Source organism: Gambusia affinis, linkage group LG05 (assembly GCF_019740435.1).
Source record: "Gambusia affinis linkage group LG05, SWU_Gaff_1.0, whole genome shotgun sequence".
Classification (NCBI taxonomy): domain Eukaryota; kingdom Metazoa; phylum Chordata; class Actinopteri; order Cyprinodontiformes; family Poeciliidae; genus Gambusia; species Gambusia affinis.
This window is the reverse complement of record NC_057872.1, coordinates 17,913,371-17,969,835: the sequence shown is the minus strand read 5'-3', so window position 1 is coordinate 17,969,835 and position 56,465 is coordinate 17,913,371. Positions and strand designations below refer to the sequence as shown.

The following is a 56,465-nucleotide window of genomic DNA, read 5'->3' as shown; positions in this document are numbered from 1 at the left end:
AGACCCAAGTTTCTCTGGATAACTGATCTTGAAAACTTTATATTATGCATTTACTTTCGTCATCTTTGGATGATTTTAAAATGTCTTTGATCTGTAACACACAAGTGTAATAAGAATGTAAAAACCAGAAATTGGTAAGGGGACAAATGATTTTTGATGACTGTGTTTTTTGCATGTAGCAATGAAATCTAACACACACACAAAAAACAAACTTAACCAGAAAAATAATTTAACATTCAAATATTTAATTTCCAGTAGTGTTAAACATGGATGATGTAACTTTGTGACAAACAAGACCTTGACCCAAGTTCTTCCACACTGTAAAATTGTTAGTAATATTCTGAAAGATAAAAAAACAAACAGTTTTTTTGGTAATGTTTTATTATGAAAGCAACAAAGTAGTATAATTTACAGCATGATACACACCACAGAGATATATGTTTGTAAGTTTCTTATGCAGTGGCGTTGTTGTGATGAAATGTTTCTGTGACTTCACAAGTAGCCACAAAGTCTTTCGAACATGGATGGATTCATGTTACACAAAAAGATGAGTTCTTTCTTCCCTTCTTCTGTTCGGCCTGATGGGAAAGCAAACATGGTCAAAAAACTTTGGTTACGTTTCACTTTTAATCGCACAACTGCAGAGTGACAGGATCATAACTCACTCTGTGGGTGCTGCAGCCAGTTCCGGTCCATGTAGTAAAGGTAACAGCTCTCAAACTCTTTCTCACTGTAGTTGGGCACCGATACGGGGATGAATGGATCCATGCTGTCAAAGCCTCTCTATGAGGACGACACCGACAGGAAGTTAAGGAACCAAATGAAAAATAGGTTGTCTACGGGTGTGTGACACATTTAAAGCCGTAGTTTTAATTATTATCCTAAAGTATGCACTAAGGTCACAAATTCAGTCTAATTTTTTCAATAAATTTACATGTAAAAAGTAAAGTCAGAAACCATGACGACTGCTTCAGGCACTTCAGGAGGGAAGAGGAACGAAGTGAATGATAAATGTTTTCAAATATGCATTAATGTGATGAAAAAAAAAGCTAAAGTCAAGCCCACACAGTCAAGGGTGAAGTAAATAATAAATATTATATTCATATAATGCAAATGTTTTCCATTAGGTTGGTTACGTGATCGCACTTTAAATCTTGTAATTTATGCCTGTCGGCATAAGAAGAGGGATTTATCAGTCCACGGATGAACTGATTTCCTGGTGTGCAGTCGCACAACAAATATACTAGTAATTAGTTCAAAATGACTTAATGAAGTCACATGGTAAAGTGCTGCAGTGTCAAAAAGACTAATGCGAGTCATTATTTGCTTTCCTCCCTTTATCAATGGAAATACAACCTCTATGCAGTACTACAAGAAAGTAAAAAGCTATTTTCTTTACAAAAACAGCAAGTTAAACAGTTCAACAGGCAGTTTCCTGCCAAACAGAATATGATACTCTAAGAATAAATGTAATATTAAGAGAAGTACATTATAACGGACATATATCTGCATAGGGGCTGTTTAAAACTGAGAGCAGTCTAGAGACAATCTTTAATAAGCATAAATATTTACATCCGAACCAGGGGAACTCAACAAACTTTAATGTACTCCTGGGAGGTTTTAAATGCACACAACACAATTATAGTCATAGGTTCCAGAAGAGTGCAAACTGAGGCAGATGTTCCCTTTTCAGGAGGGAAACAACCATAAACATACAGCCTGAGCTACACTGGTAAACCTTGATTCAAAGCATATTCATGTTTTAAAAAGTTCAGCGTTAAATCAAATCTAGAATCTTTGTCAAGACTTGAAGATTGAAGCACCAAGATGCTTTCCATTCAGTCTAATAGAACTTAAATTTTTTTTGCAAGGAATTGACAAAAAGTGCTTAGATGTGGAAAGCTGAGATTAACATAGTACACTCGACTTGCGGTTGTAACATTAGCAAAAGATGTTTGTGTGTAAGGTATTGACTGAAAGGGAATGGGTGTATGGCACACTTTTCAAATTTCTGCAAGTAAAAACTTTTAGAAACAATTTCTCAATTTTCTTACACTTCAGTTAGGCTCTACGTTGGCTGGTCTAGCACAGGAAAACTCAAAGCATATTTTAAAAAAGGTGGAACAATGGCAAAATATGGAATGAGTCACGGGTTATGACTACGGCAAGGCAGTAAATTTAACTAAACACTGAACAACTCTGGAAACTGAGACTACTCTAAGAATTTTTTTTATCTTTTAAAGACCCCATATGGATGAGGTTTGTCACTAAATGATGTAGTTTCCTTGATGCTATGATTGCTGCGTCTTTACCCACTTAAGACGTCTTTTTTTGATGTACATTAGCCTAAACTGAGCAGCCGAGCTGAATCATCTGCAGCTCTCTGGGGAGCAGCTGATCAAACATTAAGATGAAACAGAATATTCTCTTACCTCTCCGAGAAGATCTTGAGGCAAATAGGCGGATTTTGGACAGTAGAGAGAGCCCGTCTGAGACAGAGTGGTAACGATGGCGCCGCCGCTCTGAGACAAGACGGTAAACGTCAACAACAGGTTTCTGAAACGGCATTTTGAGGCTTTAACTGTTGCATCCCTCTCACCCAGTCGTTCTTCATCAGCTTTCGCAGGTTATAAACCAAAGTGAGCTCCTCTGGATCCACCTGAGGAAAATTAGAAGGACACATAAGACTTCCTGTTTGTGGGGGAAAAAAACCAACAGATGACGCAGCATGATGGATGAGTTTTGTCTTACAGTGGTCTTATCCTCTTTCTTGATGGTGGATCTTCCCCACAGGGCGTTCACGCCGTCCACAGCCACGGCCAGGCGGAAGTCCGATCCCGGTTGGCCGCTTTGCAGCCTGAGCTCCTTCATCACCGCTCCCACCACGTCGCTGCTGCTCTTTACTCGCGATATGCCCTGTAGCAAAGCAAATGGGCTCAGATGAAAAATGCAATGCTGTGAAAAGAGTGGAAAAATATTAAAAAGACCACATTATGATAAAGAGCAGATTGGCCTTAGGGGGGATTTTATACACAACGCAATCCATTTTAAGCCTCAAGTCTTTATCAGATAAAAGGAACAAAAAAACAAAAACAAAAAAAAAAACCAGGAAGTATGTGACAGATTAATAGAAAATATAATCAAATAATGCAGCAGAGGGATGCAGTATTTTCTTTAATCATGTTAGCATCCAGAAACAACAACACTGACAAGTCAGAGCCTGATGGATGCAATGAATATCCCTAAACTGAAATGTGACAGACAAAAAGTGAGGATTTTGCAGCTGCACATAAATCCTCGGCCCCTTTCTGTCCTCATCAATGCGTGTGGTACAACAACATTGTGCTGATCCATCACCCTGCTTGGCTCATTGGCTATTGATCACCGGTGGAGGTTGAGAGATGAAACTTTAAAGACTCCTGAAGGAGAGTTAACTCGAGTGGAAATAAAGCAGAGATCATGAGAGAGGGAAAGAGAGAGAGGACGCATTGTTAATGAAAAACACCGGAATTAGAGGAAGATAAAGACGCTTTAAAGGACTGACCTGATCCACCAGCTCTCCAAGTGAACTTCCCGCCTCGGTGGACTCCCTCTTCGTCCACACATACCGCTCCTTTAGTTTTATCTGAGAACAAAAAAAGTTGCAAACATATGAATTTTTTTTAACATAAACTTTGAGATGTAAATGTGTCTCTTTAAATTTTTGCTTCATATTAAGACTAAACACCCTCTACAGAAATCTCTGCAACACATTCTGAAAGCCCTGTCCAAGACTATAGGGATCTCCTAGGATTAATCATATTTTCATTTTACAAATGTGAATCTTTACACATTTTGTGGGGATTTTACTGATACACCAACACATAGCAGCAAATAATTGAAACTATATAACAGCTTTGTTCCATGACGCTGATCGGTCACCAATGACCAATGCCTCACAGAACATCTGCATGTTCAGTGAGGCCCTCACAGAACATCTGGATTTACTGAAGTTAAATTACACACTCAGAGAGGACTTGATGGTAATGGGCTTTATTTAGGAACACTGAATTAAAGAGGGAGCTGAATACAATTCGCCACCACAGTTTTCAGTACAAGATCTCAATAAAACACATTTGTTTTACTAAGTTTGTTTTACTAAGTGGGGAAAAAATAACTTTGGGTTACATGAACAACTGTGAAAAGTTAACTGTGTTTGTTGTGAATATGTCAGTTCTGAGTGAGATCAGCAAGTTTTATTGGAAAGCAACTAGAGCTTGTATGTTAGACTCCAATGAATACTTTGGCATATAAACTGTTAATTTTCTTTTTAATTTTGCAACTTAACATAAATAAGACAAAAAGAATGGCTTTTTTTAAACTAAAATATTATCCACTCTTTAGCATGTGTTTCCAGCTTACAAAACAAAATTCCTAATAATGGGAAAAAATAGGGTCTAGTTCCAGCCTTTGTCTCTTGATTTCATAACTCTACCATCAAGGTTAATGAGTAAGTTTTAATGTTACCCTTGGAAGAAAATGTTCGTTGGTGATTTTGAAGTTGCGTAGCCAAGTGGTGGCTTCTAGCGGTTGATCAAATCGAGACGACTTATAGGACGATGGCAGCAGCTCCTTACAGTTCTTCACCCACAGGTGGGCTGTATGAGGAAGAGGAGAAGGAGAAGAGTTTTACTCTCTCTGGTTTTCAGATAAACACTTGTGGGGTTTGTGTTCGTCTTACCATCAGGGACGTGAAGCACCAGCCATCCCTGTGTGTAGCAGAAGTGGACCGTGTGACAAAGAGACATTGTTTTCCCAGTCCCCTTAACCCCGTCTGAGCCCCCAGATAAGGACGACAACAGACGTTTTATTCAGGCTCAAGAGGCAAAAGAACTTTTGTTTATCTCTGCAGTCGGTGCGGGTTAGTGCTTTGAAGGATACAGAATACGTATCTCAGGGCGGGCTGGCTGTAGTCGGCTTTTTTAAGGTAAGAGATGACCTCCAAGGCCGGCTGCCGCACCATGATGCAGGTCTCATTGAACGTCTTCATCTAGAAATGATACAGCGCGGTTTATAACCAGGTTGACTGCAGAGGTCGTCGATTAAAGCTTCAGAGAAGAACTTGCCTGTTGCTGATAACGCCAAGGGAAGCTGTCAGGAAACAGAGGCCGGACATGCGCAGAAGACAGGGTGTAGAACTGTCCCACATGTTTGTCTGAGTGGCAAGCCTGGAGGGTCAGCGAGGGACAGAGATGGGTCACTCAGAATAATCACATCTGGACATCTTTCATAACAAAGTGCAAAACTTCAAAAATCCACATTAAAAATACAAATCTCAAACATATCAGATAAAAAAATTACTCTGTTACACCGGTACGACAAACTACTATTGGTTTATTACAAACATTTCAACATAAGTAAGTAGAATCTGTCAATAAAAGGAACAAGAACAAGTTGAAAAAAGGAAATTAATCCAAGGCCACTCATGTAAAGGTTTGGGGTTTTGAATGGACAAAATGATAAACTGGGACAGGAACAGAGTTCTTTAAACAAAATTAAACTGATCACAAAAGAGCTTTATTTTAAATTTGATTTCTAAATGCACTTGTCATTTCAAGCCACAAGTTTTATAAAAGAAGATACTAAAATAAATAAGCGTAGAAAAAAATAATATGCATTTATCTTTTCATAGAGGCGAGTGTAACAGAAGGTGATTAAAAAGTGAAAACTGGTTTTATGTTAACTTAAACACTAGTTGTCACCAATTTAGTTATTACTATAAAAATGTTCTCTCTGAAATTATTTTATTACAGATGCAATGGGAAACGTTCATAGCAACTTCAGGGTTTGTAATAACCTCAGACCATCTCATTTTAACAATGTCTACTTTTTATATGTATTTATTTATACACCAATTGTAAAAACTAAACAGCACTTGGTTTATCACCAAGCATAAAAATAATCACAGTAACAGAGGAAACATGCAAAAAGCTGCTCAGCAATGAGAAAATCTTTTTGATTGCTGTAACGTTTAATGACAATTTTTATTCCCAATCGTCGTTGAGATGGGTAGCAAAACCTTCTGACAAATGTATGTTTTATTTACAAGCCAAATGTAAATAAAGCATTTTGAAAAAATTACTTTTTTTTTTCAAAATTGACACTTATTTTACATTGCTTTATTTTTTGAGAGGCGCGTGCCTCCTTATCAGTCAGAATTAAACTTCTTGGTTGAATGTAAATAAAGTTACACATAAATCTAACTGTATATACATATTTATGAATATGCACAAAGTATTGCATAACAACAGTCCTTCGTGTTTAAAGGAACGGTGATTGTGAGAAATCTTAAAAACAGACTACAAATAGATAAAATGCTTTGGTGAATATGAGTGATTATCTGAAATAAAAACATAATCTCAAGTTCTAGTGTTTCAACTATTTTATATATCGGCTTTTTTAGTGGCACAATCAGTGGTGACTTCATCCTATTACTTAAAAAGTACAGACAATTGCACACTTAAAAACAGAAAAGATGAAATTTGTGCTTTCAATTTGCATCAGTTTACAAACGCTGAAGAACATAAAAACATATACAGTCTATTAACCTTAAATATATAAATAAAGGAGCGAGTGGATCTGTTTAGAAGAAACATGAGCATATGCCCTTAAGCCTTTTGAATGCCTTTAAATGGAAATTTGGATTCTTAACCGAACCACCTGATTCTCATAGAAAATTATTAAAAAGCATCTTACTGGGTCTTTTTCATGTGTCCTGAAGACTGATACAGACTCTGGTTCTGGCTCCACAGCCACAGCTTCCTGCTGCTGGACATATCCACTGCTATGAAGACTCCTGACTTGTATCACCTGCAACACAGCAGCAAAATACAGTAAAATATCTTTACCTCTTAGTTTAACACCTCAAATGTGGTTTTAAAACATGGGGAATGAGTTGCATCTCAGTTAGTAACCCATAAATATTACTCTCACCGTTGGCCGCAGCCTGAAGGCCAGTCTGTGAAGGGACATGATCTGAAACACGCCAAGGAAAAGTTGCTACTTTTATATTTTAAAGCTTTAAAGCATTTAAAGGTATCAGTCGAGTCATGTAACCTTTGCATAAACACGTAGCTAACAGCTAGCAGCAGCAGCAGCGCCGTGAAGGCAACACTTACCGAGCTGTGAGGCCTCTGAAGTTACTCACTAGCGATTCACTTCCACAGATATTTACGCTGGGAGTTTATCTGCTGACTTCATCTACCAACAAAACGACCCGGAGACGAGGACGAAGGGAAGAAAAACTCCACATAGCTCGCTAGAAGTCAATGTGCCAGATCTGTCATGGACAACGCCATCATGAACGCCAGGACGTGACGTAGCACAGTCATTAGCCAATCATATCACACAAGCGTCTCCTCAAAGATGGGAAATTGAGTTTTTTGGACTTTAGCACATTTTGTTTCTAAACGTTGTTACACATATCTCGAACAGAGTTTAAAGCTGTCTTGAGCTGTCATGTTTTTCATATACTTTAAGTTACTTTATTTTGTTTCTTTGCACCAGCGTGTTTTCTTTGTGTGCATCTTATTAATCTTCTTTGGTTGTATTAAATGTTTTGACTGTAGTTTTGTTCATTACCAATTTTTGATACCAAGTTCATTGATGACTTGATAACAATTGAAATTAAGTCTTTCTGATAACTGACTATCAAACCTCTCTGTCCACTCTGTGGGGGGATTTGGCCCAACTTAAAGGGTTGCTTTAAATTGGGCCAGATTTCAATACAGACTTTGACTAGGCCATTCTTTCCAACACTTTTGAATGTTCTGTAGATTTTTGTCCTTCTGAATACCACAAGTGTACTTGACCTAAGATCACAAGCTGATTTATGATTTATGTTCAGGATTTTCATCTGCAAAGCAGAAAATGTCGAACAATCCGTTCATTGTCTAAAAGAATAAATTGGTTAATCAATTGCAGTAGGTCTTTAACAGACCCTTACACTGCTACAACCATGTCTAACAGTATATGATATTCTTTATTGTAAAATAAAGCATTAGTTTTACATTAGCTATAATTACTAAAAGTTTTACTTTTGGGGATCATCAAGATGTCTACTGGGAATTGTGAGACTAATTTCCTCTTTACTCAGCAGTGGTTCCCACATTGGAAGTGTCCTATGTATGCCATTATTGCCCATGTTGCTTTTTTTATTATTAAATTATGAAAACTGACCTTAGCTGAGGCAGTGAAGTCTGACGTACTTTAAATGCTGTTTAAAGTGCTTCAGACTTTAAACAACATTTAAAGTCTGAAGTACTTCAAATGTCAGAGTCATGTACTCTTGGACTAATTGTGATCTAATGGCCACTGAAGGAAGAGTGGGGCAAAATTGCTCCATAAAAACACATTGCCACACACATGAAAGTTTTACTATTTTTTTTCCCCATAGGCTCATGTTGGTTTTGATAGTTTCGTTCCCTAAATCAATAAAATCAGAGTTTGAAAACTTTTTGTATTTTTTAAAGTTATGTTTAGCCAACATTCAAATTTTATCCAATCTAATTAAATGACAAAAATGCATAAACAAAAGAAATATTTAAGGGTGCAAATACATGTTGAGATCAAAACTAACTCCTCCATCAAGCCTTGTTTGTCTAAGTCCTAATAGCATTAAACTTTTTCATTATAGATCTGAGTAAATTCAGGACAGAATTTAACTATTCTATGTCTTGCAAAGTTCAAAATGTACTGCCTCAATGTTATGTTGACTCGTCTTTCCCATTTTGAATAGAGTGGCTGAGTGAAATTTGCTGCTGTGTGCGTTATGTTTTTATTCTCATTAAATGTTGTAAAATTAAAGCCAGAAATGTAATGAAAATTGCAGTCTTGATATTCCATTACTGCGATAAAAATGTATTATTTTGAGAATTTTGACACATTTACTTAACAAGGTACATCAATGAACTTGACACACACTCTGTCGTCCTAAACCGTTCTGACTTTGAACCTCTGAATGGCAACAAAACAAAGATAACGATTTAATGTATATTATAGCTTCTATTCTTGTCAAATACGTTACGTTTGAAATAAAAATATGATGTTACCCGTGGATGAGTGATAGAAGGAGAATCTTTGCTTTTTGTTTTTGTTTAACTAATGCATAATAAAGAGTCCTCACTTTAACTTTTTAATAAATGCTCATATCCTGTTTGCCTCTCCCAGCAATGTATGATCTGAACCCCCAATCTCACATGACGCACTCTGCAACTTCTGAGCTGCTCCCCACCAGAAGAAAAGAAAAACACCCTGACAGCAGCTCACTTCAGCCAAGTCGTCGCCATTTTATTAAGAGACTAAATAGCCTTCCTCTGATCGCCTGTTATGAACTGCAATGAGATCCTGGGCTCACTCCGCCGTTTTATCTCCTCCTCTGGCCACATGAAAATGGCCACGCAGTTGCATTCCCGCACATCCAACCGCACACGCACACATGCACTAGAGAGCTGCAGCCTTCAGCCCGTCCCCCTCCTCCTCCTCCTCCTCCTCCTCCTCCTCATTGCTTGCCTGCTTGTGTGCGCACACACGTACATCAGAGCGCCGTGAGCCATTAGAACTGGCGGGAGCGATCCAACTTTCCCTGAGAGAGAAGTGGCAAAATAAGACCTAGTGGGTGTAACCAGAACGCCACCTAGCTGCGGAGACGCTTCGGCGGAGATCCGTCGACTGTACCGATTATGAAAAACACCCGCGCCGATGTTGTTGCACGGAGGGCTCCGCGCTCTGCTGGGAAACAAACTCGCCTTTCGGGGGTGTTTTTAACCTCCGCCGGCCTTAGTTATGTAATCGGAGCCACAATCTGATGCACCAGGAGCGGCGGATCGCTCGCAGTTAGAACCGATAGGAGCGGAGAGCAGGACAGCAACACCTTCAGCTCCTTTTGCCTCGAACGCAGTTGGCTCTGGGACGCGCTCTCTGGGTAAGTAGCCTACGTAGCCTTATTACAGATTGTCATGGCAGTCCGTATTAATGTGCGCAGGCCTTTTCATCATGACCGAGCTCAAATTCGGTGCATCCGCTTTGCGCTAATTTTATCCCTTGTTGCTGAGCGCGTTTCCCCCCCTTCCTCTGTTCTCCTTGCGCGGTGATATTTTTCTTATTTCAATGTTGCTGACACCAGCAGGGGGACTGGCAGAGGACAGGGGGGGTGGGGAGGGGGGCTCTCTCGGGACTGATCCACATCAGCAGGCGCGTTTTGATGCCATGCACCCTCTTTTACTTCCATGTTGAGTTTTTAGCTCGCTCGCTGTGCATGTTTGCTGTGTTTTTTATTAGGAGGCTCAAACACGCGTCATATGTAATAACGGAGGAGAGGAGCAACAACAACACGTGTGTTTCATTTGCAAGTGCGCCAGCATCAAGAGGATGGTGCGCAAAGTCATTTTAGAGGAGAGAAAGCTTTAATATATCTAGAGAGGCAACATCAGTCAGCCGACACAACTGCGATCTGAGTACACAATGTTCAATCAACACACTTCTAACTGAGGGAGAAGTATGTTTTCGCTAGAGCCACAAACTTTAAGGTGTTTTACGAGAGTTTTATGTGATAAACAAGCAAAAAAGAAGAGCAAAATGTGTAGTGGAAAGAACTGATACATGGTTTTAAATTAATAATAAAATAAGAAAAGTGTTGCATGGTTACACTGACAACTGTAAGACAAAACCTGCACAACCAATTGCCTTCAGAAATAACTAGTAAATAAGTATAATATAGTCTCAGTACAGATGATCTGTGAAAGCATCTGGGGTTTGTTATTGGAAATTAGAGAACAAGCAACACAAAGACCAAGAAACATAACAGGTTAGAGAGAAACTGAATTACTCGAATCCAAAGCTTGCATGGCCATTCACCTAAACTGTCAAGTTGTACAAGGCGTTAACCAGGTAAGCAGTGGCTTTGGACGAGCCGCAGAAATCTGGAGCTCAAGTTGGAGAAAACCATTTACTATAGGCAATTATTTGTTCCAAGATTTGAAAACAGATTTTCACAGAAGACCTCCATCAATCTGACTGAGCCTGAGCTATTTTGCAAGAAAGTATTTCAGTCTAGTTATAAAGCTGGCAGAGACATAACCCTAAAAGATTTGTAGCTGTTGGATTCTTTCGCACGCAACACACCTTAGAGATTTTGTTTTGCGAAACACAATTAAAATAATTTTCTTCTGCTTATGATTAACCACTGTTTTGTGCTAGATCATATGAAATTCCAATAAAATAAATTGAAGTGAATGCTCGTAAACTGACAAAAGGATAACTGTTTAAGATGAATACTATTGCAAAGTACTTTACCTCCCTGTAGTGGCGCTTCTGAAAGCTCTAGAAAAGGGTGACCAGATGCGAGCCACTGACCATCTTTCCTAGCACCATAAAAAGCTGGAGCCAGAACATAATATCAGAAGTATAAGAACAGGAATGAGAAGTACATTCTGAAAGACATAAACATGACAAACCAATAAATAAAAACAACTAAAAATAAAATTATTTAAAAAAGACATTCATCTGCGATTGCCCAGTAAATTCATACGGTGGGCCACTACCTCACAGTATCTCCTTATGGGCGCTACTCCTTCCTTGTGAAGGTGAGAACTGAGTGACTGCGAGGCTTCATCGTTCAATAACCTGGGATGCCAACACTGGAGCCCAGTTTCCAGCTGTGCTCCTGCTGTTGTCAGGCAGATGCTAGCGGCTGTTGTGGTCCTTGATGATAACACTGTCACAGGATGGTGATCATGATGCTGCTGGAAAGATGGAGGGCCATTATCATGATTTAATCGTCCCTCTCCAGAGGAACCACAGTGACTTACAGTGTCAAGTCCACCCATCATTCTGTCACTGGGAATAGCTTCTGCTCTAATCTTAGAATAATTCAGAGTTATGTATGAGAGGTATGGCTCCGGAGAGCATAAGGAGCTATTAGTATGCTCTTTGACTGATCTTGAATGGACTTACCCTTTTAGGTTTGAAAACCTGCCACTCTCAGTATCTGCCTGCCTACAGCTGTTTCAGAAAGTGCCTGCATTTAAAGCTGTTACCCAGACTTTTGAGTAAAATCTTTAGATCTACTTTGTCGTACATTGAATGACTTTTAATGATCAGAAAATATTTGTTTCGGCATATTATATTCTGTAATTTTCTCAAGATAAAATTTGTTTCTCATACCAACATGCCTTTAGTGACAAAAGGTAAATGATCAGTTCTTTTGAGTGTGTGCATTTGCAATCTCCTTGTTTTTATTGTAACGTCTCCATCAGTTGGAGATTCCTACAACTATATGTACATGATACATAAATTTAGGTACAAATCTAAAAAAAATATCGAAAAAATAAATTTTGTAACCATTTTAGCAGAGAATATAAGACCTTTCTGCAGTTATGTTATTTACAGAATAACACCACAAGTGTAACTAGCTGATATTTGGGGGTTAATAAATTGGGCTATCTGCTCTGTCAGAATGTGTAATTAGCTACTTGACAGACATACTGCTCACAGTTTACCTACTTTAGTTTTTAAACAGCAGTCAGTTATTCAGATTGGTATGGAAGAGGATTAGGGCCACCGGAAAAAAAAAAAAATTAATTCTGAGATTAAAGTCACAATTCATTCTTTTTTTTTTAGTGGCCCTAATCCACTTCCGTAGATTGGTGATAGCAGGCTGGGGAAACCTTCGTTCCCCATCAATGTATGGGCAATTATTGCATTGGATGTCCTTATCGGGGAAAAATGGTACTGTTATTTATTGTGATAATGATAAACTCTAGTTAATGATATCTGCATAACTGAAAACATACAGAAAAGGTTTATTATGTTTACTGTTTGAAATAATTTCAATAGTTTTTCATAGTTGAAATAGTTTTCCCAATGTTGGATCCATGAGAGCATTAGTAATTTGAAATGCTTTTGAAAATATGAAATTTAAATGCAGCTGTTTCACTCTTTCATGGTACAATAGAACTATGTTGGTATTGTACCGAAGTGCTGCAATTAATAATCGATAAGTTTTGTTTTTAGAGCAGTATTCTTGTTTGGGAGGCTCTGACTATATTAATTGATAGTGTTGCCTAATCCCTATTTCATGCCATAACTGTGTGCTTTCTTAATAACTGATAAGATTTGAGTTTGTCCAGCCTGTAAGCAAGGGAAAAACTGGACAGCCATTTCTTTCAGCTAGTAGACTGGCAATACAGAGCAATAGGTGAGGGAAGGGACAGTTACTCAGGTCTCCAGACCTGAGGTATAAATAATTAATATCTCAAGCAGATTTCTTTAAAAAGATTTTAAAGAAATAATATTACTAGTATCAGTAATCTCTGATACTAGTAGCAAGCATTGCCTAACTTCAGTGTGTCTATCTCTTGTCAGAACAGCATCATCAAAACATTTGAGAAATCTAGTAACAATAAAGGTCAAGATAAGCTCCAACGATGCTTCCTGTAGAACTGCTGCATCCCTCGCTACTTCTGACTTGTACAAAGCCCCGATCTATCAGCTAGCCCTACTATGTGTGGACAGTTAGTACAGGAGGCAACATCAACAGTCCAGTCAACTCCAGGGAGGAAGTAAGAAAAACTCCCATTGTTCAGCAGACAGAAAGAGAGAAGTTAGAGAGAGTGCAGACTGGCTCTAGTCTGGAAAATTAAGTAGATGTTGAAGGCAGTACAAGTGAATGATATACATTCACTTGGGGCGATAGCCCAGGGCTCCAAGGTTTTGGGGACACAGAAAAAGAGTTATTTTTAACATATAGATTGTTTTTGGGCAGTATGTCTTATGCTTACAAATTAGTGGAAGCAATATCCACGAGGTTCTTTAATTAGTTGGATTAATATGTTTTGTCTTGTTTCAAATGAGAGGTATGACATGGGTCGGTGCTATTCAATGTGCTGTTTTGTCAGCTTCCATTGCGAAAGCGGTCCATATAAGCGACCCATACTGCACCATCCTAGATAGGTTCCAGGTGGTGTGCAGTTGTAGTTGGTATGGCATAGTTAGGATGGAGCTACTGGCATCATAAAGCACAGTCCGTTGACTGGGGGACAGAAAAATGTCTCTGCTTGTGACCTGCACAAGACATACTAGTGCAGCATGTTTGATGCCACAATAGGCTTTTGGGTTTAATCCTGGCTTCCCAGTGAAAGTCCAACTGGTGGTGGAAGCACTTTCCTGGTCATAATACGATGTACCAAACCGCACCAACCCATGCCATACCACTCAGTGGAAATGAGGTATAAATAATCAATGCTCAAGCATGACCCCAAGCACATCAACAGCAGCAGTCTTTAAATACATGCTTCATACCTTCTTCTTTGTTCTGTAGTATATTTTAGTGACTGTGCTACAGTAGAGAATATAATGCTTCAGTAAATGCAATATTTTGGGGCATTTTCATTTATGGGTGAAGACATTTGGAGTGTTTATGAAGAACTTCTTTTGGCAAGGAGAATTATTTTTTTTCATATTGAGAAAACCGAAGCTACTTTATGTATATGAAGCTATAAATTTATTATCATTTGTAAGTGCAAAAAAAGTCGTGTGGGTAGGGCTCCCTACAGTGTCTGGCATGTAAATATGCTGAAAAACCAAACATGGAAAAATTGAATCAGGAATATAAGCACATTCGTACAAGTTAAAGATCTGAATAACTGTTTTCCTCTACTCAGCACCCTTCATGGCTTGGGGAGCATCAGTCAAATTCTGGCTCAAACACGTATAGTTAACATTTTTCAACTCCAATGAGTGCTTTGGAGTCTATGTCTCAATTTGTCAGGAGTTGCTATTCCTAGATAATATGTCCCAATGTTGGCTGATCAAATTGATTCTTGCACTTCTTGTGATGTTATAAACCCAATCTCACACAAGAAACAGTAAGCAGAATTTTTTTTCTGCACTACATTGTTTAAACTTTGTCCTTTTTTACTCAGCTGTGTTTTACTGTCAGTATACGGTTGTCAAGTGGAATAAATTGGCATCCTTGGATTGCATCTTTAAGAAAGCTACTGTCCACTGCTATTCTCGTTTGATTTTATTGTAAGCAGTACTGGCCTTAAACATGCTTTCCAATACTGTTACATAAGAGCGGTTTCTGAAACAGATGTCGATTCGTGTGATTCAAGGAAAGAGTTACTGTGTGTGTTTGGACTCAGGGACCTAGAGGCAGGAAAGATGGTCCACTGAGCTCCTAAATGAAAACATTAAACTGAGATGCTCTCATAGGTTTAAGGCAGCAATTCAATGTGTTGCTGAGAGACAGATGAGCTATTTCATACGTGGCCCTCAAGAGAGACAAGAATAAAGAGCCGCAAGAATGCTTGGGGGGGGGGGGTGTGTTTTATTAGAAAATGGACGAGTGTGTCCCTTGATGAGAGATGGAGACTAATGAGAGGAGCTCGACGAAGGATGTCACTTTCAAAGCTTTTCGGTTTGAAAAAACAGTTGTGAACGCAGGGTGAGTGAGAGTGAAAGTTTTTCTCTGCTGAGCGGATTGTTATTTTTAGGGCGTGTTTCTCTGGTGTAATGTCACATTAAAAGTCCATTTACAATGGGGTCAATGAAAAGCTTTACTTGACTTAGAGGAAGCAATGGGAGGAGGAGGAATTTGCACTCCTTTCCAAAAATAAGTTTTACCCTTTCCTACGGATTTGTGTTACCACTACTGAAAAGCGGGAGGGAGGAGGGGAATGGTTTGCACTGTGAATGGAAGGATTTAGGCTGGAGAGGAGGGAAAAACAGAAAGGACCGCTCAGAGGGAAGAAATATGGTTCTGATTAACAACGATACAGTTTTCGGGTTGACTGTTTTACTGTGTGGTCTGCAGAGAGGGAATGAGAGTGTATGGGACTAATAGAAAATGTATGAAAAAAGGTTAAAGCCAAACACGAAAGGGGGTGGGGGATTTCGAAAGAAAAGAGACTACAGTGAAGGGAAGAGTGGGTGGAGAGGTGGCTGTGGGAGTAGCTGAGAACAGAAGGCAAAGACAGTGGGGAGACGAGGGGAGGAGACTGGATCAAGTGTTCGAATATGTCAGGAGACGACTGATTGATTTGCTGATTTAGCGAGAGGAATAGTGAGGGTTGTAACTGAGCTACAGTGTGCAGGGGACGGTGGCTGTGGTTCAGATCTGTAGGGGCAGTGCTCTGCACAACTTCTCCATTAGATCACAGCCAAAAAAATTTGGTGTATTTTATTTCAACTTTTGTGATAGATCAACAAAGCTGCACTTAGTTGTGAATTAGAAGGAAAAAATATTAATGTTCACAGGTAAGAATTTGAAATGTGTGGTGTGCAATCGTATTTATCCCTCCTAACTCTGAAACGTTTAAAATCCAGTGCAGCCAACTTCCCACAGCAAACTGTGTAGTTTAATCTCAGTATAAATTTATGTTTTGTTAAGGCCTCAGAGGTTTGCTAGAAAACATTACCAAACATTCGTCACCCTAAACGCACAGTGAAACAAGGTGATGGCAGCACCATGTTTGAAATGCTTTAAAATACGATCTTGCTGAGAAGAAAGAAGGGTTTCTTAGAATCCCCTTTGGATGTATCCAGTCTTACAGATAACAGCTTCTGCAGAGCCAAAAGAGTGTCAGACATCCATGTTCGGTCTGATAAGACGACTTGTGATAGAGAACTAATACTTTATATCACAGTTAAACAACTTCCATATGGTGAAATGTAGTAGCGGCAGCGGCACTGGAATTTTTTAGGGATACTACGAGGGTAAATTATAAAAATTCACTTCGTGCTTCAAGATTTTTATTTGCAAAAAAAAAATAAAAAATTTTAAAAACCTTGTAATATTTTTCTCCAAGTCCAAAATTATGCACTTTGTTGTATTGGTCAGTCGCATAAAATCCACCTAAAATGTTTTAGTGTCGAGCTAACATGATAGAAAATGTAAGAGTTCTTACAAAAGCACTTTTGTTTTGCACCGTAGCTGAAGACCGTTAGAAGAGACCACTGTAAGAGTTGTTTGGTGGGATTGTGAGTAAGTCTTCCAGTTAGAGCTGACATTCTGGGAATCTGATTGGCCTCCTGGGCTTTCTGTATGATGAGATCATCTCTGTGGACACAGACTTTAGCACCTCGCTGCAGCTGCCTGCAGGAAGGGGACTTTCCCCCTCAATTCCTGTGCCGCTGCGATTCAGCATCTGAGCTCACTAAAATGACTAATCTCTGGCCTCTCTTTTTTTTTCTCTCTCTCTCTCTTTCTCTGTATGTCTGTTTTTTCATCTCCTCTTTCTTTTGGATTCATATCTACTCAGCTCAAGTCAGAAGGACAAGAGAGAGACCTTCCCTCGCTGGTTGACGGCAATAAACTGCACTTGGACCGTTAAGGGATCTGTTTTGCTAACCTTTCTGGTTTGCACCTGCAATCTGCCCTTCGTCTTTGACCCCAACAGCCCCTCTGGGCTCATTTGAAAGTGCTATACTGGGAACTCTGCAGCACACTGCCTCTCCCCCCTGACTTCTCTGATGGACCAGAGAGTGAAGGGGGGGACCCCTACAACCACCGCCTCCACTCTGGACTCTACTTCTGCTCCTGAAGACTCTAAGCAGGACCAAGTGGCAGAGAAAAAGAGGAGAGCCGAGGGGGAGAGTGGCAATGCTGGGAAAAAGGAGGAGGAGAAAAGAGGACCAGGAGGAAAAAGGGAAGGGGACAAGGGAGCAGTGCTGGAGCTACTCATCGAGGGGCGATGTGGAGGGCAGCAGGAGCTCCAGCTCTCTGGCAGGGAGTCAAACTGCCCCGAGGGGAACGTAAGGGTCCGGATTGGACTCCAGGCCAAGCGCACCAAAAAGCCGCCCAAGATTTTGGAGAGCTACGTGTGCAAGCCCACCATCAGGACGTATCAGAGACAAGGCAGGGGGGCTTTGCTGAGGGCAGATGGAGAGGGAAGAGCAGTCCAGCAGATCAAAAGCAGCCCAGCCACAGATGAGGCAAACAGGGAGCAGCGATTGGGCTTGGATGCCGTCCAGGCCACGTCCAAAAAAACTACATCTGCTGCTCCACCGCCACTTGCAAAGTCATTATCATCCCCGTCATCGCAGCCTTTGTCAATATCCTCGACATTAACTTCAGAGTCTACTCCTGCTTCTGCCCCTAACATATCAACCCAAGGAACCAAGACTGGCAAACAGGTAGGACACTCATCCTCCCAGCTGCTGGCAGTAAATCTGCTGCTGACGTTAGCTTTAAATAGAAGGACAACAACCAAGGTTTTGAATGAGGGTTTTATCCATTATTAAAAAGAACCACGTTGTAGTTTCTCTGTTAGTTTTTAGAGTTAACGAGCAGATTCTCATACACACTGGAATGGTGAAAAGAGATAAGTGTGAAATAAGCTATTGTCTCAGAACTGAAACCTAAGCAGCAGATTACAATTAACAGACCTAAACCTAGACTGATAGGATGGTAGCCAGTTGGAGTTATTACAGACATCGGTCCATCAGTCCTTGTGATGATCGCCCAAGGGGAAGCTTATAGCCATAGCTGCTCAACGTCACTTGAGCAGAAGCAGCAGCAGCATACCAAAATTACAGAACGAGTATAAAATGTCAAGCCTTCTCATTTGTATTAGTGGCAATTTATAGCTACCAATAGCAATGTTTTCTCTCTCTCTCTTTCAGTCTCTGCCTGGCCCTCTATATCTGCAGCTCTCTTCTATTTTTACATCCCCTCTTTTCTCAACGCGCTCTCATTTATCTTTCACTCCCCCCACTTTCCCTGTCCCACTCGGCTCCTCTCTGTTTCTCCACCTTTGCATTTCTCCTCTCTTTGCCCCCATTCCAGTTTCCATCACCTGGCTCTCTCCTTTTCCTTGGTATGCCCTCATTTTCTCTACCTGTTTGACCCATTTTATTCTTATACTCTCTTTTGATGCAATACAAATGTTTTCTTTTATAGCATTAATCTGACATACCCTCAAAAGATCAACATAAAGATTAACAAATCTAGTAGGTGGAGGGATATGTACCAAAGAAGGTGCAGTAACCCAGATGTATAAGTGCACACAACCTTAAACTGATACTTCGCCACTTCCCAATAGTACCTTCCAAATGTTCTCCAACTCTCTCACATTGTAAAAACATGTCTTGTCTATGTGTCTATTCAGGCTGCTCCACAGTTTCTCTGTTTTCATTTTTGACTTTGTAGCGGAAATCTAAAGTTTTAAGGTCCAAACTGGTGAGAACTGGTTCTCTTCATATTTCACTAAGTGACCCGAAAGAAGAAAACAAAACACAAAACATCTTACCGCCATCACCATGTCTCGCTGTTGGTATGGTGGTCTTCTGGTATTATTTTTGGGACAAACTGATATTTTAGAGTTTGGTTCAACAGACTATGACTATTTCCATGCAAGGTTTTGGGAAATTTTAGCTATGATGTGCCTGTAGAAGGCTTTGAACATTGACTGGTAGTTGGTACCAAAAAGGTAAGTCTGAGTGTTTCAGATATTGCTTATTTACTAGAACTTGTATGCACAACCCTCTTTTAGGTTTACAAGTCCAGGTCTGTCTCACTACCAACGATAAAACATTGTGATGGCAGTATTATGCTTAGTGGTTATCTTTTTCTTTCTGGTTAAGCTTAGCCAGATGTACCTTCATTTATGATAAGTGTGAACTGAGGAAGACAGAATGCTGAAGTCTAATCAATTTGTGTTTCAGCAAATGCAAAATTAAGGATAAATGATGCAAAGCTGGGTTGTTCCTCTTATTTTCCCTCTTTACACTTTAGTTTGTGTATCAGCTGAATACACAAACTAGAGTTTGAACCCACATTAAAGATGGAGAGAGCTTAAAAATGATGAATCAGTGTCTAATTTTTAAAACAAGGGCGTGTGCACTGTTACTGATAAATCTCAAGGTTATTACAATCTGTGACAGAAATTATGTTTTTGCATTCCCCAGGTTCCTATCAAGCTGGCCGATAAGACGGACGATAATTCAAATGGTTCATCAGAGAAAGTGAAGAAAGACAAGCTTCCAAGTGTTAATGGACAGTCTGTCCCTGCAGGACTTAAACCCTGCTCTCCCACAACAGATCAGACAACTTCCACCACTCCGTCCACACCGAGCAAGCAGACAGTCTCCACTTCAGAAACCAGGAATGAAGGGAACAGCTCCAAGAAACACAATGGTTTGGTTCAGACAGCAAAACAGAAGGAACTATCGAATGGGAGGAGTTCTTCAAATATCCTTGGCACTTCGTCCTCATCGAAAAACAAAGCTGGAAAACTCAGCAGTTTGTCTTCTGCTTCTTCCACAGATTCCACAGTGAGGTCTCTGGTGTCTTCTGGCTCCCATAAAGAGCTTTCCAGTAAGACTAAGCCAGACTCTGCTGCCTGTCACCAAATCACCCCCAAATCACAGTCTTCCCCCTCCTTGGATCCTTCCTCTGCCCAGTCAGAGGGTTGCGGTCCCTCTCCACTACCCCTGATAGACAATAAGAGAGAGAAAGAGAAGAAAGCCAAGAAGGAGAGACGTAGAGATAAAAAATCAAGGAGAGATGGACCAGAGGCAGACAGAGAAAAAAGTGAAAAAAGAAAGGATGAGCTTAAGAAAAAGAAGGACAAGGATGGGAGATCAAGACACGACAAAGAAAAGGATCAGAAACACAGAACTGGCGATTTATGGAGGGATAACCTAAAGAATGAGGCTGGAAAGGCAGATAGGATAAGCCCTGAAAGATTGAGGACACAAGATAATAATGCAAAATGTGGTGAAACAGTTGGTACTGCTAAATTCGATAAAAGCTCTAAAAAAGTGACTCCAGTCAGACTAGAAGAGAAAGAAAAGACAGTTGACAGTTGTAGGCTTGCTAAACAAAGTGAGCCTGCTTCAACAGGTGATTCCAGTAAATCAAAAGAACAAGACGTATCAAGATACCCAGTAGTGCCTCCGCCTCTCTCTATGTCTTCAGCTCCTCCCCCTTTGGCCTCGTCTTCCTCTCACATTCCTGTTTCTCCCCCCTCTTCGCCCCGGGAGCAGGACAGCCGACCACTCAAGAAGCGTAAAGCCAGAAGGCCCAGCTGGACCAAGCTGGTACATCGCGCCCACAGAGCAGAAAATCAGGAAGCTTCTTTGGATTCCCTGCATAATCCATCGCTAAGTTTCCCCCAGATCACTAAGACATCGTTTCCACCCAAAACCGCTGTTCAGCAGAGCGATGAGTCGCAGTCAGCGCCCTTGAGCTCCTTATCCAGCTGCTCCGCCCCAGTGTCTTTAGCAGCCCCAAAACAAACTCACCCCATTTCAGATTCAGCCCGGAAGAGGGGCCGTCCCAAATCCCACGGCTCCAGTTTGGATGAGCCTCCTCCTCGACTTTCACCAAGTGATATTCCCTCTGAGGATCCCATTGTAGGCTGTGACAGATCTAAAAAAGCCCCGGTGCTGGTACCAATACTGCAGTCTAAATCCAACCCTAAGAAACGAGGGCGTCCCCCCAAAAGACCCTTCCCAGAGGACCAGGGTGAAGATGCACTGAATCTCCCCAATTGCAAGGAAAGGAGTGAAGACTTTTATCCACCTGAACGGGGGAACCGGCAGCTAAAGATCAGGAGACTGATTAATGAAATAAAGAAAAGAAAGAAGAGGAGACTTCACAAAGTAATTATGTCTGGTTATATGGGGAAGGTGGGCAGGGGTAGAGAGGTAGTGGATGGTAAAACCTCATTGAGAATGTGTAAATCGATTGAGGACACAACAGTTCACACCCTTTCAGCCCTGTCCTCCTCATTTGGGAGCACGCTGGGCCCTCAGATCAATGTAAGCAAAAGAGGTACCATTTACATGGGCAAGAGGCGAGGACGCAAGCCTAAGTCCCAATCAGCGAACCTAAACTCTAGCTCCCAGAACTCCACTCAGTTGTCTTTGTTTACCAGTCCCCCTGAAGCATCTCTTTTCTCATCTAGCCAGGCACAGCCACCCCCATCTCACCCATTTCCTTCCCCATCACTTACCCACTCTAGTGGAGCCCAGAGTCCTTTTAGTGAAGGCAGCCTCACAGAACCAACATCCTCCCTCCTCTTTTCCCACCACTTCTCTCTCCCTTCCCCATCTTCCTCTTGTACATCCCCACGTCCTCCTTCCTCCTCTTCCCTCTCCCCCTTTGTAAAAAAGAGCTGTCCATGTCAAGGGAGACATCAGTTTCCCTTTCACCAGTCTTCATGTAAGCTCTCGAGTGCCACTGCTTCAATGCACCATGTACCGGGTTCCCCGAGTCACCTGAAGGAGGCCACCCCCTCACCAAGGAGCGAGTCACATAGTGACGAGACGCTGCCCAGTGACAGCGGGATAGGAACAGATAATAACAGCGTCTCTGAGCGAGGCGAGATGAGGGGAGCCAGAGGAATACTGAGGATGGGTCATGGGTCAGGGGTGATTCTGGGAGGTCAAAGGCTCCCTCCATCTCTTGTGGACCGCCCCTCTCCGGTTTCGTCGCCCCTCTCTCATGTGGCCAGACACTCAAACACTATTAACATCTCAAACGCCGCAGAGCGTCACAGAGACCGGCACCGACACAGGCGCAGGGATTACGACTGCCCCGCTTCCTGTGCCTGCCTGTGCACCTGCCTTGGACACAACAAGTGCACTCATTCCGACTATTACTCTTGCCTTGGACATAGTGCACTGAAGAGACAGAAGAACAAGCATAAGAAGAAGCACCAACAGATGCACATGCAAGACCCAGAGTTCCTTGCTGAGCTGGATGATCTGATCGCTCAGTTCAACGAGGTTCACATTGGACGACGAAGCTGGGCGAGGACGGGATTTGGGCAGGGCTTTGAGGGAGGAAGGCGGCATCATTCTTCTTCTCATTCCCACCGGTCCAACATCTTCCGGATAAATCTGAATGGCTTCTACTCGCCACACCCTGTATCCTTCCCAGCAGCTCCTTCCTTCACCCCTCAGCCCTTCTATCCTTGCCATTGTAACAGGAAACTGGACCGCCGGCAGTGCGGCTGCCCGTCAAAGTTCCAGGAAACAATTGAAAACATGGGCTTTTATGGCAGTTACCCACCAGCACCACCGTCACTCTATCACCACCTCCCCAGCTCTTTCCCTCTTCCACCCCCTCACCAGTACGCCCCCCATCAGTCCCACCACGCTCACTTCCTCCTCAACCCAGCCAGATTCCACAGGCGCAGAAGCAGGTTGCTCAGGGATGGAGCTTTAGGAGGAGAGGTGGAAGGAGATTTAGGGGCTAGCAGCAGAGGAGCAAGCTCGGGGTTCGTTTCTGGCCTCTCTTGTGGCTGGGGGAGGAGCGAACATAAACATAAGCACCGTCACCGACTCTGTGAGCGAAACATGGAAACTGAAGAGGAGTTACAGGATGAGGAGGAGGAAGACGGCATGCATAGGGAGCTCTTGAGTGGTTCAAAGACACAATCAGGGTTAAATTTTGGGCAAGTAGAAGGAAGGAGGAAAGGGGGAAAAGGACCGGGAAGCATCCTGTCTAAAGACTCGCCTTGGTTACGTCAAAATGGAAGCATTCCCTTCTCCGCTGCCACTTCCTCTTCATCATGTTCTTCGGCAGAGAGGTACAAAAACACATCTCTCACCTCTTTGGGCCTTGGCTCCACTCACCTGTCTTCCTTTGGAGGAGGCTGGGGCGGGTTGGGCCACAACTGGGCAACATTTGGGAGTCTAGGAAGCCCAGGATTTGGAACCCTGAACTCCAGTTGGAGAGGCTTTTCCGGAGACAAACACGTGGGCAGAATGGCTGCCTCAGAAGGAAAAGATGAGGATGGCGAAGATGATGTCGACGACTCACACCTGTATGCTCCAAAACACACCAACCTGTTCACTTCTGCTGCCATGTCGGCAGTGGGGAGAGGCCTGAGGAGCGGATTGAGCAGCAGGATCCCTGGAAGTGGGGAAAAATCGTGGAGGAGGGACGAGCCAGCGTGGACAGAGAGGAGGGAGGCAGGTGAGAACGCTTTAATGATCTGAATGGGCAACTGTTGAATCCACAACTGTCTTCTGTTGTTGCTTCACTGGCACTAAACGTGAATCTATTTTGAATGCTGACAGCAATCCAGATAAAACAGAGACTCCAACACCATTGAAATATAACAATAGCAGTCGTATAATGACAGTGAGCTGAGAAAATGGGTTTACGCAGAGAGCCTCTTTTCACTCGCACAGTGTGACAGATTTTGCTATTTGCACAGTGTGGAGACGAAACTCCACCAACCAGCAGCCGTGTGCCCAATATAGTGACAGAGCTGCTTTTTCTCAGGTGTTGTTGAGCCACACATCAAAGCCCGGAGGGTGCATGAGGAGAAATCAGACTCCATTCTTTTTATAGCCAGCTTCAGTCCCTTTTCTGTGCAAGGGCACCGATACAGCCACTCTGCAGCCACTCCTCTTAGAATTTGTTTTGAAATTACAGTAGTACCGGTAATCAGAAGCTTATATACACTCACAAAAGGCATTAATCTCATTTTAACTTGGTTTATTTGAACTCTTCATTCTCCAGGGTAAGATGATTCCACACCAACCAACTCCTAAACATTTATTTCCGAAACAAGAATTTGGTGAAGAAGTTTGAATTTATTGTGGGTCCTCTAAAATCTACATAGGGTCAAAATACTTACACATTCAAATATATACATTCATTTATCACTAGTTAACAACCAGATACAATTAGTTTGTATCTTTGAACAAACTTCTGGCATACCTCTGTCAGGAAATTTGAGCACTCTTCTTACAAAAATGTTATAGCTCCATGAAATTGCTTGGACTGTAGGGCATCTTTAACCACGGGTCCAGAGCTTTTAAATAGAGCTGAGGTCAGGGTTACTCCCAAGGCTCAGTACTTAGTGTTATCCATACCAAAACTAGTTTTGATATGCTTTTGGGATTATGCCCTGTTGGAGCAACTAGGTCTGTTTGGATTTTAACAGTAACCCAAAATGTCACACTCAGATGAAAGTTGGTTAGGATGTTCAGGAATTACCTGGGAACTGCCAGAGCTCGAGCACATTGTGAACTAAAGGCTGTTTGAAACACCAGTGATACTGTCTATGGTGACCATGTCTTTACATAACCTGAACAGAGAAGGTACTGTTGTCCTCATAGATATGAGCTTTGGTGATGTCTGGCTTTGGATTAAAACTCCACTTGCCTAGATATTTTTTTTCAAGGTGACAGTAGGGTTACCCTAAAAAGGATGCAACTAGGTGCTACAACAGGACAGTGATGGCAAACAGACATGGATCAATTAGGCTGACATTTAGCTTCCAGAACAAACTCAATCTCAACTCTTAGTCCAGAACCATTAAAGATAAGGGGAATATGAAAGATGAATTTCATGTTTATAATTGAGCCTGTATTAAAATTGTGAAAATCGTGAATAAATTCAAACTGTTGCACCAAATTCTCATTTTTAAAATTAAAGATGTATGTGTTATGCTCCTTCCACCCTGAAACCAAAAGGTTCAAGTGCTTTGCTAAATAAAAATGACATTCATGGCTAAGATGAGTGCTTGTCAACTTTTGGATTCCATATCTTGTTGGGAATCTGCAGGAACATCTTTAAAGTCTTCCTGAACCGCACGCTGTACCAGCTCAGGGCTGTCCAGCGAAGCAGTCATTAGTTAACCACCAGATCAGCTATTTAAAGCTCGTCCTATTCCTCCCCGCTGGGCCGGCCGAGCCTGTTTGATTTGGAAAAATCCAATAAGGAAAGCGTGGTCAGTCTTGTCAGTGGCTGAGGAAAATGGAACAAAAAGATGGATGACCTCAGGAGAGATTGATGAAGGGATTAGCAGGAGGTCAGGAGGGGGGCACACAGAGTGTGTATGTAAGGAAAAACAGCTCTTTTTGTTCCTGATGGAACAAAACAAAACAGAATTAGAATGTAAGGTCATACTTTGCTCTGCTTCCTTTTCCAGTACTGTTTTTCACTTTAACTGAGTGTGCAAAAACAAATGATGTGCATAAAAGGTATGCATGCCTCAATGTGTTTGTGTGCATCATTTATTTCTGAGTGTGTGGAGCTGATAAATCACTTTTAATGCATTTCCCAGAAGTGATCCGGTCAGAGGAAATGCTGTGACTCACCTAATCTGCGGCTCGTCCGCATGACTCAGCCCAGACTGGCCTCACCTCACACCTTCTGCTGGCTCAATCTCTCATCCACATCTGTCTTATTTCCTCTCCGCCACTCATGCACCCCCTCCCCCTCGCCTCCTCTGCCCCTCCTGCAGGTTTACAAGGTGACTCGAGGAGCCGTGGCCAGCGAAGAAGTGTGCCAACTCCAGACTGCGCTGCGGTGAAAAACAAAAGAGGGCCAGGACGTCCCAGGAAGCATCCGCTGCCCTCCGCCGTGTCCTCCCCTACGTGCTCATCTCATGCGACGCCGTCCATGTCGCCTGCTGACTTCGTGCCAGAAGCGGGAGGAGGGGCAGACGAAGCAGTGCCAGAGAAAAGAGGAGGAGGAGGCAACACGGTGCAGCAGGTCATGGATCTGGAGTCGCAGGCCCGGAGGAAGAGGGGGCGGAAGAGAAAACACGGTGACTCTCCGTGCCATCAGAGGTGAACACCGGAGCTGGTTGACTTGACTGTTCAATACAACCACTCGCTGCTGTTATATTAACCCACCGTTTTCAGCACTGTGTGCTAAACCAGTGCCCTCTATCTCTCTCTTTCTCCTTTACCCTCCCTATCACTCTACCTCTCTGTTTGCACTTTCCTTTTAGTTTTGCCAAGGACATCCCTGAATGTGACATGCATTCTGAGTTTCTCAGCCAATCAGATGTCGACGAGGCTCCGCCCCAAGCAGTAGCCGCCCATAGGGAAGAGAACAGCGATGGTTCCCCCAGGAAGAATTACCTGACAGCAGGCCTTTACTCTGACGATTATAAAACTACAGAGTGAGCCAAGTGAACTCATAAACTCCCTGATATATAGGATATTTTTCCTTTTCATGTATTTTTTCTTTCTCTTTATCTCAGTCCTCCCTTCCAAGCCCAGAAGAACTGCAGTGAGAGTTTAGAGTACACACCAGGGGAGCATGAGTACAGCCTTTTACCTGCTCCCATACATGTTGGTGAGTACAGATTAACATCTCGACTCTGTTCTGGCTCATACTGGCTATCGCTGCTCATTTCGAACTATCTTGATCTACTTTAGGAAAGTACTTGAGGCTGAAACGAATTCACTTCCAGCTGCCATATGATGTGATGTGGCAGTGGCAGGAAAACCAGGTATTTAGGTAGAAACAAGAATTCAAGCAAACAGATTATTATTTTTTTTTTTAAATAACTCAGCTGTAACTCTCATGTAATTTGGGTGCAGCTTCAGCGTCAACCTGCTGTTCCCCTGAAAAGGAAACGCCGTTACTGTGAGTTTATTTCTTATTTGATACTACTACTACTACTTCTGTTGTGACTTCAAGTAAATATGTGTACAAACCACATCCTCATCCCTCGTGTAATCGTAGGATACATACTTACATGTCAGTGGACAAGTGGTGCTTTTTCACATCTTAAAATTTTCTTTTAATGTGAAAAAAGAGACCAATCTAATCAAAGGCCACATTTCGAAATTCCATGTTTATGTTTGTGATGGTAGGACAGAAAAAAACTGTCCTACCATCACAAACAGGAGGATGAGGCAACATCGTAATGTTGCCTCATCCAAAGTGACAGGGAGGCTTTTGGACAAAAACAGGCCCATAGCATCACTACTCCTAATGGGAATTTAACACTTTTCCATCATACTCATTCTGACCCATCTTTGCTGTTTAACATATTTATATATAATATATAATTCTAGGTTATTTATTTGCAGTTCCTAATTTTTTAAATAAATAATTATTTATTCTCTAGAGGCATTTATTTTAAGTGGTTGTCTGTTTCCCCCTGACCCCCTAAAACATAAGACACAAGTTTTCTTAACCCTTTAACCGCCATGAGTGTCCGATTGACCCATTGACCTGCATGTGACAGTATTTGGGGTGACAGCTAAATTAGAGGTTGAATTTTTGGAAGGTCTTCTGGTCTTAGATTATATTGCCTTGTACAAAATGAAATTATTTCACGACTTATTACACATCTGTAACTGGGGAGCAAATAAGTGTGTCAGATTCTTACTGTGCATCTGATTTACGCAGGTCGCCTGAAGCAGAGGACTCTGTCTTCCCAGCACATAGTGGTGGGTTTTGTAGCTTTAGTTTGTTTTATTCTAGCACAGACTCATTGCTTTCCCTCCATTCATCTCCTCACGTCTGCGTTTTACCGAACAGGAGGAGAGCTCCGGAGACATCGCCAGCCTGTTCCCTCACCTCGACATGGAGCCTCTGACCTGCAGCGAGAAGTATGGATTTCAAAATAAACTGCTGTTAAACTCATTTCAGCGTCAGTAGGGTAACCGTCTGTGACCGTATGTGCCGGGTCCAGGAGCTTTGTGGTGAAACACCACGTGTTCCTCGTCAGGAACTGGGAGCTGGTGAGAGACCGACAGATCCGAATGAGGATAGCGAGGGGGAGAGACGGAGACGAGGAGGGAGAGGACTCGCAGATTGCGTCCTGCGACGGCGCCAGTGGGGACGACAGCCACATCAAGTCAGGTCCATGAAGCAAGTGTGTGTGTTAGTTTTTGTTTCTGTAGGTGTTTGTGGTTGATCCTTGCGCATTTTCATTTTTTTGTTTTGCCGTACATCTGTGTGGACTATGTTGTATGTGTGCATGTATGTGTGCGCTCGTCCGACTTCATGTTTGGCTTGTCTTTCCGTATCATACTCAGCAGCCCAAACTAAGTGCTTTTCCAACCACAGAATGCAGCCTGCAGAAATGTTTCCCTATTTCTGTCATCCAATGTTGGTGTCCAAGAACTCAGCAGGCATCGACTTTCTCCATTAGCAGTGAAACCACACACTTTCATCCAGCAGACATGAACCAAAGAGAAAACAAGAACACATATAATTAAAATGTAGCCGTAAACGATGATGTTCAAGCCTTCACTAACGTGCCGAATGCTGTTTGACCTGCAGATCACTCAGTGGGGGTGGAGGTGACGGTTATCAGCAGCAATGACCCCCCCCACCAAAGTCAGGACACCTCCAGCTCGCTCACTGCCAGCCCCAGCGTGAGTTAACCAGCCGCACACCACCCACATGGAGGAAAAAGTCTTCTAATAGAGTGAAGATTTTTTTTAAATTTGTTTTAAATCTGCTTTTGCAGTCAGTTGTATGTTTTTGTTCTCTCCAGCCCACCAATAGCCGGAGCAGACAAGAGGAGGAGGAGGAGGAGGGAGAGGAGGAAACAAAACGAGGGGAAAGAAAGGTCTGCAGCAAAGAACAGAGGAGGAAACGGTTGAATGCTTTACTTTTGACTCTGCAGCATTCATAAATTATCAGAAAGAGAGAGGTAAGTGGAGCATCAGCTGGTGTACAGTGCTGGCAAAAGTACTCACACCCGTTAACTTTTAACAAATTCAACCACGTAGCAACCACAGATTGCATTAAAATTTATTTGGATTCAACGAAATAGATCTACGCAGAGTTTATCGGTTTATAGTGGAGGGAAAATTATGTTGTTTTTTTCAGATCTTATTCAAATAAAAATCTGAAGCGGAAGTGTGTGGCGAGCAATGGGCTTCTGCCCCTTTAGTCTGGTGTCCCTAAATAAAATCAAATTCAAGCAGCTGTCTTCACAAGTCAGCCAGTTACATGCTACATTTTAACCTCACTTCAAAAACCAGCTGTTCTAAATTCCCCAAAGCTGAAACACAGTGGTGGCAGCATCATGATGTGGGGATGTTTTCCTTAGCAGAGAGTCAGGGAAGTTTGCTTGGACTGGCGGTAAACTGAAGGGAGCTGGAGAAAGGAGTCCACAGTTTGGTCCATAAAAGAACGTTCTGCCAGGAGAGGCTTGTGAACGGTGCAGTCACATACCCACTCCCAGGTAGTTGCCAACCAGATGGATATAAATAACTTTGCTGTCGGGCCTCTTTAATGGCATCACTTCCTGTAATGCAACTTCCCAATCACCCCGCATTAAAACTCTGGATTTACTGTACGGGTCTCCACACGCAGGCGGAGTGGAGCCATTCCTGGCATGTTACCAGACTTCCAAGCCAAGGTTGACAATTTTTCTGTGTTTGTTAAAAAACAGGTAACTGAACACAGTGTTTCACCAGAACATATCATTAGCATGGACGAGGTCATGCTAACAATGTTTATTTTGACAACTTCAAAATAAATGCGGCATACAGTCTAGAAATTATTGTACATATCCCAAAAGACCTCCAGCTGTATCTGCAGTGAAATGTGATTCTACAAAGTATTAGTAAGGAAACACTTCGGATGCCACACTTTTCAGATTTTTATTTGTAATAGTGTTTCAAAACCTTCTCATAAAATCCAGATAAAATATCGGCGTATGCCACTGAACAGTTTGGTTTGAGCCAGGACCGTCTGCAGGACATTGGTCATTTTTATTTTATCTTCATGTAGGGTGGAATTACTCCAAAAAGGGACCAGCCCCAGCAGTGACCAGGTGGACTGAAACTGATGTCACTGCACCAACTAAAAAGACAGAAAGACGAAGACGGGGAGCTTTTGACCGTGAGATGAACGAGACAAATTGACGTGGATGAAGGAAAAAAAAAAGAAGAAAAGACCAGCTGACATGAATTTGCACTAGTGCTGGATGAACAAGCACACTAAAGACTGTATGTATTCTGAGTGGACACACTTTAAAAAATACATATATACACTTTGAATGCTCTCACTGCGGCACCTTAAGCAAAAACAAAACTAAAAGGACGTGTGTTGCTCGGGAGGTTGTACGTGGACACGTACAATGCGGTACTCGGCATTTTCGGCTCACTAGTTTCCAAGAGAAAAGGAGCTCATAAGCCGCCCGGGGAGGAGAAAACGCAAATGTAGTCCGGGCCCCCCTTAAGTAGGTCAAAATTGAACCCTCATTTACTTGTTAAGCTTTCAAAGTCACATTGCACCTTTGGGAAATGGCACAAGGAGAAGTGATCCAGTTAAAAGCTAAAAAAAAAAAAAACCAGTGTTAGTTTTTTTTTTTTTTTTTTGCTTCGATTTAACAAGACTGTGTCTGCCATGTTCCAGTGAATAGGGAAAAGGGAGGGTGGGAAGAGCTTAGCAATAGGAATTTTGGCATTGCTGCAAGAGAATTTCTAATGAGGTTTTGAGAAAGAGCTTATTTTTTTGAAAAAAATAATAAAAGAAAAGTGTTGTCTGCTATAGAAATGGACAGAATATATTCATGACAGGAATGTTTATTGTCGAACTATTTTCAGTATTGCTTCCAAGGAAAAGGGGGAGATAGTTTTGTTTACTCCCGATTGCCTTTGAGAGGGTTTCCCTCTTTTCTTCGGAGCACTGACAATCAGAATGTCCTCGGCAATGGAGGCGATGGTGGGGGTGGGTGGGTGTCAGAGGGGAAAGGGATACAAGAAGTAATTTACCCCAAAATGCTCTGTAGAAGTGCCATGTCGTCTTATGTGTAAAAGCGAGCTCATGTGGTCTTTAAAAAGCAATATCTCCTCTAATAAGGACTATATAAGTACTCCAGTTATGGTTTTTTAATTAATTTGTGAATATTTGAGGACTTTGTTTTTCTGTACAAAAAGCATATTAAATTGTTCTCATCCTAGGATCATCGGATTGACAAGCCTTCGGTTTTATGTGAATGTACAGTACGTAGATCTATTTTCTTTTCATCCGCAGTAGAGTGTAAATTTAGCATAACACATAAAAGCTACCAGTCAAATCTTTCATTTTGCCGAAACATTTTTAACAGTATAAGCAGCTGACCAGTATATCCTTAGAACTGACATGGTTGTATATTATTTTTACTCTCTTTTTTTGTAGAGTTACATATTTTGCCTCCTTTTTTAGCTGAGCGTACTTTGGTCAGACAATCTGTGACAGTAAACTAGTTTTTTTTTTGTCTTTCAGTGCTCTCTTTCAGTAGTGTGGCTTCTTATAGCGAGCCAAAAAAGTGCAATTTCTTTGACTGTTTACATACTGTATGTATATTTTTCTCCCTCTTTACTTTTTTTACCTAAAGGCACTACATTATTGCCAGTGGATGATTAACTTTATAGCAAAGGTACACATAAAGAGTTATTTATCTAGTTTGCATGACATGTAACCTTTGCCTGTTGCCTCTGACGGTGTGCATCTGATAAGCAAAACAAAACAACAACAACAAAAAAAAAAAAAAAACAGTGATAATTCAATGCCATAGAATGTCAGCTCAAACATGTTGCCTCTATATCCATAATAATAAAAGCATTTTATGTCTCCTGGTACTAAACCCTGTGAACTCGTCATGCTTCAGCCTCAAGGCCCTCCTTCCTGCTGTATTTGTGTTTTAAGTGGAAGTACCGCAGTGATGCTAATCAGTGTGAGTTTACAGTGCTATCTAGTGGTGTAAGATTGTACGTCTCACATTCTGTTGTCCTCTGTAATGACCCACAGTGGACAACAGGGCTGTCAAAGCAGCACAATAACAAGATGGTGGGAGGGGTGTAGCGCATGGAGATGCTCTTATGCTCTCCTCTTTCCAGCCTAGCTGGGGCAGAGTTAGGTAATTTAAATCTGAAGAACTCTCCAGAGACCGAAAAAAAGGGATTACAATAGTGGATAGGGTTTTGAATTTTTACTGACTAGAATGTGCATGTTTGCAGAATACCTGGTACAATCCTGTTTTAAACAAACCTGTTTATTACATGTTGAAACCAAAAAATTTTAGTGTTTTTTTTTTGTTTTGTTTTTTTAAAGGATATTAATTTTAAGTGAATTCCAATAGACTGGCTGATCTGTAAAGCGGTTGGTGGCACTGTTGCCTAGCAGCTAGAAGGTCGAAACCTGGGCTGAGGTTTTTCTTGTATATTCTTCCAGTGCATGCATGGGTTCTCTCCAGATACTCTGGCTTCCTCCTACAATCAAAAAACATGAGTGATAAGTTCTTTGAACACTCTAAAAACTGCCTCCAGGTCTGAGTGTGTGTGACTGATCAGGGTGTATCTCGCCCCTCGCCTGATAACCGCTCACCAGGCCCATCAGTCATTTAGTGCCACAAACGACTAAAATATGCTTAAGGATGCCCTGTACAGCCAAAATGGTTTCGTTAGAGGCCCAAATCATTGAGTTTAGATGTTCAAATAATGGTAATGGGTACAGGTGTATGTAATCCAGGACCTAGGGATGCAGACTGCTTTCAATGCCATTTGTGAAAGAATAATTTTCTGTCAGGAGCTTAGTGAGTTCCAGCATGAATTTGATTGGATGCCACCTGTGCAGAATGTGATTATTATGAGGCCATAGACTTTCTGAGTCAATAAGCATCCAATAGTTTAAAAGTATTAAAACTAATGTTTGGCATTAAGAGCTTTTGAGCCCAGACTGTCTACTGCCAGAGTTGTCAACTTCAGGTAAGATATTGACAGCTCATGAATCCAACAGAACCACACTGGAAATAAATCTGAGCTGAGACAACTTCAGTAATCTTTGCAGTTTTACATCGACACATTCTGATACCAATTCTGATATTTTTGAACCATTTGTTGCACAAGTTTTCTCACAGACTGAGGAGTGGTACATTCCTTCATATTTTTATTTCAGAAAGACTCAGAAATAAATCTTAGAACAAAAATAATAAAATGTGGCAGAATAAAACTTAAAATAAGCATTTCTTAAAAATTTTTTTTTAAAAAAAGTTAAAAAAGTCCTGAGGCTACAGCTTTATGATTTTTAGGCTGGTTATTTTAAGGCAGAATTCCCCATAATGGGATTATATTTAGTGTCCTGCTCCATGGCTGCTACTTCTGGGACCCCAGCTGAGTCAACTCCACTCAGATCCACCCAGAGTGAGTTTGTTGCCTTTACATCTCTGCTGGCCAGACAACAATTTATCCTGGAGTAGAATCTCCCAAATCCTCCTGTTTCAAGCTGGTTCAGGAAAACTGTATTATTATTATTATTATTATTATTATTTTTCTGAAGTTGGAAGAAATTAAGTTACAGATTGAAGGGTTTCATAATAACTGAGACAGAGGTCATCTGTTTTATCTGCTTGATATTCAAAAAGGATATGTGGTTAAAAAAAAAGTTTAAATACAGTTAGCATTGATCTCAACTATTTCAATTTTCCTTCCAGGATAAAATCTTTTAAAATCAAAGAGGGATTTCCACGTGAGGTATTGTGTATGACATGCGAATCAAACAGCTGAACGGTTTGGTTTGAACAGATGATTTTTATTGGGTGTATTTACAAACAAGCACATGCAGGAGGTGGACAATTGACCGACACCAGAGGGGTACGCAACTATATGCAACACTGGGACTCGGAAATGTCTACAAGCTACGTTACACCAGAGAGAGAGAGAGAGAGAGAGAGAAGGAGGCTTTCTGTTACACACACACAGCGAAACAGCAGGATGTGCTGACACATGAAAGTGCTCACATCATCTCTACTTTCACTTCCATATGCACATGCACACACACGCACGCACACACACCGCCATCATGTTCACACCCTCACGCTTTCAGAACCCAGACAGATAGAGAGCTGTTCCTTTTTCTACACCTTGGAATCAATAAATAGTACATCCAATAAATTATCAGCTTTCACATAAAAAAATCTAAATGAACTTTATTTGTCCAATAATATTCAATCTGAAGATTTCTTATAACTATCCATTTGATGGTGTTTTATTATGAGAATTATTTACAGTATGAGCATGTAGTGGTTTCATTTACTGCTACTGGACTTTTGCTGTAGCGCCAGTAATGTCATGCTACATGGCACTGGCGTACATAGAAACTACAAGGATATTTTGAAGAATTGAGCTCTCCCTGATTTGTCAGTGGTAAAGAAACCTTCCTACAGAACCAAATCCAGACGTCTTCGAGTCTCTTTTCATCTTGTATCTTTAGAGTTTAAGATATCTTGCAATGCCTCAGTTGTACAGAAAACTAAAACGATGACTTTGAAACAAAGCAGCTCAACGTTTAAGCATATGCATAGTCGTCGATACATCTAGAATCCAGAGATAAACGAATAAATATATAAATATGACGCAAAGCAACGGGTTTCATGAGTGGCGTCAGTACAAACGAACCACTTCCACCATCACCACTATCATTAATATCAATGATTATGATCAGGAGACCTGGCAGGAAGATAAATACAAAAGCTGAGGAAAAGCCACCAAACCTATAAGCTTCACTGCAGCATTTTACATCACTTCAGGGATTTTTTTCCCCCCCTCTCGCTGCATTCATATTTTATTTCAGATAGTGTTACACAAGAGCTGAAAATGTTTTTGTGAGGTTATTTCTCAAACCACAGGATGAGCTACAGATTGTTTGTCTCATATTTCACCAGTGGGAGGGTTATATTAATGTGTCATTCATTCAAAGCATTCATGCTTATACTAAAATGCATTCAGTGTTAAACTTTATGAGCTATACGTAATCATTTTCAGAAAATTACAGTACTGCAAAAGTCTTGAGTCATTCCTTGTTTCCTTTATGCTTGCCTTCGAAGGAGCCAGACTTTCCTGTAACATTTTAAAAGTTGTCCTTATTAGTAATTCTTCAGACTTTCAGAAATTTTCTTTGGACCTTGGCTGCTTTTTTTTCTTGCAAATCTTTTTGTTCCAGACCTTCTAGCTGACTACAGAATCTAACTGAAAAACATGTCTGTATTCAGCAAATATGTGGAAGAGACCAAATTTGACTTTTTAACCTACATGCAAAACACAATTTGTGGTACTGTATATCATTCTGAATACACCATTCCAACACTGAAGTGCAGTGGTGGCAGCATCATGCTGTGGTAATGGTTATCTGTGTTGACAGGAAATCAGCTACACAGGGCAACCCTGGAGGAAAACCTGTCCGGAGCGAAACACACTTACGTGATGATGGCCCAGTCAAAGACCAGACCTAGATTCAACTGAGAATCTGTGGCAAGACTTGAAAATGGATAATTACAGTCTAAATCAATCCAACCAGTTTGAGCTTGAGTAATTTTGCCCCCCAAAAATTGCAAAAATCTCAACTGTAGAACCATACCCAGGATCACATTTATGTCTACAAAACATTGCTTTGGGGAGGAGTTTTATGGACACCACTTTTTTTTGCAAGGCACTATGTCAGAGGTAAATGCTTTGACAAAAAAAAAGGAATCATCAGTGAAAATGGTGGACAGATATTGAGTGTAAAAGCATTCAATATTCAAAGAACACCAAAAAAAAAAAACAACCGTCGAAAGCCCAGAGAATTATTGACCAAGAAAACTAAGAGATTACAACAAAGTCTGGCTCAGCTGAAGCAAAGTTTAAAGATATCGTGCTTTGAAAAAATCTTTTGCACCTTAATGTATGGCAAAACATTTGCAACACAAAAAGCACGCATAAAGGAAGATGCTGGATTTTATAATTAAAATATAGAACTTACTTTGCAGAACATCTACTTTATATGTGAGGCAAGTTGCACGTGTAAAAATGGATCAACCCATTCTTATCAGTCAAACTCACAATAATGTCAGTCTTTACCGTTTCACTTTTTTCCCTCTTGGTAATCTATCTGTCTCGGTAAAATCCCTCTCAGTTAATATAGCTGTACACATGGATTTATTATAATTTATATATATGTATAATTATACATTCTACTAGAATCGCAGAAACACACACAAACCGGGCCAGAGATGAGAGGTTGATAAGGGAACACAGACCTACACAGCTACAATTCACCACATCGACACGCAGTATGCAGACAGGAGCTGCGGCGCAGTACTCTAGCATCCTTTCTTCACTCAGTGACCTGCCGGCTGCAGCGCTGAAGCTGACTGCTCCAAAGATGTCGACTACAACACGCTTACTGGACAGGGTCTCCCCCGCCATCAGGTTCAGATCAGCAGCTGACGTGAAGCGCAGGAATGGAAGAAAAGCATTAAAAGGGACACTTCACTCAAAAATGATAACGGTTTGAATTTGAGTTGAGTCATTACTTCACGCCATCTGCTGCGTTCCTGCTACTTAAACTCATTAGCTACCAAACAGGATGAGTTTTAATAGGAAAAAAATCCCCATATGTTCACAACAGGAGAGAACTGGAGAATACTCGAGATGAAAGCGAAGCCGAGCAGATGGCGTCATGCTCTCAGCTCAAACCCACGTAAAATATCCCTTTCAGAGTAGTGCGACCTTCCCATAAACCCTCCAGACTCACTTAAAATATCTTTAATATGTATATATGTTATATATATTTATTTAATATAATATGGATTTTAGTGCAGAAGTTACAGCGCCGACGTCACATGATGAGAGAGGTGTAGCCAATCGGTACCAGCCCCTCCTTGTCTCCCTGACGACATCGAATCCAATCCTGATCGACGCCTCCCAGCACCACCAGCTCTTCGCCTTTGCAGAAGCTGAGCTCCGAACCGGTTCCGGCGTGGTCACACAGCGTTCGAACGGACCTGGAGCACAAGAACGGTGATAGCCATGAGAACGATACTGCCAGCATGTGAAGCAGGACTGGATGAGTCACGACCAGGACCGGTCAGAGCGATGAGTCACCAGTCGGTGAACTCCTTCAACAAGAGAAATGATGGCAGCAGCTATTCTGATCTCTGCTACACCCACTGGGGTTCCTGGAGCGTTAAAGAGAGCTGAGACATGCCTTGGTTTGCCTCAGATTAAGTTGTCTTTATTATTTTTTCCATGACTAGTCCATTCCCTTGTATAACTGATAGTCTAAATCTGATGTTTTTATTTCATGTATATTATTGCAAAAGATGTTATTTAAATATCCATCAATCAGGGTTTTTTTTCCATTGTAGTACTCTGGTTTGAATAAAGCTCCAATATGTCAATATAAGTTTTAGTGTATTTTAATTTTTCTTTGATATCAATTAAATAAAATTTAAACATCTTTTTTGTGAACTTTCTTTAAAGTCAAAGTTCACAAACATTTCCTGAGTATTTTGCAAAAAAACCAACATGTTTTTTTGTTTGTTTCTGCACCACAAAGCTTCCCATCATAGTTTGCTAAAATTTTGGCCCCTTCCTATTAGGTTTGTAGTCTCTAATCCTCTCCTTCCTCACATCATGATGGTGATGAAGGCGTTCACAGCCTTACAAGTTTCTCCATTTTTCCTCCAAGTGTAAGAACAGTCATTCAGAAAAAACTAGAATCTGGTTTTATAAATTTCTTCTTCCTCTCTTAGTGGCTCTTTAGTCAATATCACTACATGATTCATTTCACTGTGGATAATCACGCTGGCGTTAATTAATATTTGGTAACATTTTGTAGAAATGATTTTTTTTATATCCTCCTTTACCATAAAAAGCATTAGGATAATACATCACACTCAGTTTCATTATGAAATAAGCTGGTGTGATTGAGGCATTAACGTCAGATTGTGGTATCACCGAGAGTTTTCAGTCTAGGGTTAAAAATGCATTTACCAACTAGATATTTCATCCAAATTGAGTGGTTTTTAAAGGTTCTAAAATATATCAAAACGTGTCTTTCAAGTTCAAATGGAAAATTAATGAGTAAATAACTGCATCTCTAGCAGCTCAAGCTGAAAAGGCGGCTCTGGCATGAATCTGCAGAGTTTCTGTGTTCTACCTGAATTGTCTGGGTTTTTCTTTCGTTTCTGTGGCGTCTGTCTTTTTCTCTGATTCTATGTCTCTTCCTTCCTGAAGTTCAGAGGTTCCGCGTAGCGTTGGGGTGGAACTGCTGCTCACCATTCGGGTCAGAGCCGTGACACCAGGAGCTAACCACTGAGAGGGACGCCTGGGGATGGGAGAAGACAGACATGTGGGGTCATGAGATACAGTACAATTTTGTGGGCAGAAAATTATAAAAGTTCAATTTCACTTGATTACTACATGCAAATTATCTAAGATTGCTGTCCTCAGTGAGATGGAGAATTGTGTTTTGCTGGAGTTCTTTCTTTAATACCCTAGAAGTGTTCAAAAAATATTTAGCCTGTCTACATACTGGGCAAAAAATTTGTTTATATTCTTCCATCCTAAGAAGTTCCTTCTCTGTGCCGATGTACTCAGTAAAGACAGCGGCTCACCTGGTTGGTGGTGTATGACCTATAGGGCTTTTGGAGGCTCCAAAAAGTCGTCCCAAACTCCAGGGAACCTGAGAGCCGTTGACGGGGGAATAGTCACTTCCTGTCTGGTCCTGGAAATCAGGACTGTTGGTGTTCGTCTCCTCCTTTTTCACGGCAGACAGGCTAAAGTCGGCCAGGTTCTGGCTCAGCCGACCTCCCCAGCGCATAACAGCTCCCCAGCTCTGCTGGATCACCTACAGTTACAGTAAAAAAAGAAACACAAAAGTCCATTTGACAGAACTGTACAACCACAAGTGGTTGTAAGCATTGGATGACAAAATACTGACCTGTCCTGCTTGATGGGTAAAACTATCTTCATCTACATTAGAAAGAGGTAAAGTTTCAATTTCCTTTTCCTGCACCCACAGCAGCTGTGGACTTGTTTGCCCAAAACTAGGCGAAGCCTTCACAGGATCAGAATCTGTACTTGTTGATGACTCTGATCCCCCATTGTTTAAAATCGGTGAAGAATTTGTATTTGGTGAATGTTCTGGGCTTCCAAAGTCCACTTCTGAGAGGCTCTCCATGTATCTGCCAGCTGGGGATTTCAGTTGGCCCTGCGGGGAAGCCTGGAGCCCGGCCTCCTGATGGGGAGATCTGGGCATGTCAGGCCTGTGAGAATCCGCCTCCAGATGATGGTGCTGGAAGAGCAGGTCGAGGTTAAAGGTGAGCAGGCTGAGGGGCTGCAGCACGAGGAGCAGCTCCTCAAAAAGAGGCCAGCAGGTGGTCAGCGACAGACGCATAAAGGAAGTAGGGTGGTAATATGACTCCAGCACATCTGAGGTCGAGAAATATCAGGGTTTTAGAAGTGGCCTGCTTGCAAAAGGAGAATTTTGAAAAATCTATTTTTCAGTGGTGAAATGTTCTGTAAAAGACATCTTGTGGCAAAGTAAATAGGACTGAATGCAAATTGTATTTAAAAAAGGTATTTGGTACTTTTGTTGGCTTATCACACAAAATTCCACTAAAATATGATGTCATAAATCTCTGGGGACATGAATACTTTTGCAAGGCACTGTAGCAACAGCCAGATCTGTTAAGGGTTTAGAAACGTACCGCTGCAAGATTGAAGATGAGACAGCCAGAAATCTAGAAGCTTGGTGCTTTAAGAGAAAAATCAGAGAAAGGAGAATGATATAAGCAGTTGTGATAAGAACATTTCCAGAGGACAAAATGTCAAACTCTTACGCAGGGTTAGGCAAGAAGAGCTATTCCTTACTTTAGCAGACCAAGGAGGAATGCATTGAACCTCTGCTTGCTGTGTCTCAGCTGCGGCAGCTCGCCAACCCGGATTTGTAGGTTAAATAAGGCTTGAGATTTGGGACCTTGCAGAAATGGTTGAGTGAGAGAGCACGAGAGGGGAAAAAAGGGAAGACAGGTGATTGAAATACTGCTGTGAAGCCTGGCACTAATACAACGATCAATATCTGCATCCAGCTGGTTTCCTCTGTTCAGCGTTTTGAACAGTAAAAATCAACAGAGATGAGGGAGAAATATAAAACTGAAGTTTATCATCATCAACCAGGGGGCAGAACTCCAGGACAACTGCCAGACCACAGTAGCATATGCATAACATTACCTATTGTACCTTGCTTACCTGTCCATAACGTTGTTGTCCTTGTTGTTGCCTGCACCAGACTCCAGGCTGAGTTTGGCCTCCGGCCTGCAATCAGATCACTCTGGTGAGGCTTCAAGCCGTCGGTCAGCAAATTGTGCAGGGCGGGGCAGAGGCACTGCAGCACCAGACGGCCAAGAGATGGATTTATGGCGCTGTCTCCTGATAAAGCCTGGGGTGAACATGCAGGGGAGGGAAATGGAAATGGATAAGTTAAAAGGTTTGCAGCAATTGAAAAAGACGTTTGGAAAGAAATGCTCAAGAGAAAAAGGAGGGAAATATGCAATTCATGGACAAGTGTTTGAAGAAAATATTTGTTGATGAAATTCAACAAATATTTTTTAGAGAGCTTTCCATTTTATCCAAATAAGTCACCAGAATACTTTAGATTAGGAAATCATGCAGCGATAGTGAAAGTCTCACATTTTCCTAAATAATCTGTGTGTTTGACTCTTTACCTGCTCTCGAGTAATCTAGTAGTCCAAAAAAAAATTTCTGTCTCCCCTTTCAAACTATAAGTCCTTAGTTTTCTCACAAAACCAGGTTGCTTGGCTCTCCAAAGCCTCTTCCAGATGTTACACATTTTGTGGTTGGTAGAGAAGTAAAAGGAATCGAACAGCAGCTTTAGTCAAACCCTTTCTCTTTGATTAGCTGTATTTAGGCCATGCACAGAGGAAGAAAAATACTCCAGATATTATTGGCATAAGCATTCTATTACATCCCAAACTTTATGCTCACAAACAATGCTCGCAATCTCCAGGTGGTCTGGATGTTTACTCCCTGTTCAGGTAGTCTGTACTGGCCAAGGCATGAACTGTGTATGATCTTTGTAATGAAAGTGGCTTTTATGCCCTTTTTGTGTGTGTATTAAGTGACCACACACTCATTCAACAGTTTCCTTTGAAAGAAGGCTGTTTTTGTTAAAACAGTCGGTTATTTTTCTACAGCCGCATAGAGAGACCGTCTTCAAGACTGTAGTGCAGGGTCCTCATCCATGTATGATAAAGCATTCCTGTTTTTGTGGGCATGACTCAAAACACTCTTTTTTTTAAACATGTTTAAAAATTGCTTATTCTCTTTGAAAACCCCACATCTATACATTTACACACTTGCAAAAAGAACAAAGTAATTAAATCTGCTCTTTAGGGACTAACCTTCTGGACTATGGTCCGAGAAGAACTGAACTGAGCCAAGATGGCCTCCACTGCAGCACTGACTCCACTGACAAGAGCTGAAGAGAAGAAATAATAAGATAAGAACTGGGTGGTAAGGTTACATGCAATAGACCAAAACATAATACAACTGCAAGAATGAACACCTTTCTTTTCCTGCATACACAGAGAGGTAAGGCCGAGACCCCTCACTGAATGCTCCACATCCTCGCCCATCCAGGGAACGTCTATCTTCTGTACGGAGCCGGCAAACGAGACACTGCGAACGGCTTGCAGCGGCAGAGGAAATAATTACATACAGCTTCAATTTCTAAGCAAAACTAACATATGAGTGTTATTAAGTGAAATTAGGCAGATGTAAGCAGATGGCGCTTTGTGAGCACATCCTGTGAGTGTTGGAGCCACAGTAGTGAGGTTGTTTTACATCTGAATCCGTAATGATGGCTTCTTGTCAGCTTGAGAGTTAAACAGAAGCCCATGCATCAACCTCAGCTCACAAATTTATCAGGAAATTAATCAACCCATACTGACTCACTTAATGCTTTCAATTCATATCACAGATTTCATAAAACAAATTCCTGAAATCTTACAAACTCCTAAAGCTTTATTCAAAGCGCTTCCAGTGTGAATGTCTGGCCCCCAATAATTATTGTGATTCTTTCAAAACTACAAACATTATCCTTTGCAAGGGAGTTGGGTTTTAAATGAAAGAAAAAAGACAAAAGAGCTAATCCTGAAAGTCTCACAGTAATTAGAACAATCAGTCTCAACAGTTTAGAGTTACATTTTTAAAACTGTGCAAAGTGTGATTTTCTCTGAAGTAGATAGTTCATCACATGTAGAGCCACACATCTCACCCTAACAAAATTTTAGGAATTATTTTTATGTTCTTTTTTAAAACGTAAATGTGATGAAATCTACTGAATATCAATCACCCATTTAATTGTAGCTAAACTGTTGCAAATTTGGAAAATCTGCTCTGTTCAACAAACAACGTCTTCTCTGCTACTATTAAAGTTCAAATATTATAACCATATTTAATAATTTAATGTTTGGCTGATTGTATTGAGGTCAATGTTGCATTTAAATTGAACTTACTTTGGTCTCCCAGCAACCAGCACAGCCAAGCATAACCTCAACTTGGAATAGTAAGTGTTTCTCCTGAGGGAGAGCCAATTAATATGTGCAAGAGAGTTGAACACACCGCTACAATTTATTACTGTGAAAAGCAAGAATTACTGTTGACGTTTCATGGCGAGACACGAACAGCCTGTAATATTTCCCTAATAATATTTTTCCTGGAGTACGCTAGAGACATTTTATTCTAGATCTAGTTACAAAGAAAATATAGAATTGTGGAGATGTAAACAATAACTTTACAAACTGAACAGTCTTCACTGTGTTGAAAAGAAAATCTTGTTACTATCATATTTTTTAAGTTAATTTGATAGTTTAACTTAATCAAGAGCTGTCATTAGGTTTCAAACAATTTACCCTCGAGGTCCAAATTTCAATATGTCCCAGCATTATTAGTAAAGGAAGAATAAAATAAAGCTCTAGTTTTTGAAAGGCTCCAGTAACAGAGCAGAAACGTTCATCTATGAATTTCTTCAAGAAATATATGACATGAAGTCAGAGGTTTTTGTGAGTGTGCGTAAAACATTCTACAAACTTACAGTGAGAAAACCTGGACAAACAAGAAGCTGAAAAGAAACAGCTGTAGGTGTTGCCACAAAAATAACGGGACATATAATAACAAATGTGCAAACACAGGTGCTGTGAACACACTGGTATTTATAGAACAAAGTCATACAGTGGATGTAGAAAGTCTATAAAATGACTGTATTAAAATGCCAAGGCATTGTGACATGAAAAATAAGACTTCAATAAATCCTTTCAGACCTTTAAATTGACCTGTAACCCTTATAAGTCAAAAAATAAAATAAAAATCAGTAATCTTTTTAAAAGACAAATAAAACTAAGAAATTTGGTTGCATAAATGTTTACATCTTTATCAGTATTACTATTATTGTTACTGTTATTATAATTAGTAGTAGTAGTAGGTATAAAAATATCCCAGTTAGAAAAAAGTGTGCAAACCTATGTAACTACATTTTTAAAGTTTTTTGGGTTTTTTATCCACTCCACCCAGCCCTAAAAAAGTAAAAAATAAAAAATCAGAAAGTTTGAAAATCCTTTAAAACATTAAAGGTATTAAATGTAGAAAAGTTCTGGAATAATAAACCCCCTGGCATTTTAAATAGAGCGGATAGACTTTTTTAAAATCCACTGTTTACGAAGGTTTAACCGTTATCAAAGAGGGGGAAACAAGGAACAAAGTAAACACTTATTACATTTTCTCTGTAATTTAAAGATCTACTGTGCTGTGGGTGTGCTTTGGCTGAGATGCATGTGTCAATTTTAACACATCATGCAGAAACAGAAGAAAAGCAAGGAGAGAAGCCAGAACAGTCCAACACAGACAAACAGACAGGGGAGGACAAAGAGAGACAGATTGAGCAGAGTGACTGTAGACACGCTGTGACAGGACCAGCTGTTCCCCGTCTGAAGGACCTTTTTTGCAGATTTGAAAGAAGAGCGGAGGTAGGACATATCAGATGACATGCAGGTAGCTGCCCTCTGATAGCACAAATAGCTATAGTTACGGCTACTTTCAAATCTGGAAAACTCCCTCAAAGCTGAAAAAGGGAACAACCACTCCAGAGTGAAATACACACAAGTTAAATGTCTAGCAAAATAATAAATAAATTAATAATTTAAAAAAAAGACTGAGAAAATGTGAAATGCAGTGTAGGAAAGATTCTTACTCGCCACATGTGGCTGCGGAGGACCCTGGTAGAGTTTAGGGGGCAGAGAGGGCGCCCTGGGTGGGATGGGAGGGTAGAGGTTTGGGTAGTAGAGGGGAGCAGTGAGGGCAGGAAGGGTGTGAGAACGGGGAAAGAGCGGGGAGTTCAGGCGAGAGAGCGGGAGAGCTCCAGAGCGCTGCGGAGGGGACAGGGCGCCGATGGGGGAGAGGCGCGGAGGGGCGCCCCGGTGGAGCGGGCAGTTTTTAGGGTGGTAGAGGTAGCATGTGGGAAGGGGAGGAAGCTCTTTGGACATTCTGGCCTTAATCCTGCTATCGTCTGCCTGGCAGTGCCTTTCTGAATACAGAGAATCCACAGCACCGAAGCTGTCTGGGTAACTCATCATAACATCTATGTTCTTATATGGAGTGGTGCAGCCCTGCGGTCCGGAGGTGCCACTAAACGAGATGTGGGTGTCGTCTCGCTTCTCTGAATCGCTGCAGTAGAGTGAGTCAAAATTACACTTCGACTCAAAGTCCCCAGTGTTGGTTTTGGAATCGTTGCCGTACTTATAAGCTGAATGTGTGTTTTCACTGAAAATGTCTCTGTAGTAATGAGAGTCTGCGCGGAAATCAGCCAGGGAATCATCAAATCCAGAGCCTACAAGAGAGCTGGAGTCGTCTTTGTGGATATAAGCTGAGTCTGCAGCAGCAGGACCCCTTTGTTCGTTGGCCTGTTTGTTGGAGGACCACCGATCTGCGAGGAGCTGCGAGTTATGGGGGTCTGAGTGGAGGGAAGGGAAGGCGGAATGCAGGAAGTAGGGTTGGGGGGACCGGGTAAGGGACAGCGGGGGTGAGGAAACTGTTCAGTTCAGGGCATTAAGCGGAAACATATTAGTCAGGATAGGGCAGACATAAAGCCAAGCAATGGACATACAATGGATACAACCGAGTGGGATAGATGCGTGAGAAAAAAAACAAAGTCATAATGTGGCAAAGAAATGGGAAGGAGAGAGAGATGTAGAGAATGTTAGTGTAAAACAGGAGAAAAATGCACAATTCTAACAGTATTTCAGCCTCCATCATCTAATAACAGAGGGCTAGACTTAGACTTAGCTCACATTTAAAAACTGACCACAGGAGCCAGAGAGGCTGACTGACTAAGTTCAATTCCACTTCTTTTAAATAAGGGTTAGTGTGGCTGTGGACCCCCACATGTGATGTTCAGACTACAGTTAAGCAAATATTAAGAACAGCTGTGAGGGCAACATTTGTGTGTGTTTTTGTTTGTCCAGACAAAAATGAAAGAAAATCTGGCAGCAACTGAATCCTGAATTATATCGTATGACCAGCAGATGGCAGCTTTGAACAGAAGTCTTTCAATTTTGGATTTTATATAAATAAATGCTTTTAAAACCTCAGTATTTGACTGGGGTTTTATGTGATAGACCAACACAAAGTAGTCAATAATTGCACAAATACAGGAAATTAATAATTAGCTTTCAAACAGTTTAAAATAAAACATTGTGTGCATATGGATTTAGTTAGCTAAATAAAATCTAGCAATTGCTCTAAGAGATACATGTGTGCAATTTCATTTGAGAATAAATCCAGCTGTACTCGCAGTAATTTTGGAAAAATATCATGGGGACTAATGAGTTAAAAGTGGAACTTTTTAGAAGGTGTCCATCTTGTTAAATGAGGTATAGAAGTAATATCATTTCAGTAAAAGTCTAGACCTAAATGCAATTAAGAATCTGGGATAAAACATGAAACATACCTGGCCCCAGATGCTAGCAGCAATCTGACTGTGCCTGAACCATAATAATATGCAATATAATGTCCCTAGAAGCTGATAGAGAGAGAAGACTTTCAGCTGCAATCACAGCACAAGGAAATTAGAAAAAGAATAGTCAAAGGTATTGAAAAAAATTGCATGTCACACCTTTCAGATATTTATTTCTAGTAAAAAAAAAAATATATCCATTAATACATTAAAGTTGCAAAGGTGATGTGGTGTAAACACAGTGCAGTTTCACTTTCTATCACTTCCTTGAGAAAAGTATATGAACATAGTAAATTTTTAGACTCCATAAACTACTTCAAGTATTTTAAACTTCACTGCAGTGCGGTGCCATCTCCAGATTGCCTTCCCTATGTCAGTTCTCGCCTTTGTTTCCTCCCCTGCTTTTACCTTCCTGTCCTCCCCAGCAGTAACAGCAGTCAGCGTATGAATGCTGAGTCAGTAGACAGAGATAACACACTTCAGTCTCTAACCTCGGCTCTGTAGAGCCTCAGAGTGGCACTACAGTTTTCTGCCAGGCTAAAAGAAGAGGTGAGAGAGAAGTCGTACCTTGTTTAGACTTGAGCTCCCTTTGAACTGAAGTCAACATATGCTACTTCCTATTATCAAAACAAAACTCTTAGCAGTTGGCCTGTACACAGAGATCCACCCCTTTGGCTCTTAAAGGAGTACACACCTTTTCATAAGTTGTTTCATTTTCCTCTAAATACATACATTTCAGGAAAAAAACAACTTGTTAATTTCTTCATGAGCGGTAGAAAAGATGATCAGCACCACTGCATCGATCAGACACCTATCAAAGAGATATTTCACTCCAAGATCATTTTTGAAGGCTCTAGTGGCTTTTATTTGATAGTTAATTAACAGGAAAGTGGGTAATGAGAGAAGGGGAAGACATGCAGCAAAGGTCGACTGGCCGGGAATCGAACCTGCGACAGCCACATCGAGGACTAAGCCTACATATGTGGGTTGTGCTTAACCCCTGGGCCACCACAGCACATCCCATCACTCCAAGATCTTAAAGAAATAACACAACCTTTCATATTGGAGGACTGGATACAGGGAAGCAACCATCCTACACATTATAAACTGATGGGAATTAAATCCATCAGTTTACAATGTGTAAAAAAATTGCTAATTTAATCTGAGAAAATAGAAAAAGCTGTTTTTAAATCATAATGTCATTAATAACAATGATCAATGTTAATAGGAATAATCAGAGAGAGAAAGCTATCAAAAGCAAGTTGTCCTTGATATACCTAAATCAACAATTATTTTTGCTGAACCAAGGAAGACAGGACATAGCAAAGAAGGAGCCCTTTTAGACACAAATAGTGATAATAAAGCCAGGAAATACAAGTATTTTTCCTTACTCTTATTTGCCTTTTTCCTACTTTTCCCAGACTTGAGAAATAATACAATCAGATTCCCTACATTCCAGATTGAGTAGGGATCCAGTTAGGAAAATAAGAAAACTGAAAATGTAGACTTTAGTGCTCTTCCATTATCCCCCAACCCTCAGAATGAAGAGATGATAAATAATTGAATAAGTTTGTGATGAAATCACACTTTGATAGCCAGTGGAGGATGTGCTGGCTGGAAAGTTTCCAACCACCTCTTTTATCTCGTATTACTTCATCTATCTTCACGGCTGTTCATCTTCCACTCCCGTGGTTCCCTCACTCTTAAACTCTCGCTGCATACCCCTCATTAGCAGCCATCCATCACATCACCCTTACTTTCACTCTGTGAATCATGCTCTGTGTACCATTACCATTAATGAGTCAACATTTTCATCCATCTTGGTTTTTCTATTACGAGATAACAAGGAGGAAAATGTCCAAGGAAATAATCTTTGCATGACTGAGGATATGAGAATGCAGCCTATCTACCTGTTTGTTATCCCCTCTACTCTTTTCATTATCTTATCATCTCAATTTTAATTTACAGTTTGTAATGGACATATAAAAAAAGACATCTACAGGACTGTACAAAACCTCCTATATCTTCATGTTTTACTTCCAAATACTTAAAACAAATCATTAATTCATCAAACATTTTTGGACTGGACGCAAGGTTAAGCGTGGATGATAACATCATCATCACATCATGTGGATAATGTGTAATTTTACCTCCAAAATTACACATGTACTGCTTTATGGTGGTCTACCACATCAAATCTCACAGAAATATACTGAAGTTTTCTGGATGCAATATAACAAATTGTGAAAGACTGAAAAATATAAGAATACTTCTGAAAAATTTTTTTTAGCTAAAAGATTGTTCAACAAGGCTTGTTGCATCTAAAAAACTTTTGCTTTGTTATAGATTTAAGTAAAAAAATTGGAACAATGTGTGGCATTTTCACTGCCTGTTGGTCATAAAGTATCTACAGATCAAATTGGTTCTTTGCTAACTCTTTTGAGGCTCAGTGGGAAGTGAATTAAAAACTAAGACCACTTTTCTGTGTGAGAATGAGAAATCACTTTAAGGTGTTCAACTGTATTAAATTGGAATGCCCTTGTTAGTTATTTGTTGGCTCATGAAAGTTGTACTCACCAGAAGTTCTCGATTCAAAAGTTCTCCCTCCATCAGCCCGGCCTCTCACCTCTACTTCCTCTTTTCCTTTCTTTGTCTTCCTTTCCTTCATCTCTTCCTTCATCTCCCTGTCTTGGCCTACATTCCACAGGCTGCTGTCACTGACTGAGCAGCCGATCTTCTGCCATGGGCACAGCTCCAGCTGTCCACCCTCCTTGTCAGCTCTCTGCAGCATCTCCTTCAGGGCGGCCATGGAGGTGAGGGCTGGGGGCGGCTGCATGAACAGGGCTTGGGCCTGTGAAGTGTACTCCCACTGGCTGCCGTCACTACCAGCCTTCTCCCTCCTCCACCTCAGGTTGTAGAGTATATCTGGGTCGGGGGTGATAACAGTGGGGTCGGGCTCAGGATCTGTGATCACCTTTGTGGGAGGGGAGGTGCTCTTGTTGCGGAAACGAAGCTCTTTAAACGTAGTCACCTTTGGACCAGAGCCTGGAGAGGAGCCTGATGACCTGAGCTTTTTTGGGACTTCAGTGGTGGATATTCTCTTCTCCAGTACTGGGAGCTGTGGTGGGGCTTCACGTTCAGGTGTGAAAGCTATAAGCCAATCAAAGCGCTCAGGTTGCTCAGAGTTAGCAGGCAAAGTGCTGACTTTGAGGGGCGCTAAAGAAGGTGGGATGGGAGGCAAAGGACGAGGAGGTGGAGGAGGTGGAGGAGAATCTGGTAGCTCATTTGAATAAGAGAAAGTCTTTACTGTTGCTTCATGTGGATTATTAAAACTTGTGCTGTAGTAATGATCTGTCACCAAAGCACTGTTCTTCTTCCTTCTTCTTGCAATTTCAGTGAAAGAGGTGGTCCTTTGTCTTTCTTTACTTTCCCCCTCCTTATTGCCATCCTCAAATGCTTTTCCGTCTCCACCCACTTTGCCTGTGTCATTTTCCTTCTCTGCCTCGCTGTCTTGTAATCTGAACTCTCTGGACTCGAGAGATGTAAAGTGATTATCTGCTTCCTCCTCATCGTCCAACTCCCCAACGCAGACACTGAGCTCAGGGCTGAGTTTAAGGAGCTCGGCTTGGGTCAGTCCGGCAAGCATGAGCAGCTTCCGGATCTCCACGTCCAATGTGTGGAAGGAGGGCGGAGGGGGCAGGGCAGGTGGTGGGGGTATTTCGGGGGGTGAGAAGGAGCCAGACACTGAGATGACAGGTGGAGGAGGCAATGGTGGAGGGCGTGTGGTGGGTGGTGGCAGAGAGAGGGGAGTTCTTTCCTGTTCAGCTTGAAGAGCAGCAAGGCGCTGGGCCTCCTTCCTGGCCAGGTGTCGCTTACGGGGTGGAGGGATGGGTGGGGTTGGAGTGGGAATGGACGGAGGTGGGGAAGGAGTGGTATAAAGGGTGAGGTAGGGGACTGGTTTGGAGAGAGGAAGAGGAGGGATGGATGGTGGAGATGGAGGGAGGGGCTTCTCACATCGAAATGTTGAGAATGTGGGCGAAGAGGAGTTGGGGGAGAAAGTGGACAAAGTGGGGGAGGTTGCGACGGCCATGGAGGTGGTCTCTCTGCTGATGTTGATGTAGGTGTGGAGATCAGAGCTCACGCTGGCATGACGGGCAGGAGGTTTGGGGGGTCTGGGTGGCGGCTCAATGGGGGAAGGGGTGAGGGAGTCTGGAGCAAGAGGATCTTCACAGTCTGATGGAGCGGTGAGATCAACTCCAGCATCTGAAAACTCCTGAGACTCCCCCATTGTTCCGTCACGGGTTTTATACAACTTCCAGGGAATGTCGATGTTCCCCATTTCATCCATAATATCTGAGAGGTCCTGCTCCTCCAGATCCTCAAGATCAAAGCCCTTCTCGTGAAGTCTGGCAATGTAGGCCAGCTTCACTTCCCTATTCACTTTTTCTAAACGATCCAGGTGATCTAGGCGATCCCTCAGTACATCCCAGTGTTGCTCCCCTTCCAGATCCCAGTGAGCAACTTGGATAACCTGGCTGAACCGCTCCATTTTCCCAAACTCCCCTACAGACTCTAGGAAGTCAAGTAAATCTAGTTTGTTAGCATCAGAGTCGCCTTTTACCCCTAAGTAGTCAGGAGAAGGGGAGTCAAGCGCAGAGGGGTAACCCTCATCAGGGGAGCAAGAGGCAACTGGGGAACAAGAGGTTAGGGAGAAAGGATTCTTGTTAAGTGGAAGAGATGAGGGATGCTTGAACTCAGGGAATTGGTCTTTGGGGTTCAAAGCAGCAGACAGATGGTCCTGGTCGTGTAAGAAGCACATGGAAGCGCACTGATCAGCACAGTCAGACTCCAGGTCAGAGCAGGAGCTGATGGAAGTGGAGGATGATGAAGTGGAAGAGGAGAGTGAGAATTCCAAGAGGGATGGGGGGCAGTCACAGCATGACGGCACCAGGGTGTCATCATCATCATCATCACTATCTGTCTCATCGTCCTCATCATCATCGACAGCAGTGTCTCTGCTGCTCATTTCCTCCTCATCATCTTCATCTACAGTTTTCTTGTTGTCCACATCTGCATTTTCATCTGTGTTCTTTACATCATTTCCCAGATTGGCAGCAGATTGGGCAGAGGGCTCCGCATGCGAGGGAACTGGCTCTTTGGCCTTCATCCCATCATGCTTGTGGGCCAACTGAACCACAGGAGGAGGAGGAGGTAGCTGCAGCTGCTGTCTGATGGAGACGGTGTTGTTGTTGTTGTGGTTATGGTTGAACATGCTGTTGTTGTCTTGAGGGGAGCGCCCATCGCAGCACAGGCAAGGGAGGCTTGGCTCGTTGCAGTTTGGATCCAGAGGGAGGACGGAGGGAAGAGGCAGAGGAGGGGCAGCGACGTCTGGCGTGTTCCGGGTCGCTGCAGATGGCCGAGTGCTCTTCAGTTTGGGTTTGGCCAATCTGGAAGCAGTGGGACCTTGTTTTTGAGAGCTCGGTCTGGACTGGATTATAGGAGCTCGTGGCTGTGCAGCCGTCCTGCTCCTGGAGGAAGCAGCAGGGGCTTTAACAGCCCGCCTTGGGGATGGGGTGGTGATTGTGTTCATGTTTTTATCCTCCTTCTGAAGACTAGAGCCACGAAGCTTGGACCCAGCTGAGTTAGCGGTCCGCCTGCTGGCATCGAAACGCCGCGGCTTTGGAGTCTGGGAGGACGATTGCATCGTGGGAATGGGACTATTTAAAATTCTCAGATACTTCTGTTGCTATAGAAACTGGTGCTGGAAATTCTGGACGGATCCTGTCTAAGATGCACCGTAAGTCACATCTTGGCTTGACTCCCAAGATCCTGCAACATCAAAGAAGACACATGATGAATCATTTCTACGAGCAGGCTGGGCTCACCAAACACCAGTTTTTTTGTGTCTACACGTGTCTTTGTTTCATATTAAACTGAAGTGAAGCTGACGTAGTTTATAATATATTCATTAAAATCCAGTGTTACAGATATCAGAGTAAATCTCCAGAGAACACTTTGTCTCATGCTGTTGATGTCAGAGAAAATAACATCTGATGATGTCTTTTTATTACACTCTGCTCTGCATGAGTAGGGATATTCTATTCTTTCTTTGTATATCTGCATATCTACAGTGCCTTGCAAAAACATTGAATTGTATTGCTGAAACTCTGACAGTAAAATGGGTTTACAAGTCTTCATAGCATACAAAGGGATTCACACCCTTTTAACTTTTTTAGACTTTCTGCAGAATTTCCCTGTCTTAGGTTTCACCCATATTCTTACCAAATCCACAGAGGCTCCCGCTGAACTTCCTGAAGAGAAGCGTACCCAAACAGGAGTGAAACTGAATTCCACTTTTGGACTATACTTAATATTTTACGGGTGCTGGATCATTTTTAAGACTTTTCTTTTTTCAGATTAATACCATGTTTCATTTTCTGTCCTTTTCAAAATCAACATGAATTATGAACTACTTTTTGAGTGGTTTTATTATCCACCGCATGGCTGCCACAGGACCCTTTTTTTATTTTTTTATTTTTTTTTTTACAGCTACTTAAACACTGACAGCAAGAAGACTCCCTCAGGAGGCTCAACATGAAATTTCATTTCATTTAAACAAGTTTTTCATTCTTTCTTAATATTTTTGCCCTGACATTGGAAAAGAACAGAATCTAACAAGCTACTCTTAAAATATTACATAATTAATCACTAATATTTAGGTATAAAAGAATAAAATGGCACATTTAAATGTTTGTACTCTGAAAATGTGGACATTACTTGGAAGATGTGACTATGGTACTTTTATACAACTAAATTTCTTACACCTTGTCATTTTTTCTCATTTTCTGCAAAGATTGTGTCCACCTTACTTGTGTTATTTTTCATCTTTGATGTTATTGTAAAAAATATATATACCAAGTCCTGGTATTAAATTTCTTCGGTTCGCCTAACACGGTGCTTTGTAAAAGTTTTTCACATATCGTTAAATTACAACCAAAAACTTTGATATATTTTAAAAGGAAAGCATGGCTTCCTAACTTTACTTGGCAAGTAAAATGCTGAAAAGTGCTGTGTGAATTTGGATTCCAGACCCATAAGTTAATACTTGAAACCAAGCACTTTGGCGTATTGTCCATCTCAAGTTAGGTTGAATAGATAGTAAATGTGAACATCCGTCACCAATTCTGACTTTCTTCACATAGTATCCCCACAGGATGATAAAAACACCACCATGTTTTGGCAGCTAGGACTGGGTGTTCAGCATGAAATGAAAATACACAAATCAGAACACCTTTTACTAACTAGGTCACTTATGGAGGCAATTGATTACTTTATATTTTATTTAGGGGTGTCAGATGCCAGATTGAGTAAAAGTGCACATGCCAGTTTTATGAGTTTATTTAATTTTTTTATTTTATCTAAAACTATGAATAATTTTCTTTCTACTTCAACTCAATTCATCCATCCATCCATTTTCTGTTCACCCTGGTCCCTAATGGGGTCAGGAGGGTTGCTGGTGTCTATCTCCAGCTGCGTTCCGGGCGAGAGGCGGGGTTCACCCTGGACAGGTCGCCAGTCTGTCGCAGGGGAACACAGAGACACACAGGACACACAACCACTCACACACACACTCACACCTAGGGAGAATTTAGAGAGACCAATTAACCTGACAGTCATGTTTTTGGACTGTGGGAGAAAGCCGGAGAACCCGGAGAGAACACACGCATGCACAGGGAGAGCATGCAAACTCCATGCAGAAAGACCCCGGGCCGGGAATCGAACCCAGGACCTTATTGCTGCAAGGCAACAGCTCTACCAACTGCGCCACTGTGCAGCCCCAACTCAGTTCAGTTGAGTTCATTTATATAGCAGCAGTCCATAACACGTCTTTTTAAAAAAAAGTAAATTCAGGCCAATCATGCACACATTTCAATTGATCATAGTTGTGAAAAGATGCAGTCAAGCTCAGATTATCAATTAAACTGATTAAAAATATGTAAGGACATGTAGTGACTTCAGCACTTTGTGATGGTCTAACATGACATCCCCATGAAGCAGTTTGCAGTTAAAATGTAACAACATCCGGACAATCTGACGGAACACGAATGCTTTTGAATGGCACCGTGTAGATAGAACTGTCATCTTATCAGAACGCTTCCTCAGTAATCATGAGTCGATAGTGTTTCCATCTCTGCCACAAGCTGATAAAAGGAAGGAAGAGCAACATCAAATGAAAAAGATTGTAGGGGGGGAAAAAAATGCCCAATACCTGGAGCATAACGCAGATGTAACTGGAGCATGAAATAATCAGCACATCACTGAGTGTGCCTTCTCCTTTTTAAAGCCCATCCACAGAGGGCTATTACTCACATACAGAAAAAATTTACCAAATATATATATATATATATATATATATATATATATATATATATATATATATATATATATATATATATATATATATATATATATATTGTCCTTCACAGCAACGGGAACAAAAATGACTCAATAATCTGTTTGTTCTCAGGAATGCAAGTTGAAGCCAGCACACCAAGTAACTAAAATATAAGCTACTGCCTATCTTTGCGTGTGTTTGGACGGTCCCGTGCAGAACCTTGTTTGCATGGATCCCACAGAGCTGATGGAGACAGGGCTGAGGATGGGTGGAGGAGGGGGCTACATCCATCCGCATCGCTCTCAAACAGGCCCACACGCCCCATTTATAACGCTTTATGGCATTAACTTCTATTTTATCCATGTTCTAACTCAAATATGCGTATATATGAATAACATATTATTAAATAAAAAATATTTAAACCTACATAATCTACATATCACGACCTCAAGCGGAATTCTATGTTTTTAACCATGTTAAATCATGACATTTCTCTGACATGACTCGTTAAAGCAGGTACTCTTAAAAAGACAATATACATGCATGCAAATAAATGTAGTATTAAAATTACTCACGTCGGATTTGTTTAAAGATGGGTGAAGGTCTCCATCTCCTATGTCTCTCTCACATCCAAGTCCGGGAGGATGTAGATTCTTCTCCTTGTTAACGGCCTTATCGTCTGTCTTCTCGCGAGAACACAGAAACGCCTCCTTTTTGCCCAGCCAACCCCTTGCTGGTATCAGCATAATAGTCATAACATTGTGTTTTTTCCCGTATTTTCTTCAAATAATTAGGGCTAAAAATTAAAATAAAGAGTATTTTATAAATAATAAATTGTCCTGAAATTTGTTTACATATGCCATAGATTTATTAGGTTAATTGTGAACAAAATCAGACAAAATATTTAATTTCTTTCTCTAGTGTACATCTCAATATTACTAATTTTTTTTTTATTTAAGTAATTGAATTCAGAAATAGAACATATTATATAAATGCATTAGAGTAATGTATGTAAATTATTTATTTATTTATTTTTTGTTCCAAAATATTACAAAAAACTGGCTTAAAGCTAATCAAAACCAAAATTCAGTTCCTAGAGAAGTGCAAATTTACATGAGACCAATAAAAAACATTTTCAACCTGTATGAAAAGTAAACCAATTTCCAGTGCACAATGTGCACTTAACATTTGCTTGGGATTCCTTCTGCATGAATAACTTAATCAGTGACTTGATAAAGTATTTCATAATTTTTTTTTACACAAAATATGCTTTATGGAAAAAAATATGACTTGGCAGCAGTCTAGCCAATTCTCTCTTCATGCCTGGTAAGAGGTTTCTGAAATTGTATCTGCTTCAAGAAAAAAAGGCCTAGATGAGGAATGTAACAATTGCAGGTGAGGACCAGAAGTTTGTAATCCTCCTAAGGCTGCAGTCATCCCTAATACACATGTAATTTCACCCAAATGTTTTCCTCCCACTTTAATTTTTACTACATTTTTTATATACAGATCTCTTTGAACTAT

The 56,465-nt window shown here is 41.4% G+C and overlaps 3 protein-coding genes across 7 annotated transcripts; 1 reads left to right on the top strand and 2 right to left on the bottom strand.

The window, feature by feature from the left end:
- Positions 1-225: 225 nt before the first annotated feature.
- Positions 226-7,395, bottom strand: dap3 (death associated protein 3). Its single transcript, XM_044116799.1, has 13 exons — positions 7,158-7,395; positions 6,973-7,014; positions 6,736-6,849; positions 5,106-5,207; positions 4,921-5,029; positions 4,721-4,813; positions 4,507-4,637; positions 3,545-3,625; positions 2,752-2,916; positions 2,600-2,659; positions 2,433-2,522; positions 666-783; positions 226-578 (listed from the first exon to the last, which is right to left on the bottom strand). The coding sequence occupies exons 2-13, from the start codon at positions 7,009-7,011 to the stop codon at positions 493-495; spliced, it is 1,188 nt and encodes a 395-aa protein (XP_043972734.1). The 5' UTR covers positions 7,012-7,014; positions 7,158-7,395; the 3' UTR covers positions 226-492.
- Positions 7,396-9,547: 2,152 nt separating this feature from the next.
- Positions 9,548-32,337, top strand: LOC122830959 (histone-lysine N-methyltransferase ASH1L-like). 4 transcript variants are annotated; one of them, XM_044116797.1, is made up of 14 exons: positions 9,552-9,961; positions 17,301-18,174; positions 19,948-23,968; positions 26,253-26,580; positions 26,745-26,918; positions 27,000-27,094; positions 27,178-27,251; positions 27,343-27,388; positions 28,160-28,200; positions 28,292-28,362; positions 28,446-28,615; positions 29,039-29,133; positions 29,256-29,414; positions 30,503-32,337. In XM_044116797.1, the coding sequence occupies exons 2-13, from the start codon at positions 17,512-17,514 to the stop codon at positions 29,394-29,396; spliced, it is 5,919 nt and encodes a 1,972-aa protein (XP_043972732.1). In that variant the 5' UTR covers positions 9,552-9,961; positions 17,301-17,511; the 3' UTR covers positions 29,397-29,414; positions 30,503-32,337. The 4 variants fall into 4 exon arrangements, 2 of the variants coding, with proteins under 2 accessions (XP_043972733.1, XP_043972732.1); XR_006370623.1 differs by lacking the exon at positions 30,503-32,337 and having other exon boundaries at positions 9,551-9,961; positions 28,446-28,610; positions 29,256-29,394; XR_006370624.1 differs by lacking the exon at positions 30,503-32,337 and having other exon boundaries at positions 9,551-9,961; positions 28,446-28,628; positions 29,256-29,300.
- A 3,743-nt stretch (positions 32,338-36,080) lies between these two features.
- rusc1 (RUN and SH3 domain containing 1) lies at positions 36,081-55,622 on the bottom strand. Of its 2 annotated transcripts, XM_044116795.1 has the most exons (12): positions 55,517-55,622; positions 49,124-52,375; positions 44,786-45,622; positions 42,104-42,226; positions 41,940-42,016; positions 40,785-40,957; positions 40,390-40,497; positions 40,227-40,273; positions 39,458-39,948; positions 39,132-39,364; positions 38,675-38,842; positions 36,081-37,517 (listed from the first exon to the last, which is right to left on the bottom strand). In XM_044116795.1, the coding sequence occupies exons 2-12, from the start codon at positions 52,248-52,250 to the stop codon at positions 37,352-37,354; spliced, it is 5,550 nt and encodes a 1,849-aa protein (XP_043972730.1). In that variant the 5' UTR covers positions 52,251-52,375; positions 55,517-55,622; the 3' UTR covers positions 36,081-37,351. The 2 variants fall into 2 exon arrangements, with proteins under 2 accessions (XP_043972730.1, XP_043972731.1); XM_044116796.1 differs by lacking the exon at positions 44,786-45,622.
- Positions 55,623-56,465: the final 843 nt, after the last annotated feature.

Excerpts from the sequence above, each read along its gene's own strand:
- dap3 (XM_044116799.1), bottom strand. The coding sequence starts at position 7,011 with ATGTCCCTTCACAGACTGGCCTTCAGGCTGCGGCCAACG. Across the intron at positions 6,850-6,972 it reads CCTTCAGGCTGCGGCCAACG|GTGATACAAGTCAGGAGTCT; the intron begins GTGAGAGTAATA and ends GCTGTGTTGCAG. Across the intron at positions 579-665 it reads CTGGCTGCAGCACCCACAGA|GCCGAACAGAAGAAGGGAAG; the intron begins GTGAGTTATGAT and ends CTTTCCCATCAG.
- rusc1 (XM_044116795.1), bottom strand. The coding sequence starts at position 52,250 with ATGCAATCGTCCTCCCAGACTCCAAAGCCGCGGCGTTTCGATGCCAGC. Across the intron at positions 40,274-40,389 it reads TTCCTCCTTGGTCTGCTAAA|CACCAAGCTTCTAGATTTCT; the intron begins GTAAGGAATAGC and ends TTTCTCTTAAAG. Across the intron at positions 39,949-40,226 it reads TCATCTTCAATCTTGCAGCG|ATGTGCTGGAGTCATATTAC; the intron begins GTACGTTTCTAA and ends TCTCGACCTCAG.
- LOC122830959 (XM_044116797.1), top strand. The coding sequence starts at position 17,512 with ATGGACCAGAGAGTGAAGGGGGGGACCCCTACAACCACCGCCTCCACT. Across the intron at positions 27,095-27,177 it reads ACCTGCTCCCATACATGTTG|GAAAGTACTTGAGGCTGAAA; the intron begins GTGAGTACAGAT and ends GATCTACTTTAG. Across the intron at positions 28,616-29,038 it reads CGACAGCCACATCAAGTCAG|ATCACTCAGTGGGGGTGGAG; the intron begins GTCCATGAAGCA and ends TTTGACCTGCAG.